The 72,089-nt window shown below is 37.1% G+C and overlaps 4 protein-coding genes across 4 annotated transcripts; 2 read left to right on the top strand and 2 right to left on the bottom strand.

The window, feature by feature from the left end:
• Window positions 1-10,504: 10,504 nt before the first annotated feature.
• Window positions 10,505-12,040, top strand: LOC110697342. The gene is made up of 3 exons (XM_021874727.1): window positions 10,505-11,488; window positions 11,772-11,780; window positions 11,942-12,040. The coding sequence occupies exons 1-3, from the start codon at window positions 10,505-10,507 to the stop codon at window positions 12,038-12,040; spliced, it is 1,092 nt and encodes a 363-aa protein (XP_021730419.1).
• Window positions 12,041-15,996: 3,956 nt separating this feature from the next.
• LOC110697762 (cytochrome P450 78A5-like) lies at window positions 15,997-18,655 on the top strand. Its single transcript, XM_021875144.1, has 2 exons — window positions 15,997-17,309; window positions 17,805-18,655. The coding sequence occupies exons 1-2, from the start codon at window positions 16,323-16,325 to the stop codon at window positions 18,408-18,410; spliced, it is 1,593 nt and encodes a 530-aa protein (XP_021730836.1). The 5' UTR covers window positions 15,997-16,322; the 3' UTR covers window positions 18,411-18,655.
• A 7,343-nt stretch (window positions 18,656-25,998) lies between these two features.
• Window positions 25,999-32,807, bottom strand: LOC110697771 (psbP-like protein 1, chloroplastic). The gene is made up of 8 exons (XM_021875153.1): window positions 32,189-32,807; window positions 31,971-32,070; window positions 31,091-31,171; window positions 30,781-30,863; window positions 30,564-30,686; window positions 30,387-30,458; window positions 27,425-27,521; window positions 25,999-26,295 (listed from the first exon to the last, which is right to left on the bottom strand). The coding sequence occupies exons 1-8, from the start codon at window positions 32,255-32,257 to the stop codon at window positions 26,192-26,194; spliced, it is 729 nt and encodes a 242-aa protein (XP_021730845.1). The 5' UTR covers window positions 32,258-32,807; the 3' UTR covers window positions 25,999-26,191.
• Window positions 32,808-37,155: 4,348 nt separating this feature from the next.
• LOC110697777 (cleavage stimulation factor subunit 50-like) lies at window positions 37,156-45,369 on the bottom strand. The gene is made up of 14 exons (XM_021875160.1): window positions 44,801-45,369; window positions 44,290-44,373; window positions 44,063-44,190; window positions 43,908-43,980; window positions 43,753-43,836; window positions 43,575-43,661; window positions 43,046-43,116; window positions 42,778-42,829; window positions 42,614-42,671; window positions 41,834-41,934; window positions 41,567-41,718; window positions 41,266-41,374; window positions 37,590-37,646; window positions 37,156-37,504 (listed from the first exon to the last, which is right to left on the bottom strand). The coding sequence occupies exons 1-14, from the start codon at window positions 44,906-44,908 to the stop codon at window positions 37,349-37,351; spliced, it is 1,320 nt and encodes a 439-aa protein (XP_021730852.1). The 5' UTR covers window positions 44,909-45,369; the 3' UTR covers window positions 37,156-37,348.
• Between the last annotated feature and the right edge of the window lie 26,720 nt (window positions 45,370-72,089).

Consider the following 72,089-nt stretch of genomic DNA (forward strand, 5'->3'; position numbering starts at 1 on the left):
TCATGAATAAATTGTTAGTAAGTTCAATAAAAATAAATAGTAATGGAAATTAAATTAAATAAAAGTAGAGTTGATTTGAGGTCAAACCCTCAAACAGTTTTACCTTTCACGCCTTGGTTTAAGTTTAGAACCTCTGGTAAAGTACAGACTCCGAGGAGTGCTTAGGGGATGTATTGTTGAAGAATAGGGAAGGCTAGTGTTTAGGCTAGAGTATAAGAGAGAAAGAGAGAATGATTTGGTGGAGGGAAAGAGAGAATTTTTTGGTGCCCCGAAACTGAGAAATCAGCCTCGTATTTATAGAGAAAATATAAGGGGTGAAGCACGGAACCCTAGAATTGAAGCGCCGCGAAAAAATTAAACCTTAAAATTGTCGTGTCATGGCGTAAATTTCCGTGACATGGTACAGTTTGCCGCGACGCGGCGCAATTTGTCGTGACGCGGCAAAACTTGCGTGACACGACATTTTTGTCGTGGCTCGGCAAATCAGTTTTCCTGAATTCGGTCTAAGTACATTCATTTTATCTTTTTCTTAGGCATTAAGTACGTGATAATTAGGCGTCGTTTCAGCAATTCCGGACTTATTTCAGGCTTAGGGTTTTATTATTTACTAATCGGGCTTAATAATAAATAAAACGAAATGAATTAAAAAGGGTTTGGGCTGAAATGTTAGTTGGACTAAGTTTGACTAAATGCTTGGACTGATTTGCGGACTGAATATGTTTGAATGAATATGGATTTTAAGCACTCCCAATATTAAATACTCGACCCGACCAATAATAGCGGTGAAAGGTTGTTCATCATCGGGTTTGGTTTTGAGGAGACATTTTTTGGTGTTTACAACTATACAGTTTCCAAATATCAAAATTCTTTTTATATAATTTATGTTTAAAAGTCTATATTGGCAAACGTTCTCGGTCAAAATGGGGCACTTAATATTTTAAAAAAATAAACCAAACGGGGTAGTTTATTAAGGTACGTGAAAGCAGATAAAAAATACTCCCTCCGTTACTTTTTAATTGTTACGTTTTGATCATTTTTCTCTCCAAAAAAGATAAAAGAAAATGTAAAGATTAAAATGACGAAAAGAGTAATAGAAAAGAATGATGCAATTAAAAAAAAACTCTTTATTTAGAAAAAAGGTACTTCCCTTTGTTGTTTCTACGGTGTATATAATATTCTGGCACATAATTTTAGGTAAATTAAATGACTTCAATACGAAAAGAGGTAAGTGAGATAGTTGGGTATTAAAAAATACTTCCTCTGTTTTTTTTATAGTTGTAAAACTTCCCTAAAATTAAATGGAAATGTCACAATAGTTGCAACGCAATATAAAAAGAAGGTTTTTATGGTGAAAATTGTACTATTACCTTTATTTAAAGGTCATGGCCCACATGATGATACTCATAACAACCTTTTAACCTCGTTTTTAAATGTCACCACAAGAAAACAGCTAATTTTCGACGGAATTATTCCGTCGGAAAGACCTCGTTTTCCATTGAAAAACCCGTTTCCGACGGAATTTCCGTCGAAACCGGTTGTCGAAAAAGCTTTTGTCAGAAAAACGACATATTTCGATGGAATTTTCGTCAGAAACCGTATTCCGACAGATTTTGAGGCGTCGGATGAGATTTCTCCGGCCAAGAAAGTCCGTCCGAAATTTCCGACAGACTGTTATCCGCCGGAAATTTCCGACCGAAATTCCACCGGAAAAGTCAATAAAAAAACCAGCCCCACCACCACCCGTACTGCCTACCTCCTAAGCCCCCTTCTAAATTCACTCTACCACCACCGCAATTCACCCCACCACCACCTAAATTCACCCCACCACCGACGAAACCCCTAACCCACAACGACCCACAACCCACCACCACCACCACAACCCACAACCCAGATCCACAGCCACCACAACCCACAATGACCCACAAACCATCCAAACCCTAACTCTAACCCACAACGACCACAAAACCACCCAAACTCTAACCCACAACGACCCACAAACCACCGAAACCCCTAACCCAGATCTGCACCCACCACCACCCAAACCCTAACCCTATATCAACCCAAAACCAGCACTGCAATTCCATCAAACACCCAAAAAAAAAAATCAAACCAAATTAATAGAAAGAAAATGAGGACATACCTCAAATTCCTCCAAAAAAAACCTCAAATTTGAGTTTTAAAGGTCAAATTCGACCATGAAAACTCTAGTTGTTGAATTTGACATGAAAAACCTTTAGTTGATGGTGTTTGACATGAAAACCTCAAATTTGGTGGTGTTCGTTGATGGTGATGCGAGATGGTGGTGAGGAGAAAGATGAGAAAGAGGAGAATAGGAGAGAAGAGAGAAAGAGGAGAAAGAAAGGGCGGAGAAAAGAAGAGGAGAGGAGAGAGAAAGGGCGGAGAAGAGGAGAGGAGATAGAGTGAGAACTGAGAAGAGGAGAGAAAAAGAAAATAGAAGAAGACAGAGGGGGAAATAAGGGAGATAGAGAGGCGGCTAGTTTAAATTAGGGTTTGGGTTTTTTTTTAATAGTTTCCGACGGAAAATCCAACGAAATGTTCCGACAGAATTTAATTCTGTCGAAATTTTCGACGGATTAAAAATCCATCGGAAATTACGTATTTTCCGACGGATTTAAATTCTAACGGAATTTTTTAAAGTTGTCGAAAATTTTGATGGAGTTTAAATCCATCAGAAAATACGTAATTTCCTGCGGATTTTCGTGTCCGTCGGAATTCGAGCTATTTCTTGTGTATTATATCATGTAAGATCCACTTTTCTTAAATACCGTGAAAAAGTGTGTTGCAACTATAAAGAAACGGAGGAAGTAATAAGAAATTAAAGTGCTGTTAATTAGTTTATTGAAAATTAAGTAATGTGAAAGGGAAAAAAATTATGAAAAGTAGTACTCCCTCCGTTTTTCTAAGTGCCCCATAGTGACATGACACGCATGCTGACGCAAAACTTTGACTAATAATATCTTTAATTATCATTAACTATAAATTATAACAATTGAATACTCCGATCCCTCCGTTTCATATTAAATGCAACACTTTCCATTTTCGACTGTTTCATAATACTCCCTCCGTCCTTTAATTAAGGACCTGTATTCCTTTTTTGGAAAATCAAAATTAAGGACCTATTTCTATTTTAAGGTTGTACTATTTGAGAATATTCTCTACTTTTTGATGAGTTGTCATCACTTTTTTGTACTAATAATGACTTTTTACATCAATTTCCAACACTTTCTCTCTCTCTGTTCAATTATTCCCAACCATTTTTTTTTTCTCTCTATCTCTCTCTAACCCTACATGCACTTTTGTACTTCTACCAACTTTTTTAATTTTCGTGAAAAGACCCAAATAGGTCCTTAATAAAGAGACAGAGGGAGTAATTACAACACTACTATTTTTGGCAAGGACCCACTATTATTTTATAATTTCTCTCTCCCACTAACCCCACTTTTACAAATACTTCCTGTGTTAATTGTTAATTGCAACAAAAGGGGTGGGCGCGGAACCCATGGTAAGTTTTCTTAACCATGATTAATGAAAAGTAAGGGCATGTACTTATTATTAATCCAACAAAAATAACCACCACAATTAAACAGAACCACCTAGCACCATCACCCACGCCACCTAGAACCATCACCCACACCACCTAGAACCACCACCCTTCAAGTCCAAAACCAAGAACCCAGAACCCACCACCACGAATCCAGAACCCACGAACCCAGAACCCACCACCACGAACCCAAAACCCCTGACCCACCTAGCTCACCCACGCGAACCCAAATCCACAATCCACCGCCTAACCCACGATCCACCACCCACGAACCTAGAAACCACCCACGAACCCACAATCCACCACCCACAAACCCACGATCAACCACCCAAGAACCCAGAAACCACCCTCGAACCCACGGTCAACCACCCACGAACCCACGATCCACCACCCACGCAAACCACCACCACAAACCCACCAAATCCACTCGACCACCACCCACGAATCACCAACGCAACCCCCAAAATTGAATAACTAAAAGGTGGTCTTCTTCTTCTTCAATTGATGAGAATGGGTTGAAGGAGAAGAGAGAAATATAATGGGGAAATGAAAGATGAAGAAGAAGGAGAGAGAAAGATAATGGGGATGAATCTTATTTTTGATGGGATAGGCCTTGTTCTTTTTAGCTTTTGGGCAGAGCAGAGCAGAGTAGACCAGATTTCAGCAGAGCAGGGCAGTGCTTCCACACACTACAGAGTAGAGCAGGGTAGAACAGAGCAGAGAAAGCAGGACAGAGCAGAGCAGAGCAGATTTCAGCTAAGCAGAGCAGATTTCAATAGAGCAGAGCAGGACAAAAGAACAAGCCTGAGATATTTAAGTTATAATAATGTTATAATGATTTGTAATTATGTATAGTATTATGTGTTAATAATTTTTAAGTGAGGGTATTTTGGTCATTTTAGTAAAAAAACTTACCAAAAAGGAAAGAAAAAATTTGTTGCAATTAAAGCTTAGCATCCAAATATAGTAATTGTTGCAATTAACAATTAATGGAGGAAGTATTTTATTATTTCTCTTTCTTACCAACCCCACTTATACTACTTTTTATTATTTCTCTTCTACCAACAATACTTTATATTATAAAAAAAAAAATCCTCTTTTGAGCCCCACTTTATAAATTTTCTTAAACTTTGTAAACACCCTAGTGTTGTATTTAATATGAAAAGGAGAGAGTATTAATTATCTAATCATTGAAACGATTCAACAAGTACCCATAAGACTATATTTTTTCTTATATATAATTCACAAACATTGGTCAAAGTATGTTTAGTGAATAGTGCTAAAATCTCCAATGGGGCACTTAAAAAAAAAAAACAGAGGGAGTATTCCCTATATATATATTTTTTAGTGAAACGTGTCTTTTTGCACATATGACAATGTACGAGTTAGTGGACTAGCTACATTGGAAGGGTAAGGAAATTCCCATCTCAATGTGCCTCTGATAGAATTTGATCCAACAACCTTACGGTTGTGAGATGCAAACCTTACCACTAGATCAACTATGTCATCTCATACAATTTCTTAAATTCGGTTAACGGTTAACGGTTCGGTGTAAATGGTTTTTATCCCGGTTTAAATTCGGTTCGGGTTGTAAACGGTTCGAGTTGTAAACGGCCCGGGTAGTAAACAGTTCGCTGCAGACAGGTTGTGGTTTGTTAACGCTTCAGTGTAAACGGTTTTTATCCTGGTTCAAACAGTTTCGGGTTAGAAACAGTTCGGTTCTTTTTTGGTTCAATTTTATTTTAGTTCGGTTTATAACTGGTTCGGTTCGTTAACGGGTTCGGTTCTTAATTAGTCAACAAGACTGTTAATCAAGACTCGTTTATCATTATATATTTGCATAAAGTTATATATGAAGATATTACAAAGTAGTTTGATTTGTATAATGAAAGAAAACATTAATGAATAAGAAGGTAATATTGATTCTTTCAATCGATTATACATATACATAACATCTAACCATCTCATATTCGTTCTCATAGTTAAATATTTATTAGTATAAAGGGATGAGAATCATAAGATTATTATATTTTTGTATATCCTTTACTGGTTTACCCCTGAGGCTTAAGTCATTAATTAGTAATTACTAATTACTTAATTAGACTAACAAGTTAATAAGAAAGAGTAACTTTTAACTTGAGTCTAATAGATCAAATACTAAAATGCTAGTAGTATATTACCGAGTAGGATGGTCTAGTACACTGTTAATTAATCTGTTATGCAACTATGCTAAATTGACAATTGCTCATATAGTCATATTAGTCAATCACTCATGTAGTCATATCTAATTAAGTAATTTGTATTTATGTACTAATCTACTAGTCAATTCTATCATTTATAAGTTTACATGATTACAAGTGTATTGCTTACAGACATAGCTAAATTGATATAAATATAATCATATAACAAATCTGTAGTACTTCTAACTCTCTAATATATGACGTCATTATATTATTATACGGTATTCGATTTTTTATTAATCGCAACGCTAGACATTTACACGGTAACTGATTCACATTTTATAATTTAAATAACTTAATAAGTTAATGTGTGTGTTAAAAAAAATATAAAAGCTGATATTATGAAGGTATATATCGTTTTATCGGGATTCGAGAAGTGTAATTAATTTTTTTTTGAAGCCATGTAATTAATTAATTGTATAAAAGTTTGTTTAATGTTATTAAAATAAATTAAAATTTTTTATTTTTACAAATTGGAAAATTGATTTCATTTTTTTTTGTTTGACAATTTTGTCAAAATATGAATGGTGGGAAATTTCCTTCCAAAAACCAAAAGGCAAAACAGATTTTAGATTTAGAATTTAGATATTTTGATTGTTAAATAATTAAATAAACATGTGGTTCATATATTATGCAAAAGGAAAAAAAAACATCATTCTTTCTCCTCTTCAACTCTTTCCCGTTCCTCTCTCTTCTCCTTCTTTCTCTGTTCCTTTGTTCTCCTTCTTTCTCTTTCTTCGTTCTCCTTCTTTCTTTTTCTCCATTTTCGTTCCTTTTATCTCTATCTTTGTTGTGTTTTTCTCCATTTTCGTTCTTTTTTCTCCATTTTCGCTCTCTTTTTCTTCTTCATTTTTTCTTTTTCCTCGAATTTCCGACAACAAACTAATTTGTGTGGGCTGGTGGTCGTCAACTAATGAATAAATATGGTGTTTATGGTCAAATTCGACCATAAAAATTCCAGATCTGGTGTTTTTATGGTCGAATTTAACCATATAATCCCGATTTCGAGGTTTGATTTTATTTTATTTTATTTTATTATTGTTGGTTAATTTCGATTTTGTGTGGTTAATGTTTGATTTCTTTGGTTAATTTGAGTTTATTTTTGTTGATTTCGTTATTTTTTTGTTTAATTTTTGTAGGTTGATTTCGTTGTTTTTTGCTTGGTTGTTTTTGTGTGTTTTTTGTGTGATTTTTGTGGGTTTTTTGTGTGATTTTTGTGGATTTTTGCGTTATTTTTGTGGGTATTCGAATTGTTGGAGGTGGCTGGTGGTGGTAGGTTGTTTACGGGGTGGAGGTGGGTGACTGGGCAGAACTCGCGAGCAATGCTCATTGACAATCTTACCCTCCTATCTCTAATCCCTTAGCATTGGTGATCTTGGTATGTCTATCTTTCTTTCCAGCTGCTCTTCTAGAACTCGAAACACATACATTCAACGTCCATAACAACCCATTTTCTTGGTTAATTGAAGGTTCAGATGAAATTGGAGGATATGAAGTTGGTGGTAAGAATTTTCCATAATAATGTTAGAACAAAATATTGTTGTTGCTTTCAGTGATAGCGCGATTAGTAAAAAAAAGATGGAGACTCTGATAGGTCCTATTTTGCACATGTTTTAGGTGGGTATCTAAGCTCATTTGATTACAAAATTAGAGATCTTTAGTGCAAATTTGCATTATTTGCTTAAGTTGTGCTCTACTACTCTTCGTTTGTGTGTTTTGATGAATTTCAGGTGATTTATATGCAAATGGAGTATGGTTAGCTAATCTTGAGTATAATAATCATGGAGTATGAAAACATATTGCTTAAGAATATCAAAACATGTGTTCAAGACGAACTTGAGTGAAAATGAAGCAAAACGTTGATGAAATACTTGACAAATATGACACCTGTTCACTATTATGCTCATAACTTTTGATATACAAATTATAATGGAGTGATTCAAATTGCATTGGAAATTAGACTTGAAGTCCTTTCCAACGATATATTACACACCTCAAACAGAGCTCCGGATATGAAGTTATGACTGATTTAAGATGAGTTAAATACAAACTATTTGCTGCAGCCTCTACGTGCCCGATCGGGCATGGTCCGCCCGGTTGGACCGGGCACATAGGAGTTAGATGATTTTTGGTATTTTCGAAGGTAGCAAACAATTTATGAAGACCTCCCCACGCGCCCGATCGGGCAAGGTCCGCCCGGTTGGACCGGGCACGTGGTGGAAGAAGTGCTACGAAGGAAAGCAACTCCGTACTCTCACCGCCCGATCGGGAGGTGCTTGCCCGGTTGGACCGGGCACAGTTATGCGACACTCCGTATTATTATTTTCTTATTTTTAGGTCATTAAGGGTATAAATACCCCTTGTAATCTTCATTAGAAAGGAGTTTTAATTTTTCCTTTAGTCCTCTTTCTCTCTCTAGAGTTCTAGTTTTATATTTTGAAGCAATTGTAATTCTTTCCATTAGATTTGAGCATTGACCTTCAACAATTTAATTCCTTTCAATTGAAGAATCTTTGGTATTTATTTCTATTTCATTTTTTTTTCAATTATTTTTGCTTTTCAATAATGTTTTCTATAATTATGATTGCTATTGTTTATTTCATTATGAGTGAGTAGATTTCCTATTCCAAGATCTAGGGTAGCCCAATTATGATTGATGCATGAATTAAAACTTTAAATTCTCTAATGACTTTTACAATTGCTATGCTAATTTGATTGTGATTATGCCAATACTAGGTTAGACGTAATCTTAGTATTGTGATTATTCCATTGTTTCTATCACAACGTGAGTTGGATTTAAACGGATTTGAGTAGATCAATTTAGGGTTTGATTTTCAACATGAGAATAGTTGGGTTGATGATTGGGAAGTGAGAGTAATGTGTTTAATGTCTCTAATATGCATGATACCATGAGAATAGGCTTGATTGTATGTCAGAGAAGTCATTGATACTCGAGAGAGGTCCTTGGTATTGATTAGGGTTTACTTTTCCCCATTCAATTGGAATTGTATGTTAGGGGTAGAAATATAATTGCATCATTCGTAATTGTGGTGATACTTGATCTTGGATGTTTTAATTATTTGATTTCTTCATATTCTTTAGTTTATTTTCGAATTTTCCATACATTAGTTCTTTAGTTAATCAATCATTGTTGAATTCTGCTTAGTAATTACTTGAGTCTAAATAGTTATTGGTGAACCATAGTCTCTTGGGATTCGACCCTTACTTGCCAGTCTACATAGTAGTGGTTAGTTAGGTTATTTTTGCTAGGTGTGCGACCGCCTACCAAATTTTGGCGCCGTTGCCGGGGACTAACGGTTTTCATCTAATTATTTGTGATTCGTTTTTGCTAAGCTTATTTCGTTGCTTCGGCTATTCTCTCTTGTGTTTTTGATACTTTTTCTCTAGTTTTTCTTGTGCATGCCCACACGACGCTCAGGTTCAGAAGATCTTGAACCATTTGATTCTGAGATCGAGGCAACTATAAGAAGAAGGAGAACAAGAAATCGACGTAGGAGAAACATGGTAGACCAACCAACAAAATCCCTTTTGGAGTACGGTATTCCTGATACGACTGCCGGAGTCCTTTCTAGCATCATAAGACCACCTGTAATAGCTCAGCACTTCGAGCTCAAGCCGCAATTCATCCAATTCATCTCCAATGATTCATTCGCAGGGCTACCACATGATTGCCCAGTAAATCATATTGATAGTTTCTTGGAGAAATGTGATACTATGAAAATGAATGGTGTTACAGATGATGCTATCAGACTTCGCCTTTTCCCTTTTTCACTACGAGATAGGGCGAAAGAGTGGTTGAGAGATGAAGGCACTGGCTCGTTCGATACATGGGACAAGCTAGTGAAGGCCTTCTTAGTGAAGTTTTTGGGACATGAGAAGACTGCCAGGTTGAGGAACGAGTTATCCATCTTCCGACAGTCAGATGACGAGTCTCTCTATGAGGCTTGGAGAAGGTTCAAGAGGTTACAGAGACAATGCCCTCATCACGGTATCCCAAAGTGGCTGTTGATTCAAACCTTCTATAATGGCCTAACCCATGAGTTCCGAATCTACATTGATGCTGCATCAGGGGGTTCTCTCTTGACAAAGAACCCAACTGAGGCAAAGGAGCTGATTGAGAAGATGGCGGCCAATGATAATTATCATCCAGGAGGTCGTCAGAATGTGAAAAAAGGAGGTAAGCTTGATGTAGATGCTTTGACTATGTTAGCCAGTTCTGTGCAGGCACTAACAAGCAGGTTTGATAAGTTCCAATCTAGAACTTATACTATCCCACTGGAGGTTTGTCAAATGTGCAATGTGCAGGGCCACATCGCACCGGATTGCCCGCAGAATATGAGTGAGATGTCTATTGAACAAGCCAATGCTTTCTACTCTTCGAACCCCAAACAACCTTTTGATCCCTACTCCAATTTTTACAACGAAGGTTGGAAACAACATCCCAACTTCTCTTATAAGAACACCCAAGGACAACAGAATCCACCATCACAACCATCCCTATCCAACAACTACAACTCACCACCCAGTTTCCAACAAAGAACACCTATGAACCAACAACCAACGCAACTACTTTCCCAAAAATCTAGCCTTGTTGATGATGGAGAGCTTCATTACCACAACCAATAGTGCCATCCAACAACAAGGTAGCTCCATCCAACAGTTGCAAGCCCATAGTAAGCTCATGCAAAGCCAAATAAGCCAACTTTCACAACAGGTGAGTCGCCTATCAACTCTTCAAGATCAAGCAAAGGTTCAAAAAGAACAATGCAATGCTGTTTTCTTGAGAAGAGATGAAGCCTTTCCGAGGCAAATTGTTGAGAAGGTGTGCAGTGAGGAGTCTAAGAAAGACAAAAAGGGCAAAGATGTTCAAAGCTCCAAATATATGGCTCCACCGGCTTATGAGGAACCGATGCCTTTCCCGCAACGGTTGTCAAAAGCCGTGCTCGATAGACATTTTGGCAAATATTGTGAAGCCCTCAAGAAGATACACGCTTCTACTCCCTATTCTGATCTTTTAGTTCAAATGCCTCAATTTGCAAATTTTGTAAAGAATATTAAAGATCAACATGAGGATAAGGAAGTAGCACATAAGAAGGGCCCTACTCTCTTATATGATAACCTAACACCTAAGCTGCATGATCCTGGTAGTTTCACTATTCCCTGCACGATAAACGAGAAATTTTTCGATAAGGTTTTGTGCGACTTAGGTGCTAGTGTTAACTTAATGCCTTATTCATTGTATGAGAATTTAGGTTTGCAAGGACTTAAACCTTCCCCTATTTCTCTTCAAATGGCTGATAGAACCTCTAGACTCCCTAAGGGTGTGGTTGAAGATGTATTAATTAAGGTTGGTGAACTTATTTTTCCTATTGATTTTGTTGTTATGGACATGAAAGTAGACCATAAGATCCCGATTATATTTGGTCGTCCATTCCTTGCCACAAGTCAAGCTCTAATAGATGTTCCTAAAGGACAAGTGACCATTAGGGCCCAGGATAAACAAGTCATATTCAAGCTCTTTGATGAACATAACTCTAAATTTGATGGTGGTACTTGCTTAAGAATCGATGCTACTAACCCTTTTGTTGATAAGTATGTATTTGATAGAAATTTCGTGAGAAGAAAGGACAAAATTCCACCCAATGATGTGTTTGGCTGCATGAAGGTAAGTTCGGATACGAGGCAGGATAATTATAAAATGAAGGAGTCACTTGGAGGCAATCATTCCCATGGGCGACATTGCGGAGTTCCTCTTCCGTGTGGTGATCCCGGTTGAGCCAATGAGTATCAATATGGTCAAGCTAAAGACCTTGAAAAACAAGCGCTTTTCGGGAGGCAACCCGCTTTTCGTTTAATTTTTTCAATTTTTTTTCTATTTATTTATTTTTTTAGTTTTATCTCCCTTGGTGTCTATATGTCATTTTTGTGTTGTGTTTGTTATTTTTCAGAGAACATCGGTATATAGGAGGAGCGAGATACCGAGAGATTTCATCAAAAGTGGAAAACAAGGCGTTTTGCTCGCTGCCCGGTCAGACCGGGCAAGGCCAGCCCGATCGGGCGCGAGCAATAACGTTGGAAGAATCAAGTGAAGATTGGGAAATCCTCTCCGCCCGATCAGACCGGGAATAACCAACCCGATTGGGCGCGAACAGCAGCAAGTATTGCCGATGATGGTGTTGACGATGATGATGATGGTACTGAGCTTGAGTTCGAGTGAGAACTCCGGTATTTCCTACTCCCCACTTGCTGCAATGAGGACATTGCCAAGTGTAGCTTGGGGGAAGTTTGTGCATAGTAGCTTAGGTATGTTCTCTGAGTTTTCATTGATTTGGTTTGTTTGATTTTATTGCTTTTGGTGTGTTTTATTTGCTTTCATAGGTTAGTTTTAATTGCTTTGATTAGTATTTCAGAAAAAAAAAAAAAACTTGAAAATACGAGAGTCATGACAATTAATGACCATTGAACTACTTCCCTGTGCCCCTACCCTTAATGATAAAAAGGTTTTGTTTCAATGTTGATTGAAAGGCTTGCATTGTAGACTAAAAGATCATGATTTGACCTTGAATTTGTTGATCCCTAACAGGAGTCAAAGTTATTTAACCATGTATGATTCAGGAGCTTGACTGTGTTAACCGTGAGGCTTGAGCTTTATATATTCATTCTTGTGTGTGTTTAGTTCCTGGTGTAGCATTGATCTTAGTTTTGAATTTAGACTCTTAGTAGTGTGTCATAATGCATTGCACGTGCACGTTGAAATGACGAAGACCATGTTCATTAGGTAGCCTCCAGACAAAATTAGAACATCAGTTCCCTTCTTGCTTACCCATGTTGTAGCTTGACTATATTTTTCATAAACTTCACAAAAAATTACCCCTTGGCCCCAATTTGGTTACTTTTCCTAAGTCTAGCTTGGGGGAGCTATATTATGCAGTATTTTGTGTGATTTTAATTTCAAGTTGCAATTGATGAGAGGCATATGAAAAAAAAAAGAGAGAAAGAAGGAAGACTAGCATGGAGGTTTGTTAAAAAAAGAGAATAAATCAAAGAACAAGGAAAGAAAATCTTGTACTTAAAATGAAAGAAAATGTCTTTGTTCTTGGAAAAAAAAAGAAAGAAAAAGAGAAAAAAAATGTTGATGAAAAGAAAAAAAAATTGAATAAAAGGAAGCTTGAAGTTAGAAAGAAATATGAAGAAGTAATGGGTGCTTTTATTGTAGTTGGGTTTGTGTTTTGTTGATTGAAAAATGGTGAATCGAGGTGTGACTCATTGCATTGGATAGCTCCCCGATTAGACTAATATAGCCCACATTTCCCAAATTATTCCTACCCATTCTTATTCCCGGCCTACGTTACAAGCTTCATAAGTCCTTCCGATCTTCGTGCATAGCGTTGTGTTCATGTGAAACGAGTCTTTTGTCAAAATGCTGGAGTATATGTTGCATTTTGAGTCGACATTGACTAGGTTGAGTGATATTATAACCCTCTAAACACGCGAGTGTTGTGAGATGGGGGGATTACATTGTTGGTGGGGATGGTCAGAGATCGAGCTCATTCTTAGCTCGCCACATAAAAAGTGTGTTGAGTGACCACCGATGTGAGATACTCTAGTCATCGATTCTTGAAATATACATGGTTGGTCTCGTTTGACGATTGATTAGGTGGATCAACGGTTTGAGTAATTTGATTGGTTGGCTAGGATGCATGCTTGTTTGATTTTGATTTTGAGTCGTGTTCTATATTTGCATTTTGGGGTGAAGTATGTTGTTTGGTTGTTGATTATCGTTGATTGTCTTTCTTGAGGACAAGCAAGAGTTTAGCTTGGGGGAATTTGATAGGTCCTATTTTGCACATGTTTTAGGTGGGTATCTAAGCTCATTTGATTACAAAATTAGAGATCTTTAGTGCAAATTTGCATTATTTGCTTAAGTTGTGCTCTACTACTCTTCGTTTGTGTGTTTTGATGAATTTCAGGTGATTTATATGCAAATGGAGTATGGTTAGCTAATCTTGAGTATAATAATCATGGAGTATGAAAACATATTGCTTAAGAATATCAAAACATGTGTTCAAGACGAACTTGAGTGAAAATGAAGCAAAACGTTGATGAAATACTTGACAAATATGACACCTGTTCACTATTATGCTCATAACTTTTGATATACAAATTATAATGGAGTGATTCAAATTGCATTGGAAAGTAGACTTGAATTCCTTTCCAACAATATATTACACGCCTCAAACGGAGCTCCGGATATGAAGTTATGACTGATTTAAGATGAGTTAAATACAAACTATTTGTTGCAGCCTCTACGTGCCCGATCGGGCATGGTCCGCCCGGTTGGACCGGGCACATAGGAGTTAGATGATTTTTGGTATTTTCGAAGGTAGCAAGCAATTTATGAAGACCGCCCCACGCGCCCGATCGGGCAAGGTCCGCCCGGTTGGACCGGGCACGTGGTGGAAGAAGTGCTACGAAGGAAAGCAACTCCGTACTCTCACCGCCCGATCGGGAGGTGCTTGCCCGGTTGGACCGGGCACAGTTATGCGACACTCCGTATTATTATTTTCTTATTTTTAGGTCATTAAGGGTATAAATACCCCTTGTAATCTTCATTAGAAAGGAGTTTTAATTTTTCCTTTAGTCCTCTTTCTCTCTCTAGAGTTCTAGTTTTATATTTTGAAGCAATTGTAATTCTTTCCATTAGATTTGAGCATTGACCTTCAACAATTTAATTCCTTTCAATTGAAGAATCTTTGGTATTTATTTCTATTTCATTTTTTTTCAATTATTTTTGCTTTTCAATAATGTTTTCTATAATTATGATTGCTATTGTTTATTTCATTATGAGTGAGTAGATTTCCTATTCCAAGATCTAGGGTAGCCCAATTATGATTGATGCATGAATTAAAACTTTAAATTCTCTAATGACTTTTACAATTGCTATGCTAATTTGATTGTGATTATGCCAATACTAGGTTAGACGTAATCTTAGTATTGTGATTATTCCATTGTTTCTATCACAACGTGAGTTGGATTTAAACGGATTTGAGTAGATCAATTTAGGGTTTGATTTTCAACATGAGAATAGTTGGGTTGATGATTGGGAAGTGAGAGTAATGTGTTTAATGTCTCTAATATGCATGATACCATGAGAATAGGCTTGATTGTATGTCAGAGAAGCCATTGATACTCGAGAGAGGTCCTTGGTATTGATTAGGGTTTACTTTTCCCCATTCAATTGGAATTGTATGTTAGGGGTAGAAATATAATTGCATCATTCGTAATTGTGGTGATACTTGATCTTGGATGTTTTAATTATTTGATTTCTTCATATTCTTTAGTTTATTTTCGAATTTTCCATACATTAGTTCTTTAGTTAATCGATCATTGTTGAATTCTGCTTAGTAATTACTTGAGTCTAAATAGTTATTGGTGAACCATAGTCTCTTGGGATTCGACCCTTACTTGCCAGTCTACATAGTAGTGGTTAGTTAGGTTATTTTTGCTAGGTGTGCGACCGCCTACCAGACTCATTATAAAACAAAGGATAAGAATTGTTAATTATTATTATTTGATGAAAACATCTTTGAAAATAAAGATAAAGAAATAAAAACCTTTTTAGTTTTTGGAGGAAATTAATTAAATCTGATTGTGATTTCTACAACTCATGAGATAAAATAGATAGTACATAAAGGTGAGAAAAAGAAAGGAAGAAAGTGACAACAAAAAAAAAAATTTAATTTTTCTTTATAGTAAGTGGTTTGTAAACGGTTCGATTTATAAGCGGTTCGGTTCATAAACGGTTCGGTTTATAAACGGTTCGGTGCAAACGGGTTGCAGTTTGTTAACGGTTCGGTGTAAACGGTTTTTATGTCAGTTCAAACAGTTTTGGGTTAGAAACGGTTCGGTTCATTTTCGGTTCGGTTTCCTTTCAGTTCGGTTTAGATTTGGTTCGGTTCTTAAACGATTTAACGTTTACTCGGATCGGTTCAGTTTCGGTTTTACTAACATGCGGTTCGGGTCGGTTTTCGGTTTCATAAAATCGGTTCGGTTCTCATTCGGATTGGTTGAAACAGTACGGTTTCACCCGTTCGGTTCGATTCAGTTTTTAACAGTGGTACAATCTCCCATGCTATTTCGGCTAATCGCTTGGCACAATCAATAATCACCCTTTTTATTTAATTGTTTTGACCCTTCGTCTTTTTCACCGTTACAATTTCGATACTTGTACAAAGACTACCCTAAACATAAAAACCATAAGAATAGGAGTATTTTTATAATCTCAAGTTTAAATTTCCAATACATGTAATAAATTAACAATTAAATTATTAATATTATTTACATACGGAGTAATAAAATAATACCATATGCTATTCCACAACCACTATAAATAAGTGCCCCTCACACTTCTTCTCCCTCACCAAATCATCCTTCCATCTTCTTCTTTCACCATCCTTTAACCTAACAACTTTTTCTTCTGCTAAAAAAAAACCAAAAAAATGTCAGTAGAAGCTTTAGCATCAAATTTCTCATTGCTTCCAACAGCTTCATCCCTTCTTTCAGCACCTATTTTCCTTTCATTCGCTGCATTTCTTTCCCTTTTCACCATATTCCTGTACCCAGGAGGCTTAGCATGGTCTCTTTCTGCTGTTAAAAACAACCGAAGCGGCAACGGTAAGTCCGCTTCGGCTATCCCTGGCCCAACCGGATTACCCCTTGTTGGTCTCGGCCATGTTTTCGCTTCTGAAAAAACTCACAGAATTTTATCTAACATAGCAACTAGCCTGAAGGCTACGCCTTTGATGGCGTTCTCAGTTGGGTTGACTCGCTTCGTGATAGCGAGTGAACCCGAGACTGCTAAAGAGATTTTGAACAGTTCTGAGTTCGCTGATCGACCTATTAAGGAGTCGGCCTATGAGCTTCTCTTTAACAGGTCTATGGGGTTCGCTCCCTTCGGTGATTACTGGAGGAACCTCCGAAGGATATCCGCAACCCACTTGTTCAGCCCCCGAAGAATCTACAACTTCGGAGGATTCCGTCAGGAGATCGGTAACAAGATGGTTAGCCAGATTAACACTTTGATGGGTGAAGAGGGAAAGGTTGAGATCAAAAATGTGTTGCATTTCGGATCGTTGAACAATGTCATGATGAGTGTGTTCGGAAAGAGTTACGATTTCTTCGGTAAGAGAACCGAGGAAGCCGACAACCTTGACGAATTGGTGAAGGAAGGTTATGAATTGTTGGGAATATTCAACTGGGGTGACCATTTTGCCCCTCTAAGATGGTTGGATTTACAGCGAGTAAGGAGAAGGTGCAAGAATCTTGTTGGTAAGGTAAACAAGTATGTTGCTAATGTGATTGAAGAGCACAGGGCTTTGAGAAGTGAGAAGGTTGATGATGATTCAAAGGACTTTGTTGATGTTCTTCTTGATTTAGGAGATGCAGAGAACAAGCTTTCTGACTCTGACATGATTGCTCTTCTTTGGGTATGATTTTAATTTAATTTGTTTTCTCCAATTTTTGAAATGCCTTTTTTTTTTTTTTTTTTTTTAAATTGTTCATGATATAACTGTTTATTTTTTGTTTTACATTTGTTCATGTAAATGCTTGAAACGGTATATGTGCCATTTTGTTGGGTTTGGGTCCTTTTTCTTTTGTTTTGTGGGGTAATTTTTCACAAGTTCGATCTTTAACTTTGCAAAAAAAAAAAAAAATATAAAAATATATAGGGCTTTAATTTCCTTCATATGATGTTAAAGTTTTTTATTTATATTTTCTTTCTTAAATGGGGTAGTATTAGGGCATCTAATTAGTGGGTTCTTTGATCATTGTCTTTTTATGCTTAACAATGGAATTAATGTACAAATGTACAATTGATAATTTGATACAGTTTTTAAACAACATGCATGTATATGAAACAAGTGTACACATGCTGATGTACGAGATTTTATACTAAATAACGTTTCGATGATTGTTTGCAGGAAATGATATTCAGGGGAACAGACACAGTTGCAATCCTACTAGAGTGGACTCTAGCAAGGATGGTGGTGCACCCCGACATTCAAGCCAAGGCCCAAGCTGAAATCGACAGCGTAGTCGGAGTCAACAGGCAAGTCGCCGACTCAGACCTCCCCAACCTACCATACCTCCAAGCCATCCTCAAGGAAACATTGAGAGTCCACCCACCAGGCCCACTTCTATCATGGGCTCGTCTTTCCATCCACGACACCCACGTCGGTCCCCACTTCGTCCCAGCCGGAACCACCGCTATGGTCAACATGTACGCCATCACCCACGACGAGAAGATCTGGTCTAACCCCAACGAGTTCAAACCCGAGAGGTTCATGGAAGAGGATGTCCCAATCATGGGTTCAGACCTGAGGCTGGCACCTTTCGGAGCAGGACGTCGTGTCTGCCCCGGAAAGGCAATGGGTATGGCTACTGCTCAGCTGTGGTTGGCTCAGATGCTTCAGAACTTCAGGTGGGTTCCGACCGAGAATGGTGTGGACTTGACCGAGTGCCTCAACCTTTCCATGGAAATGAAGTCGTCTTTGGTGTGCAAGGCTGTTCCTAGGATCTCTGCTTAATTCAACTAGTTTGTCTATGTTAAGAAGGTTATGTGTGTGCTATCATAGCCACTAGTAAGTACTTTAATTATGGACTAACATAAGTGATTTTCTTCATAATTTTGCACATTCGTATATGGAGAAATATTCACATAGGATTTAGCTTGCGAACTTAGTAGTTTCCGAGCTTTTTAGGTGGTGGTAGCTTCCTATGTAATGTGTAATCGAAAACCAAAAAATTAATGTTAATTTTCTTTATTAGTGTATCGTTTGGTGTTCTTATTTTTCTGATTTTCTGCCTTAATTTTTCCTGATTTTTCTTTGCAATTTTCGTGGCTATCTGAGAAAGTTGTTTGGACACACATAGACTTAACAATCATTCTTCAGAGAATCAGAGCTATTGAATTTCTGAGTTCTGTCTAAATTCTTGTTTGTTATCCTGTTTGGAGTTCTGATTTTCTGCCTTAACTTTCTTTTAATGATTTTTCCATGCCATTTACGCGGCTATTTGAGAAAATAATTGGTCATTTGGACAGTCAGCTATTAAGCTATATAATTACATGCTTTGGCTGTTAATTATAGATTTAATGTATACTGTATCAAATTAATACGTAGCATAAAAGGAGAGAAAATACTATTGGAGCAATTTACGCGGCCATTTGAGAAAATAATTGGTCATTTGGACAGTCAGCTATTAAGCTATATAATTACATGCTTTGGCTGTTAATTATAGATTTAATGTATACTGTATCAAATTAATACGTAGCATAAAAGGAGAGAAAATACTATTGGAGCAATTTACGTGGCCATTTGAGAAAATAATTGGTCATTTGGACAGTCAGCTATTAAGCTATATAATTACATGCTTTGGCTGTTTATTATAGATTTAATGTATACTGTATCAAATTAATACGTAGCATAAAAGGAGAGAAAATACTATTGGAGCAATTTACGCGGCCATTTGAGAAAATAATTGGTCATTTGGACAGTCAGCTATTAAGCTATATAATTACATGCTTTGGCTGTTTATTATAGATTTAATGTATACTGTATCAAATTAATACGTAGCATAAAAGGAGAGAAAATACTACAGAGTATTGGAGATAATAAAGTGTGGTGGTTTATTGTCATAATAACTAGTAAATGCATATGTCAATGTCACGTTGCATTAAGATTAGAATCACATTCTTTAGCATTCTCTTATCACAAATCACAATCTTTTTTAGTTTTTGATGGTGATGAATTTCTGTAGGAAGCACTTAAATGGTTCTGAATACATATATAATCTTTTCTCTTTTATTAGATAAAGAATTTCTAAATCTCGAAATTATAGTACTGAATATACATGTGAGCAACAACTAGTTTTTATGGTGTAATATTCTATTGAATGGTCCATTCTCACAAGTCACAAGTATCGTATTCCAAAATATAGCGCAATTAAGGTTCAGTTTTATTGTTTTTGCACCAACTTTGCTAGTTTATAATAGTGATCGAACCATTTTTTTTTTCTTTTTTCGTTTCTATAGGACATTTTTGGAATCCTCAGAGTAATAATGTGTTATCAGAATTTTGAAGAATAATATTGTTCATCGTTTGGTATAAAATTGGGAGGTGTTTTTTTTTTTTTTTTTGTTTTTTAAGCACCATGATCGATTTTCGGTGTCCTATGCATCTTTATTATTTATGCATGCTTTGTTGATGCATACTCATCCTATATTCTGTAAACACAAGGAGCAAAAAAAATGGAAATTTATTATTTAAAATAAAAAAATTTAAAGAGCAGAGATTCCTGGAAATGATAATGAATTAAAGATGCAAAAAAAACCTGGAAATGATTGAAGAATACACAAAGAGTAACACTTTGATAAACATATGGTTCACCTCTTTTCAAGGGATCTAAATTCTTTCTAGAGAATATTTGTTTTTGTTTTTTTTAGATTTTATTAAAGTTATTTTCAGTTTGTGCAGTGCTTGTAAAAAAGCCACTCTCCTTTTTCTCTCCCTTTACAGTAAACAAAAGATGCATTTTCTTTTGTTTTCTTGTACACTTGGTGTACTTTTTTTTTTTTCCTATAAAATTCACACTATTTTCTTAGCTTCACTTCATATCCTTATCTGGGTGAATCTTGATCTCACCACCTGTACAATATTTTTTATTTGTTTTATTTTTAATTTTTTCATATTCCTTATCTACCCTTTCATCACCTAAATCGTGTTCGAGTGGAAAAAAGATACTCCGATCTTTAAGACTCGTGTTCTTATCCCTTACACGCCCCTAAACGTGTTAAATATGCCTCTACGAGTAGTACATAAATTTACCCTCAAAGATGTATATGTATCACCATGTCATCGTTCGTTCTAACCCATAGGGACAAGGATCCTAAGAGTAGTATAGTTGCATATCCGTACAAGTTTATGTACATCCAATTTTTTACTATAGATGAAGCATAAACTTTGGCACATTTATACGTTTATTCTATAATGCTCATGTTGATCCATACGCGTCCTCTTTCGCTTTCTAAGTGGTATCGATTCTAACCCTCTTAATCGGCTTATAATAATCATGGATTTGGATATTGTACATTGATATTAAGCTTAGATTAAGCATAACATCAAAACTCCATTAACACTAATATAATGGTTTAGGCAAGCATCTGTTGATTGTAGGTATCCCAATTTCTATGTGTCAGATGGGAAGGTTAGGGAATGCATTAATCTAATGTGTATGGAAAAAAATAATATTCCTTTGACCACTAATGAAGTTATGAAGGGCCCTAAATAATCTTTAGATGTCTCCTACAAGTTATACACTGACAAAAATAATTCATCAGCTAATGAAAAACCTGCAACATTATTCCAGTTTGAAGATTTTTTCTTTTGGATACAACATGCTCTAGGTAGGCTTAAAAGCCAAATAGATTTTTAATGAATGTATTAGAATTAACAGAAAAAAAAGTTATTAAACTATGTGTTCAGAAATGATTCTTAAGTAAGCACCTGATGCTTAAGTCTAGGTTTGATGTTTAACTGTCTAGATATGCAAATCAAATGCTGATTGTTTTAGATTTCGGATAAAGGAAATACATCGATTCATTATTCATTGTTATAAACATCCGGATGGTTTGTTGTCAGTTATTGAGGCATTTCATGCTTCAGTATCTGATTTTAGTTAATGCAGATGAATTTCTGAATTCAGTAACCTGTGTTTGTGTTGCTTATTAGCATTATAAATATCAAATTTAGAAAGTAATGCTATAGCGCGACAGAGCTAAGAATCTCTACTACATCATGGTTGATTTGTTTAATCCATTGAATATCCTGACAACAAAAACCAATGCCAATCTTCATGTCGAATCCGGGGATTAGGGGAGGCAAGTGAATGATGAATGCATATTTTATCCTGCAATCAACCAAAGATAACATAGAAAATTAGCAAAAATTGTATATTATAAAGTTTATATGATTCTTTGACTAATATGCTAATAAGCACTATGGGTGGTGAAGTAGTCAGGGAACCCCAAAATAGAAGGGACAGAAGTTAGAGCCCCTGTTTTCTTATCTTCTTGCTGCAGTGATACAGTACATATCCTAGATTGGTTGTCTCAGAAGCAAACAGTATTAGAATAATTGAAATCAATGGTGATTAATTAAGTGCTGATTAGTTAATTAATTAAGTTTTACAGGTAGATTATCACTTAATACAGGAATGGTGGGGGACCACCATTACAAACCCTAATGCTTTGGCATTAGGAAGCAATGATATTGGTTTAGAGCTCATATCAGTAGGATCAGCAAATTATTAAAAACAATCTGTTGCCTTTAATATTGACACTCCTGTGATTGAGTACCCTTGAAGAAGCATATGACCTTATCATCACTTAACTTTTAGTATATGATTTAGCTACCATGTAGACTCCCTATTTCTTTGTTGGATGCTTCTGCTACATTTTTAATTTCCTCATTATACCTAATTTTATAGACTACGTGTGCCGTTACGTAGTCATCAACGTTTCATCATGATCGTCTTCCTCGTCCTCATTACTATGTTATCATTACCACCATATCTGCTTGTTAAAATATTTGAAGAAAATATTTTAGAAAGATCACAAGAAGAAAATTGCTAAATATCTACTGTAACTGTTAGTCATCTAATAATTCGCTAAGATAATTGTTCCCCTTTTCCCCTCTAGTTAATTGTTGTTAGGTGGCTAACAGTTAGCTAGATACCCTTACTTAAAAAGCGAACCAATATAGGGGCGCACACCTAGATTGATTCACATCTGTAGTATTTAGTACCTAACATGTTAAAGCAAACTTAACTCCTTATTCATATTTTTCAGGGGTCCCAAAGAAAGTAGACTGGCTTTTCGGCGCTAGGGAGTTTTAAAACCATTAAAGGCCTTTCATGGGAAACCTTATATTCTTGCTACCAAAAGATGGTCCATACTAGTTAGTGTATTCTATTCTTGGTTCTCATGATCTAGATGGAATTCACATGGTATTACATGCTCAATTATGCATCCATCTCTTCATTTTTATACCAAGTGCTGCTAATGATGGAGGTCAATGATCACTATTATAATAACAGATTATGAGATGATGCAGATTTTGGCAATCCCATTATCTGCACAAACCCCATTTACATTTCTTTTTTGGAGGCATCGACTGTATATCCTAAATTTTAATGTCTTCAGGACCACTATGAAAACAACTAATTACTCGACGCACTTTTATAATCTCCCAGATTATAGAAAGATTTAACTTGGCAATAATATGATATACTGTACTTTTTCCTAGAGTAATCAATATTGTGATGATTAATACATGAGCCTCTTCGGTGATGCAGGTTCAGAAGCTCGATTTCGTCAGAGAAATCAGATATCTGATACTTGTTCTCCTAGGCATTATTTACGCTTGTAGTTTTCAAGAGATTAGCTAGGAATAAGTTTTTTTTGACAGGTACAGTATCAGGTTCACTAATTCAAGGTAGTTCTAGGACCATTCAAACAGACATGGTTGAAAAGAATCAAAGAAAAATTCAACTTCACAGTGCAGTTACATCACCACGTGTTTTCTGTTTCTGCAGATCATGGTTGTACTCTTCTTTGTGATGCAATTTAATCTATGGCCAGCTCACCTTCAAAATATCTATCCATGACTCAAAATAAAGTTCTGCAAATTCCATACGACCCATGGGTCGGTGATAATGATTAATGAATAAATCTAAAAGTAATTATGTACGATAAGGTTTAGGTTAGTGTTCATGATAATGCAACATTTTCAAAAATGCAATTTTTATTACCATTTAGTTACCTGAATGCAATCTTAAAAACGTGTTTGGTATGAAGATTTTTAGGGCTGGAAATGAAATCACTTTAGCACAGGGTTATTGATTCCACCCAAAGCACATAATGTTACCCTTGTCAATTTCCCTCCTCCCTCTCTTATTTGAATCTATTCTATTGTAATGGAGTACTAAATAATCAATAAAATATCAATAAAAAAAATTTGGTTCTTAATATCACTTCCCTCTCTCATTCCCAAACGCAAGTGGAAGTGAAAATCTAAAAAGAAAAAGGGATAATTAGGGATGAATAGACATTAACATAGACATTGACATGAGATATTTCTTACAAAATCACATATCTAAGTAATTACCATGGACATTGACTGTAGAAGTGCTTTTCAAAAACACATATCTAAGTAAAAAGTAATTACCATGGACAGTAACATGAAATGTTCCGTACAAATCACTTATCTAAGTAATTTTCATGGACATTGACAAGAGACATTCCGTCCAAAATCACATATCTAAGCAATTTCATCTACAAGTACCGCCTATGACATAGACGACTGTATACATCCTATATCACTTTTTTGGCGGGGGAACCCAAAGAAGTGAGTTCCACCTCAATTTTGTCATCTTCAACATAATTTAATTCTAGACCCAAAAATAGTGCAACCCACAAAAACGACCTGGTCCTTATATTGTTTTATTCAAGGCACATCATTGTCTAACAGTTATTATGCTGATGAACTTCTGATGATTAAGAAAAGTTGATCACTCTAAGAACAGGTTTAACATTGAGATTAGTGCAATAATATACTATATTTCTAGGATCCAAAAGTTTATTCTCACAATTATTTTTCAATTAAGAATGCAGGATGTCATCTTCAATCCTTCACAAGTTACGCGACAAGCGCAGGAAACTGTTGTCAGCTAATATATAGTTATTCTGTACCTTCTAGGGTTGGCATTACTGGTAGGCTGGTAGCTAATGAGGAAACATGCTCCACTAATGACATCAATCATGGTGTCTTATTGAGGAGATTAACTCCCTCTGTCCGGAATTAATAGTCATGTTCACGGTGTGATTTAAACAAGTGATGTGACTACACATCCAGACGCAGGGAGTAGTTTCTTAAAGAATATCATAGCAGCATGACCAAAATCAGGCTCTTAAATCAGCAACTTGGAAGGAAGTTAAAATTACCATCAAACAGTAACATGCTACTAGTATACTTAAGATACTTAGGTTATCTTCATACTATAAATATGAAAAAGTTCTGTATAAACGTGTGTACATGTGAATTTGCACTCTTTGGTATCAGGGTTTCGTAAGTTGAGGTTGGTTGTTTCTATATATTGTTGGCAAACTCTTAAACCTTCAAGTATGTAACATAAGTTTGATACACAGTATCTCTTTTTGTCTTTCTGATGCAAGTGCTTCTGTAAGCTTCTTTGAGTACCAAACAAATTTCAATTTGGAAAAAGGTCAAAGAAATCTTAGATGATGTTGTTAAAGAAGATGAAAAGGTTGACATAAAAGACGTCTTTAGTAATGGTAATAATGAGTTTGTGTCTACTTTTGCAAGGACAATCCCATGCTAAGGTACACGGTTTTTCTTTTTCTTTTTGGTGGGTAAGGAGAACAACCCTACTAGACTAGGACCTCTTACAAGTAAATCAGCCTAGTTACGCAAGTTTGACTCTTGGGAATGGGAGGAAGGATAAGGGAATCCCCACCCCCAAGTAACACAGTTGGAAGGAATCAAACCCATGACCTTTGAGGTCATTCTAAGATACACAATATTAGAGTAATGCAACTCAATCTCTCAATACCGGCTCCAAGGTGCTACAATAGGGATATAGACATCAATATGAAGGAAAGCTATTGTAAAACTACACAACCTGCAGCCCATATAGTTATTTATATCTACCGATAAAAAAATCAGTGTTTAAGAGAGTTTCCAACCCATATGGCCATATGTTCATATATACACAGTAAGAAGCACATTGGACAAGTTTTTCAAGTCCTAGACTCCTTCTATAATGCTAATAACTATCCTCGAGAAAAACAAGCGTAATAAGAGCTGCCATCTTACCTCTTACCAACACAGATAGATGAGGTAACAAGTACCAATTTTCGATCATTCATCCTCCAGTAAGAATTGAGTTAGAAAACTGACTTTGACTATGGGATGCTCAAATTTGAAGGTTCAATTCATAAAATTTCAATAGACAGAATTAATCTTTCTCAGAAACTGGTGAAGTGTTTAGCATATATGTTTGGTTATGTACTTGCAATCAAGATACGAGACTCACATAGTGGGATAAAATTTCATTAATCAGAAGACTTTTACACATTAATTTTGAAAAAATTGGGTCTAATATACATAAAATGAGTATTCTCCAACATTCAAGTTTTTGGAGCTATTAACTTCGAATAAAGTTAAAATTTGTGCAACTCACGCAGAAAGAGTGTAGGGTGTCAATATGAGATGTCTAGTTTACCATAAAATCAAGCATTGAAGACTCTGAAAGAATCAACAACGGTGTATAATCTGTCTTTCATTTTGTCCCATCTCCTTTCATTTGCTCCTGTTGTCAAGGTGTAGAACTTACCTGCAACAAGGAGCCACCACAAAATAGTCACATTGACATTCTTTTGGGAGATAAAAATGAGAACATCTTAGACATCACTCAAAGTAGCAGTTTACAAATATGCGGGATGTACGTCTTCTTACAGTTTAATTCCATCCTGAGTAGAGTGGAGGATGGAATTGGGCATATTTAGTCCATCTATCATCATTTGGATACAAATTATTGTGCCATGACGCCATGTTACACACCAATCCAGACAAAAGTAAACTACTGTACACTGAGTTGAACTCGGTAATAATGTAAAGATGTTAAAACTATCACTGAATTGTTTAAGCGAATACAGTACGATTGTACTAGACCTACTAGTAAATATATTCCACAACAAAATGCAACCTATTTTGAGAGTTTAATAATGACGACCAAAACTTTGCTCATGACTTTCACGGCACAAAATTTATTGTCAAACTTTAGTAGACACATGATTATTGACTAGGGATGTTAATGAGCCTACATGACTCACGAACTATTTCGAGCTTGGCTCGAAAATTATATGAGATTGAACAAGTTCATGAACAATAACAACAACAAAGACTTAGTCCCAAAATAAGTTCGTGAACAGGCTCAAAATAATTTTTAATTATTTTATTTTACATATTATAGCATCCGACTTAAATTAATACTGTAGTAAACATGTATATAATAATGTTGAGAAACTCAAAAGCAATAGCAAAACATAGTTATATAAAAAGACAAGATTTGAACTCAAGCAGAGTATCATGGTAAGTTGAACATGAGAATTTAAACTCGAAAAAGCTTGAGACTCGCCTCAGGTCCAAATCATTGTGCCAAGTAAGCAGGTTGTTAACACCCTTATTTATGAAGATGCAATGTAAAATCACAAGTTAATATAGAGGTTTATACTTCGTAGTAGGATTTAAGAATAATTAAATACAATTGATTTATATTCTAAGAGTTGTATATAAAAATAAATAAATAAAAAAGAGGTTACTTTTTCTACTTCGGCTTTACCAAAAAGAATGTCATTTTTCATAAATTATTAAGACTAGTATAATTTGGAAAAAAAAAAAAAAAATTCTCCCTATTGTAATAGCATATGCTTTTGTAAATGGAAGACGATTTCATTTCATACCCTTGTTAATGCAGATTACACTTAGAGCATGGCGGGTATAATTTGGCGCTTGGGCAGTGAACTCAAATGTGTAATACGTTTTGCCTTCAACATCTTGCTGCAAGCAGATTAAATTAATAAGCATCTATGCATTAAAAACAAGCATAAGATCATTAAAAGTAGTAATGTCATTTAGAATATACAATGTAAACAGCTTAAGTGTGAAGTGCAGGAGTTACAATGAGATTCTAATAAGAAATATGGCCCGATCAACACAAACTGTCACTGTAGATGCCAACTATATTAATTGGTAAAGTCTTGGGGTGAACCTAAAACTTAGAGTCGAATCCTGTCTACGTCAATTCACCGCCTTTTATGAGTTTGTGACTCCTTATAGACCCCCAATCTAACCAGAAAATAAATAAAAAAAAAAGGTCACTTCCCAACCCTTGTTCAATTCACCAACAATCCTGCAAATAGAAATGCCATATTTTTATTTCTTGAAGCATTCATATCTATCACCAAAATTTATTTATTAAATTTATTGTTTAAATGCATTCTTTAACCATTTGTAGTAAGAGCCCAAATACTTGGTCCTTCACCAATTTTTTTTCCAACTTTTATCATCGTTTATTTTTAATGTACATAATGCGCAACAAAGCTAATACATGACCAACAATCAATTTGAATGTAATACAAATAAAAGTAGGACTTGTAGAGTAGTAGTCACACAATACATCCTTGTCCACAGGCATTACAATTCCAAGTGTAACATTAATGCATACAAACAACCAATTTTATCATCAATGTCCAGTTAAAATTGAGCGGGTCTATGTTAGGGTTTGGCGGGTTTATGTTAGACCCAAACCATTGCCCTACCTGATACCACATACCTGGACCCATAGGGTTTAAAACAAAAGACATGTGCCCTTATTTAGGTTAGGGTTCAACAGGGTGTACACTAGTAAAGAAACAACAATAAGAAATTATTCTAGAAATACATGACTAATAAAACTTAAAACACAGAAACTTGATGTAGTTCCTGTTCTCAGTAGATCTGCACCAATAGACCATAATCTCATAAACACTAACTAACGTCCACTATATCATCTCATTACAATATTAATGCAACCTTTAAAAAGTGATCCCTAGCCAACAGCTGAATCACCTGAGGGGTTACAGTGTTACAGACCATTATCATCTCACAAAAGCTCTGACAAACTAGGTGTTCTTTGTTGTTCCTGATCAGGCTTCATCACTTAGGTTGAGAGATATACTTATCCATTTATTCATCTACATACATTTTCTCATATGACAGTACTTCTTTTGATAGTAGGTGCCCAACTCTTACAGCTCATTAGTCCTCTCTTTAAAGAGAGGGCAATTACCTTAGCAATTTAAAGTCTTCTTAAAGCATTTATTACCCTGCATTCATGTACGGATGTGACAAATTGCCAAGACAAAGAAACTTGTATTAGCATTGTCCATTGATCCCCAAGTTTTAGCTTGACATTGATGACAAATAAGTATTCATCTTCTCTAAAATGTGTATTCTTATTCATTTTACAATTTCTTTTACAGCTTTCTTTATAAGTGGGCCTCTCAAGTGAAATGTCGTGATGTAACCGAAAATGTAGGGGATAGTTACCCTTTAAGCTCTCAAGTTTTTTGGGGTTCTTAAGGCAGTGTTTGGTGATAGAGATTTAACAAGTTTTACCATTCAAGAATGACCAAACTATTGAGTTTCCTTTGACTTTGTAGATCTAGGCTAAGGGGTGAATCACATCAAAGTCTCCTGTCCTTAGAGAGCGAGGATTTATTTCCCCACCAAGAAATTTGTTTTTAGGGAATTCCTAAGGTGATAATCCAAATAGCAAGATCTTTTAGTCCTGTAGCAAAGAAGACTTCAAGGAAATGAATAAAGAGCATGTTTTCTCTAGGTAGTAAAATTATTTTTGAATCACCTTTCTTTATAGTATTCTTCCTACATTTTGTCTTCTTACAAAGTCTTTACATATGTATGAGAAACTTGAGGACCTGAGAAATGTCCTTCACCCTAAAATTGATAAGAAGTGACAGTGTGAAATGAGTTGAGGTTTAAGCCTTTGAAACTTGGTTCCTTGTTTGTTTATCAGAGAAGCAAATGCCTTGAAAATAATTTTGCTTTAATCTACTCACTAAACACAGTTTTGGTCCTTTCAGTTCTTCAATTAGCCTTTCCGGGCCTTATATTAGCAGTTGTTATTCAATGAAGAATCAGGACATAATCAAGCCATCTGAAGGTTGTGACGCACAATCATCCAGTGTCATGTGCATGATCTCAAATGTAATATGAGGATCAAAGGATGCCTGTTTAAATTAATCTGGCAAGTTAAACGAACATTTTAAGGGAAGTGGCACACATAATGAAACCTAAGTCAAATGGAAAAAGGAATTGAATCTGGATAGAATTCCGCCAGCATACAATTTTAATAATGAGAGATTTAGATTAATTCTGACCAAAAAGTTGTTTATTAAGGCTTTATTTATAGGATCATGAGAATGAAAAAGACCATTAAAAGAAGGAAGACAGGGAAAGAAACACTAATCAATCAATCAAAGCCTTAATCCCATAAGTGGGGAAAGAAACACTAATAGCCTTTAAAAAAGGCTCTCTTTAGAAGAGATTTAGATCTTGGGCATTCCATTTCTCTCCTCACTCCCCACAAGGGCACGAAATCATAATCTCAAGTTGGGTAGTTGAAATCCCCTTAAATTCTCCCTACCAAAAATACATGAAAAATTGGCTGTATGCACAAGATTGTAATAGCATATATTGACAGAAACAAACGAGTGTCACAAGAATATACAGTTAATGAATACTTTGCGGAATTCCACCTCAAAACAGAGGCTCCGAACTTGATCCCTTCACATCCAGAAAAACTGTAATCACACAATCATAGCAATACAATGTATATAGAAATGGAAAGGAAGAATTACTGACCTCTTTCGCTTGAACTAGCTTAGTTTTCTGGTTAGTAGGGGCTAGGACCTTCTTAATTAAAGTTTCAGCTACCTGAAACAAGCAATTCACAAAGATGATCAATGATGAGTGAAGCAAAATTCTACGCATCATGAAAAAGGAAATTCAATTACTGTCATAATGAAATTATAAGAGAACCTTATCTGGAGGTCCAAACTCTTTTACATCCTCTTTGCTAGTTGGAACCAGATTCACACTCACACTCTCTAATGGTTCAATAACATCTTTGAAGACCTTGTCTTCACCCTCAATTGAAACTTCCTGAAAAGGATGCAACAAGCGAAGATTAATATCATGCAATCAGAAATCAACATCGAATGACCAATCAAAAAGATCTTAATTTAGCTAACAATACCTGCCATCCAAATGGATACAGAAATGTATAGCCATCCTTCTTATCGGTGACTGGGAGGAAACCCTTTTTAGATTCTGCAGCAACTGAACCATATCAAGGGTGTGCTCTTAGGATATATGCCACCATTATTAAGAGATGTTGCAATTCTAGAGTTTATTCGAGTACAGAATATCACAAAGATAAACAAAGATTAAAAAAAAAAAAAGAAAACATGGGTTTCTTGTTGCTATTCACGGAGTAGCAACTTAACAGCCTGCTCAAAACCAAATCCAACAAAAAACAAGTACAACGTGATTCAGTTACCACTCACAGGAGATAGGGGTGTCCGCGAACAGCAAAATTCCAGGTATACTAGCACCAAGGGCTAGCAATTTCCTCCTTGCTACACCATCTGCAACAGAGACAAACATTGTGTTTGTCAAAAAATTAATGGAACAGACACTTGTTAGCACGAAAAAACGATAATGGACATATCTTTGTACAAATGCACTATATGCAACTTCTAAGGACACGAAAGCCTTGCAGGAATTGTTGTGGCACCTTTTGGTACTTGATCTTTCATTCAGTATTTGAAAGATCTCTAGAGAAGCAAATATTACAATTTTCCTCCAATTGTTTAAATTCAGTTACACATATTTAATGTAGTAAAGGGTTTGACCATCTATGTATTAACTGAGCAGAGATCATAAGATGGATACAACAAAATCAATACCCCCAAATTTTCTTTTACAGGGTACCCATACCTGAAAATCTTCATTATACACAAACTAAATTCACAATGCCCCATGAAAATAACAACAAAACTCCATAATTATATGAAAAAAGTATCAAATATCAACACTTTCTAATTTCTATGATCTGTCATTATCATTGACCTATAATATATATTATATACTTCGTATAAATCAATTAAAACAATACACTATAATCTTGACAGTTCACATCTAAATAATGTATGAACTGGTCACTTCTAAGTTCTAAATAATGTATGAACTGCGGTTAAAAAAATTTAGCAAATACTAACCCATTACCTCTTTTCCTTACATTTCAACTCCATATATCCTCATAATTCTAACAACTAAAACACAAATTTGAACAAAGAATGTTCACAATTAAATTTAGTTGGGGTTGTTTTGAAATTAATTACTCATGATTTAATTTATATTAAACAATCTTCTAAAAATTACTACCTAGGAAAGATATTGATGAACATGAAGCAGTTGCAGCAGATGAAACTCGTTCAGCCTTCACTAAAACAGAAACCCTTTTCCCAGATGACACAAAATTTACCTGAAAAACACAATTTTGGTGTTAAGATTACATACAATTAAAGAACTATATTGCACTAAAATAATAGGAATAAATCCCATTGAAAATTAAGTACATTTTCGGAAGAGAGAAAGGGAACCTGAGAAGAGTTAGAAGGAAGAAATGCTTGAGAAATAGAGGGTAAAATAGATTGTTGCAAAGACGCCATTGTTAAAGTTAGAGGAATAGAGGATGATGATGATGATGAAGATTGAACAAGGAAGGGAAAATAGCAGTTGGTTTAGAGGAGTGTGATGGGGTCTGTGTCTATGTCTGTGTGGTTGATGACAGACTCACCTTATCTTCATTTATTCCTTTTAGTTATTTTCATTGTGCTTACTATTTTCAGAATAAACAATTCTCCTCTTCACACTAACTAATTAGCTTTGCTAGGCCGGGGCCTCTCACGGGTAAATTTTTTTTCTTTTTTACTTATATTCAATTTTGCGGGTTAGACCTCTTGAGTTGGTTGGGAGCTAGGAAGGAAGAGGATACTTGGAAATCCTTTATCAATTACGAGCATATGGTTAGGAGCCAGAAATAATCAACTCTCGCAAATTTTATTTAAAATTGTTTATAGTTAAGGGTTCAGTTTATAACCTGAGCTAAGGTTTGTCAATTAGAACTATGTTTTAATTTAACTTGGTTGAATTTTAGTTATCCCCCGTCATCAAACAGGTTGAAGGGGTATATAATTTTCAATACAATTGGAGTGAGGGTGTGAGGGGGAAAAGAGATGGTGAAGGATTTCACATCACATAGGTAATAGGTTAAGTAAGTTTTTTTAGTTTAGGAATATTTTTCTTGACCATCCTAATAAAGAATACAAGAAGATTATTTGTGGGCAAAGAGAATAATAACCGCATACCTATTAGTAATTGATATAAAATGGATAGATGTAAATGCCCTATGCAACTTGTTATACATTATAATGAACTCGGTACATGTTACTTGATATAAATTATAATGTACTTGTTTAGTGAATTAGTTTACACAACCTTAATGTTGTTTAGTACATCCTCCGTTCTTTATTAGTTGACGCATTTCATTTTGGCGGGTACATTAAGGAAGGGAGAAAGTAAGACATATGTAAAATACTAAATTGCCCTCCCCTTTACTACCTCACCTTATCATGGCCCCACCGTTTTTTCGTACTCCTACACCAAATGTCGTCATCATCTTCATTGATAATTGAAGTTTCTTTTTCTCTCGTCTTCTTTAACAAGAACACTCACTGCACTAAATTCCTAGAATTCGTATTGATTAACAATTCAAAATAATTAAAAAAAAAAATCACAATCAATTAAATTAATATATAAACTTTACAGTTATAACATCAATAAAACATTGATTTTAATTGTTAATGAAACCCCATTTACAGAGGAGAGAGAAAAAAAAGATTATAAAAAAGCTCAAAACTCAACAATGGCTACCACTTTTATTCAAGCAAGTGCTTTGATTTTTTTTTTTTTCCCTCAAATATTTCCATAATATTTCAATTGTTAGTAACTGTATAAAAATTGGAACTTTTTTTATGAATGATTTTTGGCTTCTTTAAACTCAAGACTGGTGGCTTCATAAAATGAGTGGCAAAGGTGGAGCCGTGGAGATCGAGATGGGATTGTAGAAGAAAGTGAGCTATTTTGTCCATAAATTTGCTAATAACTGAGGGCGATGATGTTTTATAAGGAGTAAATTTCTTACATAGTTGCTGTTTGATAATTCTGAAGAGAGAAAAAACATAGGGAGTAATGAATTGATGAAAGAAGTATAGAGGAGAAAGAGTGAGTATGGAGGAGAGAGGGAGGGGGACTGTTTATTCTCAATTGGGACAGAGGAGAGAGATGGGTACGAAGGAGAAGGGTCTATTGCGGGCAACAGGGCAAGAGAAAGGAGGGTATAATTGTCGTGTTATAATATAAAATTTAGGCCTTATTTAGTTCACCTTATTTTTACTTATTTCAGAAAAAATAAGTTCAGATCAGATAAGATCAGAAAAAATAAGTTCAGATCAGATAAGATCAGAAAAAATAAGTTCAGATCAGATCAGACCAGAAAAAATAAGTTCAGATCAGATCCGAAAAGTTCAGATTAAATACAAATTATTATTATTATTATTATTATTATTATTATTATGATTATTAATATTATTATTATAAAAATTATTATTATTATTATTATTATTATTATTATTATAAAATTTAGGCCTTATTTAGTTCACCTTATTTTTACTTATTTCAGAAAAAATAAGTTCAGATCAGATAAGATCAGAAAAAATAAGTTCAGATCAGATAAGATCAGAAAAAATAAGTTCAGATCAGATCAGACCAGAAAAAATAAGTTCAGATCAGATCCGAAAAGTTCAGATTAAATACAAATTATTATTATTATTATTATTATTATTATTATTATTATTATTATTATTATGATTATTAATATTATTATTATAAAAATTATTATTATTATTATTATTATTATTATTATTAATAAATAGCACAAACAATAAACGATAATAATTAAAATTTCATTATAAGCTTCAATCATAAACGTTTACAAATATAATTTTCATTACAAGAAGTTCCAAATTTCCTTTGCTATATTAAGTTGTACTTCATTCATTACAGCTTTACGATTCTCGTTAAACAAATCATAATCTGCTCTTGGTTCGATTTCTATACCACTATCAATGGGTATATCCAACTCATGTAATCGAATAAAATTGTGAAGTGTGAATGTAGCAACCATAATTGCCAATTGATGTTTAGTGTCCATATTTGGCATCATTGTCAATATTTTCCATCGAGATTTTAATTGTCCAAAACATCTCTCGCTCGTTGTTCGAAGTGAAGAGTGAAAATAATTAAAAAGTTCAAGTATGCCTTGAGGTGGAAAACAAAATACTTTGCTTTTTCCTATAAACACCCTCTTTAGATCAAAACAATAATACTTGATCAAGTGGTTTTAACAAAAATATTTGAATATCTTCTTACAAAAAAAAAAAAAAAAAAAAAAAAAAAACGAGCCTAACGTTTCCTATACAAAAAAATTAATATCTTCGTACAACATATTATGTATATTTTCATTTTTTTTTAATTTCATATTTTTGGTAACAAGCCTAACATTTCCCATAAATAAAATTTTTTAAATTTCATATTTTCTTTCCTCCTATTCTGTCAAATACTTTTGCTTTATACAATTTTTTATTCTTCCATTTACCCCACAAGCTCCATATATTATTACGTTTACCAATTTTTCCTAAAACTCCCCACATGTAGAAATGGAGAAGGTATTTAAAATCGAAGGGAGTATACGTATAAGGTTTTCAATAATAATTATAGCTACGCATTACTTTAATTAAAATTAGTACAAAATAACATAGAAAATGTTGCTAGTTCAAACAAACGATAAAATCAAATCCGATACATCATAAATCCATATTATTATTTAAGAATTAAGGTATTTGAAAACAAGTCAAATCTCTTTTTTCTATATAGAATAAAAGCTATGATAAATTTAATCTGTAATTTAGTTTTTTAAGGATCCCCATTTTAATACTTTCTTATAAAAAAAATTCATTTATGAAGTGGGATTTTGTAAATAATAAAATTATCAAATATTCCAATTCTATTACATTATATTATCTAGTAATTTTAATACTTATAGGTTTCTTTAAAAAATTTGTAGGTCTATAATAATAATAATAATAATAATAATAATAATAATAATAATAATAATAATAGTAATAATAATCATAACAATAATAATAGTAATAGTAATAGTAATAATAATCATAACAATAATAATTAAACATTAATATTGATTAACATTAAAAGTAGAATATTGAAATAATTAAAATAAGTTCAAATCAGAAAAAATAAGTTCAAATCAGATCATATCAGAAAAAATAAGTTCAGATCAGAAAATATAAGTTCAAATCAGATCAGATCAGCTTAAATCAGGTGAACTAAACAAGGCCTTACTAAAAAAAAAGAAAACGTGTCAACTGGAAATAAACTTCTTAAAAAGAAATACGTGTCAAACTTAAAAAAAAAAAAAAAAAAACGGAGGTAGTATAAAACACAAAATCATAGAGCATATTTATTGATCTATGGTGATTTTAAGATCATCATATTCCAGCAAATGGGTCGAGCATTAATTGCATTCTCCCAAAAATGCTCTATATTGCATGTCATATGTAGTGTGTGTTGGTTGCTTTTTCATAGCTTTTGATGAGAAGTAGCATGCTTACATGCGCAAACTTTTTGGGCCAAAGAAAGAATGCCACTTTGCGGCTGCTTTATTGGGCTTAAATCCCCATGCCCATGTCCATAACGTTGTCAAGATTCTCCTCGGGATACGTTTTATTACCCACTGTTTTTGTAATTTGCTGTTTCCCTCTTCCACATCCACACTAATTTGTACGGACTAATTATGACTTTGTTAATTGCAATTTTTTTAAATAAAATTGTTTGTAACTGATTTGCGATTAGAGGTGACAGGCGTACAACATGAGTATAGATTAAAACATTTCAATTTGTTACGTATTTGAGTGATAATGACATGTTTAGTAATTAGTAATCTAGTTTTGAGTGTAGTTCTTTCCAGTTGGGATTGAGGCAATCTGTTATACAAGCTGATATCTTGCATCTATCTTCTTTGTTGATGTGACACATGTTATGCTAATGCATCAAACTTGTTGAACATTAAATTTGTGTTTGATAAAATGGTATCATCGTTCTTTGTATAGTTACAATGATTTAAGTCTACATAAGATTTATTACAAGTTTAGATTATTCCAAGGTGCGGCATATTACACGTTTAGATTATTCAAAGCGTCACTTACGGTTTGTCAAGTTATGTTCAATCAAAGTGATATTTCCGTACAGTAGATGGTCTTTTACGTATTTGATTAGGCCAATAATAGGCTTAGGTCTATAACTCCTCTCTTTTACAGCGTAATATCAGAACATGAAACTTTGCAAATTAGTCTCTGGTACAGTATTAATGCTTTAAGGCTTACTTTCAAATGGAGTAATTTGCATGTACCAAACAAAAGAAAATTCCATGTTTGTCGTAGAATTTATGCAATATAGTACAACATATAGGCAATACAATGTTATTCTTCATACAGATACAGTATATGGGATGATACAACACTAAACGAAACAAAAAGTGTGGATAATAGCAATAGTAATCATCCACGATCAAGTAAATGTCTACTGCCTTCGAAAGTCAGCAAGCTATGTATCGCTCCTGTAAGTTAGAGAACCTCCTTCCAGAATCTAATAGATCGATCAGTTCCACAAGAAACAAATGCTGCCTCTACAGGTGAGTGTTCTATCCACCGGGGTGGTCCAATATGATTTGACCGGAGTCTTGTTACCTCTGCCGCAGTTAATGCATCCCAGACAACAATCTGTAATGCAGCAGGCTGGTTAGATGCTAGAAAAAGAGGTGTGAAGATATGAAACAATTAATGGGATTTGAGAAGCCAAACAAACCTCATTCCTGGGTTCATCTATGGACAATATGAACTCCTCGGTGAAACTGAAAACAGCCTGCAATAATAAAATAATGGTTACATTAACAAATCATGTCTACTGGAAGAAGCCAAAATGGAAATTCACTAAGTTGGAAAGAAACTTGGTTTGATAAGGGTTGGAAAGAAATTTCATAGGCCGTGTTAATGACGAGACCTTTTGTGTTCATGATTCTGATTTCTGGATATTCATACATTAGTTGCTTTTGATAGGAATAATTGAATGAAGTTTGATTAACTACGTAAATTAAGTGAATGTTCATGTATGCAATGATCAAGTCTTATCTCTGGTGCATGAATTACATGGCTACAAAAAGGTAACACTAGTACTATAACAGCCCAAGCAAATGAATAAATGTATATCAGACTACAGCTTCTAAAATACAAATCAAGACTATTTCTTTGCTACCTTCCATATTTTTTTGTGCAGCCCACGAGGATCTTAAGGGACAAAAATAAACCAAAATATTTAAGATATAAAAGAATCACTCAGAAGCATAAATTCTAGATGAGTATGGTTTCAACATCAATTACTACTCTTTTAGGCATCTAGCAACTTGGTGATTTGATGGAGAAAAATAGAAAATTACAATTCCTGATCATCTGAACTGTCAAATTGTAGCTTTTCCTGAAATGTACTGATTTATGGGAGATTATTGAGACAGGCTTTAAGCAAAAAAAAAAAAAAAAAAGGAGAGCATAAAATAAGCCAACGCCAATCGCCAACTACAGAAAGTTAGGCAAATAGGCAGATGAGATGAAAGGTACAGCAGTACTTTCTTCCCTTTTCACATCTTTGATGCTAGTTTGGACAAAACTTCACCAGAATTATAGCTTTTACAGCATAAGAGGCTTAGCATTCTACAGGAGATGTTTCAATAAAACCTAGAAGGTAAGACAAAACAAAGTTAATAACTATATATTCAATTGAAAGATGGTGAGAATATGAGGGACGGCTCTTATGCAGTTAAGAAGCTAGTAAACCAGATGAAAATATACGGTAAGACTGTTTCTGATGAAAGAAAGGTCAGGAGGATTTTGGCAACCCTTATACCAAAAGTCTTATTTTAGCTCCGTGGAGGTGTGTGGATGCATAGGAAGTGGTTCAGCAAGGAGAATGAAGGTTCAACAGAGGGTACCTTTTAAACGAGGAACAAAGTCAATTCATGAAGGCAGTGAAAGTGAATAAAGGAAAAGACTATAAATCAAAGGGGAAAATATTTCAATTGGTGGAAATTTCCCTCCATGTGCCACCAGTGACATAAAGTCACTAAGAGCAAGATTGCTAGTCCCAAGGGAGGCCCAAATAAAATATGTGTTATTTAAGCTACATTGTGTTAGTGTTACTTAATAAAGCATCAAATAAATATACTAAATTAGATCAATGGAGGTGGGCTACAGCCTGGGTAAACCCCCTTGGATCTGTCTGTGGCCCAAATGCATTATTTATGTAAGAGTTTTGGCCATAACAAGAAGAACTTTAGGAGTAGGTTGCACAACTGAAAAATCAGCAAGACATTAGCAGCCAGCAAGAAACTCGTCGGATTGTATGTATGTCCAAGTTTTCATATTTATGCAGATCAAGATGCGAATTCTGGTGTCAAAAAGAGGTGGTTAATAGGCAGTGGTTCAACAATTCATGTGACTCATGGCTCATAATTTTAACTAATCAGAAATTCAGGATACATTATCAAAGATTCCATTCTGCGTGGAAAATGGTATGTTTGAGTCACAAGGAAAAGGAACCATTTGTGTGGAGATAAAGATAGGCACTAAGTTTAACATGATCATTGCACTAAGTGCTTGTTTGGTTTACATCAAGTCATGAGACTTCCTAGGAATTGCAGGTTAGGTGAGTCGTTTGGTTGAATGTGAAATGGGGGAAGTGGGACTTCCCAGAAATTTTCAGTTCACATAAAACTTAGGAATTTACTAACCTAGTCCCTCCATGTAAGTGGAAATTCCTGTGGGAAGTTACTTCCCTCCTTGCTAACCAAACAACTTTAGCAAATTCCCATGAATGTGATTATGGAATACTATATCTATAAAGTTGAACTGTCACGAAACAACCACTTAATATGATCCCGAGAGAAAAAGAATCTGGGAGAGTGAAGAAGCTTAACAAAGCTGTTCCATGATAGTGGGATGTCTTTATTGTGAATAGTACAGGATATAATTTCACTCTACGCAGAATAAGATGCTACATCAACAGTGAAACAAGCTGTTTGGTTAAGGAAGATACTAGCTGATTAGGGCTAAATAAAGCTCCAGCCAGGGCAGCCACTGAAATAAAATTGAACAATACTCAGGATTGGTTTATTGTTCGACACAATACAAGCAAGCAAAAAACCATTTTTGTCAACTATATGAAGGTGAAATTTCATGCAATAGGGATGTTGAGCATAAGATGATGAGAACAAAACGAGGTTGGCTTATTGTCCGACTTATAACCAACTTACAGAAACTATTACAATGGAACTTTCAAGGGGAAGGTTTGAACCTCAGATGTAAGGTAGGAATGACGACCAATAGTCTCAAAGAGGGGTTTACAGATGAGGCCTTTTGCATTCATATATCTGGATATTCATGCATTAGTTGCATGACTTGCATCCAATTAGAATATAGTTCAAAGAAATAAAGAATTTGGTAAAATAAATCAGTGAATGTTCATGCATGCATTGAATAATTCTAGTCTACTCTATAGTGCATGTTTACATGGCCACTAAATCTACAAGCACTACAAAAGCCTATGCAAATGAATGTAGAAGCATCAGTTTTTATAGCTCCTAAAACACATCTCAAGACCTAATTCTTTCCACTCCCTTCCATGCTTCCTCCCATAGCTACAAAAGGTTGAATATAGTTATCCAACTTTACTTTTTTAAGGATGGTATACCTTCTCCACCTCATCCCTTGCCTTCCTCATTCTCTCCTACATTTCATCCCCTCCCATTCATCATGCTTCCTTATATTCTAGCAAGTAACCAAACAAAGGGAAATGAAAGTTGAAAACTGATTTACGCTGAAATATAATTTCTGTAGATACAATAATTGATCATAAGTTCATAACAATTTCCTACAGGCCAAACTCAACCTAATTGTAAAAGATGAACCATAATGATTGAAAAAATACTTGCAAAGTCACACCAAACAACCTCCCCACCCTAAATTTGCCTTCAGAAGGAAATTGGGAAACGTACTCTACTTCACATAAACCTTAAATGTGTTGCTCCCTCCAAAAATAATGGTCACTGTCATAAAGGATTTTTTAAGTAAATAGGCTTCAAGCAGTTAATTTTTATGTGAATTTCATCCATTAGTGATATATAAACATCAAAATCTATTACAAAAAAAATAAAAAATGTCAATTTTAAGCAAATAAAGTTGAGCATGCGAGTCCTTAATATTTGAGATGATGAAACAATGAAACCATTATTTCCAGATGGTGTGTATTAGCATATATTAATCCTAGTTGTTCAACTTTTGAATGTCTAGGTTTTGTTTGAACTTTACCTTTTTTCCTGAATATTAATGTCATTTTCAATTTTTCTGTTAGTTTAAGTAGGTATACAGCAGACAGACAGTATAATGCCAGAAAAATGTAGGTGACTTCCATATATGCCAAGACATGGACCTACCTGGCACCGCAATTGCGTGTGTGTAGCTCCCACATACTGCTTCACCAATCTTCCAGTGCCAACCTCCCAGAGTTTAACAGTGGAATCCTTGCCACATGACAGAATAAACCTGCAAATAATGGAAGGCTTATTCAGAACTACATCTAGTAATATCATAGTATACTAGTCACATCAATATCCACTGCTGAAAGATAAGGTTGGCAAGAAATTTTACAGCTAACAAGCCAAAATTACTAGGATGAAAACAAATTTAACATCTCAGACTCAACATATTAAGTTCATAATTCTACAGAATACGTACCTGTGATCCTTGGTGAAAGATGCACTAGTGGCTTCAGTTCCATGTGCACCGATTAAGGGCCGCACACACTTGGCACTGACACCGTCCCATAATCGAACAGCCCCGTCTTTAGATGCTGTGACATACATGCCTCCAGTGGAAGAATACCTTACCTACATCATCAAATAGAGTTGGAAAATTTAGCAACATTCACAGGATCCCCAGATATCATATTATTCATATACCATCATACTAAAATAGCTATCCCAATAAGAGAGACAAGCATACTTGATTTATGGCTGCAGTGCCAGCAACATCTTCAGAAACAGCTGACAAGTAACACTTGAATGTGTTGATATCATACAAATGTGGAATTGCATGATCAGTACCTGCACAGCCGATTCAGCATTTCTGAGCCTCTGAGGAATGTTCATGAAATTTAGAGACACAAACATTAACCTTCCCACGCAGATAATTAATGGCCATTCATAAAGTAATTCTTGGCCTGAAGCATGCTGATAAGGCAGAAACACCATGAACCTTTTTTCCTTCTTTTCTTAGGTATCAATAGTCTAGCAGAAAGATGCCACGTCATACATTGAAGCAAATAGCACTCATTCAGCTGCAACAGCAAGGAGTCCAGCCTAACATATGATAAAATGGTGTGACCTTAGAAATCTTAACCAATCTAGTCTCATTCACTGGATGATTGAATCTCTAAAATATCTGACATTTGGCATGACAAAACCATGTCATCAAGAAAAGTGATAATAGAAACAAGCAGAGACCTTTATTACCGTCAACTTATCACTTGCATCTTATCATGCCAGTAGTTAAAGTAATACTTGCTCATCACAAGGGCACATAGGTTGAATATTACTCAAAAAAAAGGCACATAGGTTGAATAGGATAATTTACAGGATTTTGATGAGATCAAACTGAATATTGATAGTTTTTTAGATAAATTTTTTAGATAAATTATTACAAAATTCAGTTACAATCGTGCAAAACCACAGAATCTTCGACACACACTTGGACACTTTTGAAAGACAATAAAAGGAAGATTACCAGCCAAAAGATAATCCCCTGAAGGATGAAATGATACTGATCGCACATTGTGAGTATCCTGCAAAATTTCAAGTTTCAAAATTCACAATGTCCAATATAAAAGATTAAGATTCATCCTTTTGCAATAAAAAAAGTTTAAAATAAGACAGCAGTATGACCCAGACCTGAATGACTCTGAAAGCTCTTTTTGCTGTTGTTTTAGAAAAATCAAAAAACCTGAAAAAATATAAATGAAAGAAGCATTTCAATTATGGAAAAAAAATGGCATAAAACCATTCTAACTAACAGAACATTAACAAATTTCATTAAGTCATAAATATAAACAATTTTCTTCAAGCCACTTCACATGAGCAGAAGGAAGAAAATAAAGGTTCTTTAATTGAGAAGGAAGAAATAAAGTTGAAAAGGCTACCAAATATATCAGTCTCTTACTTTATTGTATGGTCTTTGGCGCCAGAAATCAATATAGTATTCTGTGGATGGAAATCTAAATCATTTATTGGCTGCGATTGAAAATAGGAAAGAGTAAGAAAAATACATCATAAAGCATGTGTTATTCCCCAGCAAAAAAAAGACACCTAAAAGTTAACCTTAAGCTAAGTTCTAGTAGAGCCTAAACTAAAGAGCCAACGATGAAATCACATACGGAGTGTACAAAGTGAAGTTATGTAAAAGGCCTAAACTAATTAATGTATAAATCCTACAGCAAATTAGTGTTAATCTTTTCTCATATCGATTCAATTGTCAAGGTCAAATCAGGCCTTAATTATTACTCAAGAATTCAATAATTTTAGCCGTGTAAAATGCAGAGTAGACAAAGTTAATAACAATCTACCACTTGCCACTACCAGAAGCGTGCCATCACCTTTTTTTTTTTTTTTTTTTTTTTCCTGAATAGCAATGTTTAAAACTTTGAAGACAACTATCCTCCAAACAATTACTAAAAGTCAAAAGGATTTACTTGTATATGATCATAGAATGTCCGAATGACTGGTCGAACGGAGCCATCTCTGGCCTCTGGTAGCATCATTTGCTTTATTTTTGCAACCTGCAAATAAAAAGTTCAATACAATCTCAGAAAATTTGAGAAATCATGAACACATGATAAGGTACAGATCTATCTTGCACTGAGCAAACACCTCGAAGAGCTTAATGGATGTGTCTGCACTTCCTGTAGCTACATATCTCCCATCAGGGCTAAATCTCGCACATCTTGCAATATTCTGAAATAAAGCCAGGTAATCATAATTAGAACCCTCACACAATTCAACAAAAGGACAAAAAGTTGCATTACCTTATGCTCTGACACATGCCTTGTCTCATGGTCCGGGAAAGTCTTAGATGCGCCTTTAACGTCCGGTGAGGCACTGATGTCCAGACAAACACATTAGCCTTTATTTTCAGACAGCCTAAGTTTCTGATTTAATGATGTACAATAAAGCAGCTTGCCTGAAATCAATTGCAGCAGTTCGAGGAACCGGGATCGACCCATAAGCTGCGGGTATGGCAGAACCAGAATCAAACAATGTGGATGCAGAAACCCCTTTTATAGGCTCGCCTTTCTCTACTGCAAGACCCTGTTCAAATCTTAGTCTAAAACTAGATGAAAATGATCTTAAATGTCATGAAATAATTTCAATAGACATAATGCACAAATAATTTTTGCAGGTACAAACCTTAGAAACTAAATCAAGAAGTCGATTCGGAGGTGCTTCGACATTCAAAGGGGTCATTGTAGCAGAAGCAACTGCACTGGCAGCCTTTGTTGGAAAAACAACATGATCAATATGAATAAATTACTCAACAAAACATTGCATAACTCAAAATAAACAAAATATTACTCTAAGGTACTACTCCATACAATGAGATACACTCTAAGGTACTACTCCATACAAAATGACTAAGATTTAACTCCAGAAATAAACTTCACAATTTTAGTATAAAAACAACATAATTTTTATTTTATTTAAAAAAAAAAAAAAAAAAAAAAAAAAACCTACAATGATAACAATAGCTCCACAAATCCAAAAATTAGAAAATACCCATGTAATATAATGATAAAATACATAAAGATCAACATGAAAATACCCTAATTTACTCAAAATCAACCCCTTTTCATTGAATGTTTGCATAAATCATATGATAATTAATTACAAATTAAGGGGTTTGAATAATTAGAAGAAATACCTGATTGAGATTATTGTCACGAAGATGAGCAACAATCAAAGCATTAACATCGCGATAAAGCTTGCCCTCTTGTAGAATTTCCTCAAAATTTCCGTCAATTCCCATCATATAGTAACGAATAAATGTAATCTCACCCTAAATTAACCGGAAAAAAAATCCCACCTTTTTTTATTTTATTGAATTAAAACCTTTGTACAATACGATAGTAGTAATCTTGTAAGTGGGAAATTTAAGTTTTTGTAGGTAATTGATTTTTTTTTTTTTTTTTTTTTTTTTTGGGCAGCAGGTAATTGATTATTGAGTACAACTGATTTTCGAATAAAACAAAAATAGAGTGAAAGTGGAATTTGGGAAGAACAGAAAGAAGAACGTTGGCGTACTGCCGCCGTTTTTTAAGAGAGGGTAGTGACTAGTGAGTGGCCTTGCTCGGAGCTAAATAGATCCAATTCGGGAACTCCCAAACTAACTCGACCTTCGTTTCAAACAAAAACAAAAAAAACCCTAACTAACTCGACTTTTTGATGAGCTTTGCTGTTTTTTTAAGGCAAGTGGAAATGAGCCAACCTCCATTTATATCCTATATTAATAAAAATATGTTTATGTCCTCACATATCTAACATTAAGTGAACAAATATTTCAACTTCCCTATCTTATAAAAAGTGTAAGATTACACTTATGAATAGTGCACGAACGTTTATAACCTTCAAAATGTTTGTTTACCTTTTTACCCCTATTTTGTAATTTTTTGAGAAAAACACCCTTAGACAAAAGAGAAGAATGACAACAAATATTATTAAATCACAAATTGTCATTACACGTGTATATATCCATACCAAAAAAAAAGAGTTTTGAGCTTTCTCTCTCTTCTCCATCTCTGTTCACAATCTCTCTAAAAATTACTAAACTACGAGTTCCCCATTAAAGCACCTCTTGAGCTTTTTCTCCTCCATTCAATCCTCTCTAGGTTACCATGGCGGTCAGATTTGGAGCGGGGCGTCATAGTCAATAGACCTATTGAACTACTAGACCTCTTCACCCAATTGTTCATGTGTTAGAGAATGATAATTATTGACGCAACATCTTCACCAGCTTTCCCTTATCTCTAGTGTTTTACTTGTTCAATATTGTTTAGTGTTATCCCTTAATTATAGGTTTTATTATTTCGTAATTATATTTATTGTACTTATCTTTAATGCTCTTGTAACTCTATAATTATTGTTGTATATTGTTGTATAATCTATCATTAAGAAAATACAATACAACTATTCTATCTATTCTATCATCCTATATGGTATCAGATTCTTGATCTGCAAACCATTCCATTCTTCCCTTGCTTCATCATGGTCTCCTCACCCAAAACCTCCTACCAACTGTCCAACCCCACCAACCCCATGAAACCATTCAACGTTGTCAACATGCACAACGTCATTAAGCTCACCTCAACCAACTATCTTTCCTGGAAACTCTAAGTCGAGGCTTTGCTCGTCGGCCATGACGTTTTCCATTTCTTTGATGGCAGTTTACCATGTCCATCTTCCATGACCACCATCGATGGTGTTGACACCCCCAACCCTGACCATATTTACTGGACTCGCCAAGACCGCCTACTCTTTGGCTCCCTAATCGGCACCATCTCTCCCAACCTTGTGCCTCTCATCTCCCAAGCTAAAACCTTTGCCCAACTATGGGAGAAACTCCATCAAAAACATATGCTCTCCCTTCTTGTGGCCATATAAAACAACTACGAGACAAATTTCACCGCATTGTTAAAGGCACATCCTCCATCTCTGACTATATGCGCTCACTTAAGGAATGCGCCGACCATCTTGCCGCACTCGGTAAACCCATCGATCACGAGGACTTTATAGACTAAGTCCTTGCTGGTCTTGATGACTCTTACAAGTCCTTGTCGACTCCGTCAATGGCCAAGACACAACCATTTCCATCGAAGAGCTTCACGAAAAGCTCATAAACAAGAACTTTCAATCCTACAAACACAAACTACCACATCTTCTTCCCTTCCCGCAACCGCCTTCACTGCCTTCACTAAGCCAAACAACCGTCCTCCACACAAACAGTCTTCCCAAAGTCTCTTCCACACTCCCTCTTCAAACCCCTCTAAAACCTCTCGTCCTTTTCTTGACAAATGCCAATGGTGTCGTGAACAAGGCCACGTTGTGGCTCATTGTCCTTTCTTCACCCAACAATTTCCGTCTGCCTTCCCTCCATCTCTACGCTACAACTCCACGCAGCCCTCTCGGTCTTCCCTAAAACCGTAAGCTAACCACTCTCACCTCTCATTGCCCTCACCTTCCTCCACTCCATGGCTGTTGGATAGTGGGGCATCCCATCATGTAACCGATGACCTCAACAACCTATCCCTCTATGCTCCTTATGATGGAACCGAAGAGTTGATAGTTGGTGATGGTAAGGGTCTTTACATTTCTCATATTGGTTCTTGCGCTATTTCTTCCCTTGTGCTTAAAAATGTCTTAGTAGTTCCATCTATGACCAAAAATATTATCTCTCTTTCTCAACTTTGCCTTGATAACAATGTCTCTGTATCCTTTAAAACTAACTCATTTTTCTTGAAGGACCTTTCAACGGCGAAAGTGTTGTTTCAAGGGACAACTAGTTGCGGCATCTATGAGCTTTCCTCCGCTATTCTCCTTCGGTCTACACAAGCACATCATCTTCCATTGATTGGCACCATCATCTAGGTCATCCATCTAGGAATATTTTTCAGCATATTATTTCATAAAATAAGTTAAATATATCGAGTATTTCCATTTTAGATTGTAATTCATGTGCTTGCAATAAAAGTCACAAACTCCCTTTCTCTACTTCTTCTATTAAATCTATTGCTCCCCTTGAATATGTCTACATTGATTTGTGGACTTCACCTGTTCATTCCCATGACAACTACAAATATTATGTCATTTTTGTTGATCATTATTCCAAATACATTTGGCTATACAACATAAAAAGAAAATCGGATACAAAATCTATTTTCCTCCGATACAAAGCTCTTGTAGAAAAATATTTCCAACTCCCTCTCAAAGCACTTTATTTGGATAATGGAGAAGAATACTTTACTCTTCAACATTATCTCACCATTAATGGCGTTTCTCATCTCACTACTCCCCCACATACCCCCAAACATAATGGCCTTTCTGAACGCCGACACAGGCATATAGTTGAAACCTTCATCTCCCTTCTCTCCCATGCAAACATGCCACTTGATTTTTGGTCTCATGCTGCCTCCACGGCAGCCTACTTAATAAACCGGTTTCCCACACCTACTTTAAATAATGTTTCCCATATTTCAAACTATTTGGTCACAAACCCAATTACACTAAGCTTTGTAGCTTTGGGTGCTTATGCTACCCTTGGCTTAAAACCTATACATCCCACAAACTCGACCCAAAATCTACCCTATGTGTATTTATTGGATACTCTTCCTCTCAAAGCACATATTATCGCCTTGATCCCTCAACTATGCGCATTTACACATCTCGCCACGTTCAATTCAATGAGTCTATTTTCCCTTATGCCTCCTTAACTCAATCGCCATGCACCCCCACTGATGATTTAATTGATCAGTGGGCTACTTTATTAATTTCATCCCTTCCACAAACATCATCATCACCTTCTACTGCTCCACACTGTTCGGCTGCTGTCTCCCCGCCATCTACACTCAACCCCACGGAATCACCCTTAAATTCTTCATCTTCTATGTCCCCTGACCCTTCGACATGTTCAACCTCTCCCTCCTCATTTACATTACTCTCTTCACCTTCTGTTTCGCAACCTTCGCCCAGCTCCCCTCAAATTGTTACTTGCCTTCAACATGGCATCCGAAAGCCTATCACCAAACTCAATCTCAATGTCGAAGCTCATGAAACTTCACTTCCCAAAAACATTACTCAAGCTCTAAAAAGTTCGGTGTGGAGGAAAGCTATGGAAACCGAAATACATGTTCTCCAAAACAACAACACATGGTCTCTCGTCCCTTCCTCTCCTTCCCAAAACCTAGTGGACTGCAAATGGGTGTTTTGCATAAAAAGTGATAAAGATGGTGCAATTACACAATACAAAGCACGTCTTGTGGCTTATGGTTTCACACAATGAGTTCGCATTGACTACGGGGAAACTTTCAGCCCCGTAATCAAACCTACCACGGTACGGCTAGTACTATCTCTTGCGGTTACCAATGGCTGGCCCCTGCGTCAATTGGACATTAACAATGCTTTTCTTCAAGGCACACTCACTGATAATGTATTCAACTGTCCAACCCCCTGGTTTTGTTAACCCGCAATATCCCACACACGTTTGCAAATTGAATAAAGCTCTATATGGTTTAAAACAAGCTCCTCGAGCTTGGTACACCGAACTTCGTCATCATCTTCTTCAACTTGGCTTCCGCAATGCTATCTCTGATCCTTCCATTCCCTTTGCAAACAATATCACCGTGCAGTGTACCTTCTTGTATATGTTGATGATATAATCATCACATTAAATATGCCCGACTATCTAGACACCTTCATCACGCAACTATCAACCCGGTTCTCTCTCAAAGACCTTAGAACCCTATCATATTTTTTAGGGGTTGAAGTCATGCCTCACCAACACGGTTTATTCTTGAGTCAAACTCGTTACATAAATGACTTACTATGCAAAGCAAATATGGAAAATGCAAAACCCACATCTACCCCTCTTGCTGTTCATCCCCCACTGACCAACACAGGTAAACCCCTTCCCGGTCCTTCACAATACCGAGCTCTCATCAGCAGCCTACAGTATTTGAGTCTTACTCGACCAAACGTTGTGTTTTCTGTCAACAAATTAGCACAGTACATGCAATGTCCTACTGATTTCCACATACAGTCACTTCATAGGTTGTTACGGTACCTTAAGGGTACTTCTACCATGGGACTTACAATTCATAACACTACTCCTATGACTCTTCATGTGTATTCCGATGTTGACTGGGCTAGGGATACAGATGACTTCATCTCAACAACTGCCTATGTGGTGTGCATTGGCAAGAATCCTATATCATGGTCCTCAAAGAAACAGAAAACAAGAGCACGATCCTCCACGGAGGCTGAATACAGGGCGGTTGTTGCTGCCTCTGCTGAACTTCTTTGGGTTCAAAATCTTCTGCATGAGCTTTGTCACCCTTTGCTTTCTACTCCAATAATATACTGTGATAATGTTGGAGCAACATATGTCAGTGCGAATCCTATATTCCATTCCCGCATGAAACACCTTGCTTTGGATTATCATTTTGTGCGAGAAAATGTTCAAGCCAAAAAGCTACGTGTGGCTTACATATCCACGAACGATCAACTAGCAGATGCACTTACAAAGCCCCTGCCCAAGCTCACATTCACAACATTAATCAGCAAAATCAGTCTGTCATTACCACAACTCGTTTTGAGGGGGCGTGTTAGAGAATGATAATTATTGACGCAACATCTTCAACAGCTTTCCCTTATCTCTAGTGTTTTATTTGTTCAATATTGTTTAGTGTTATCCCTTAATTATAGGTTTTATTATTTCTTAATATATTTATTGTACTTATCTTTTATGCTCTTGTAACTCTATAAATATTGCTGTATATTGTTGTATAATCTATTATTAAGAAAATACAATACAACTATTCTATCATCCTATATCATGGTCAAACTCTAAAGTACAATATGATGATGTTGCTTTCTTCATTGATATAATATATACTGTATAATTTATGTTATATGGTTGTTTAGTTTTTGTTTTAATGTTACTTTATTTCCAGAGGCATTATAGATGAGTTGTATTTTTACCTTCAAAGAGATAATAAAAGAGTTCAACTTTGTGAGGTGAGTGCATCTTTAGCCTTATTTCCTATCAAATTCCATTCTCATGAGCATGTTTGCTATTTCTTTTATAATTGAGGCAAAAAGAATTAATTAACTGTTTCGATTACCAATTGTTTGGTGTCAGAGATGGGTTAACACACTCCGGTGTATTCCTTCAATTTAACATCAAGGAAGTTTTTTCTGGGATCACTTCACTTAGATTATGAATGCATTATCAAGGAAGCTAAATCTGGAGTTTATATCATGACGATTGTCGAGGTATTGAACAGTAACATTGACAGCAGCCTAACTCTCCCGGTTTATAAGCAACATAGCAGGTTACTTGGTTGTTCGCAAGGTTGTCATGATCACTAAGAAGGGAAACTATGGACCTTTACCTGATCTATGTTTATTATTTTGTTGTTTCGTTTACCTTGGATCTATTATTGTAATTCTTTTCAAATTCTGTACATTCATTTCCTACCATAAACTAAATCCTAATTAAAACCCAGTTCATAATCTTAGGAAAAATAATCTGAAAATAATAGTGGTCACATTTATCATTTTCTACACCCAAATTCTTAAATGGACCTGGTTCACACAAATTTATTGTGGACCACTAACATTAGAGATACTATGATTGTTTTATTAATAAAAAAAAAATCACTACATTAAAATAAAGATTATTATTTTGAAATAAAAGCGATTGTGACAATATAAAAGCTATTAGAGGTTAATTTTTTGGGATGTAAACAGAAATAACATTAAAGGTCACACAAGTTTTAATAAAGGTTAACAAATAAGGATACTATGTTAAAATTACGGTCACTATGTTCCAAATAACGTCTGCGTGTATATAAATCTCAGGTCCACAATAATATTATTGTGGACTAGATCCACGCAAGTATTTCTGCATCTTGAGTTACCTACTGCAATTTCTATAAGAATGGTAGGTAGTTTTGACATACTATCTATTTTCTATATATGCCATATTCTAAACTATATGCGCTTGCTTATCTACTCTAAAGCTTGCTAAAGTTGCATGAACTAAAATGTCTAACAGTAGTAGCTTCTTTGATTAACTCCATTGTCTTTTCCCCTAACACATTTACTGTATTACTGACAGGGTGATTGACTAAAATTTGAAGCAATAGCTACCAGATTAGCGACTAATTCCATGTTATTCTAGATTGCACCAACAACTTTCCTGAATAGAATCCAGGTTCTAAATGAGCTCTGAAAGCCATTTCCTTTGAGTAAGCTCTGCTATTGCACCAACATGAATACTTACACGGTGTGGCTTCTTACAAGAACATTGGCAAAGGCTACACCTTTTAATTAGCTTTTGATACAAATGTATTGCGTACTAGCAGAATTAAACTTTGCTTATGAGCCATCGATTGTAATATTTTCTTTTGAAAAGACTAATATCACTTTTGAACTCTTTTTTTCATTCAATTAAATAGCCAAATATGGTCATGGTATTAGCTCAACTTACAATTCACATCTTCAAGCATTTTTGTAGTTGCATGCATTACACATAATAACTATGGCCATATTTCACAAGGCTAAAATATTTAGAAAAACATTGATTAGAAACATAGAATTGCTCATGAGATACACAAGCAATTAATACACAAGAGCACAGAAAAAAAAAATTATATGCTCCTCAAGTGAAGTTCTTATTTCTAAATTGTTTATCTAAAGTCTGCTAGGTTTAAGCTTTACTTGTGAAGTAGTGACGCTTATGTTCTCATGTGCCAAATGGATTCTTCCATTCATTTCCTAATATATAACATTAATAAGAAGATATTTCTCACTTTATAAATGAAGACATATAGCGAAATGTTTCATTACCAATCCATTACTTCTGTGTGGAGTGTAAACGCAAGCCAAAAGAACTCACGGTAACAACTAGCTACCTCGCGCGCATCGCGTGCGTGGGCCACCCTAGTTTATAAAAAGTTTAAGAAAACTCTTATCAATAGTGCATGGACATTTATATCCCTAAAAATCATCTTTTACATATTTTTCTTCATTTGATTCAATAGCCTTATAATTGTCTATTGAATTCCCTAAATTGATTTAAAAAGTTATGTTTATTTCAATATTTAAATCCATCTTTTACTCTCTTTATTTCTTTTTGTTTTAATTTTCCTATTTAGAATTTATTAGACCTTTATATTTCTACATTGAACTCAATATCTTTTTACCATTTAATCACTAAATCAAAGTAGCTCAACTAAAGTTTAGAACATTGCACAACTACACAAAATCCAACACATTTATCATTTATATACAAATAGTTCTAATAAAATATTACACAAACACGAATAGGGCATAAAGAACATCGGTAATAATTCTTCTCAAAGGGCTAGCTATACGCGCGCCTTGAAATCCCAAGTTGTTAAAAAATTACAATTTTCCTTTGGTGATGATGTGGACAAACATTGTCATACACTCCGTCAAATAACGTTTGTAATTGCCCCCAAAGTGAAACCCAACTCTCTCCTGACAATGGAGAAACGAAGCCAAATTAAAAAGAGATGAAGACCCACATCTCTCACTTTGACAATGGAAAAACAAAGCAAAAAAGAGATAAGATCTGGAACCCTTTGACACTGGAGGAATTGAACAAAGTTAAAAAGAGAAGACCCACCTCTCTTCTTCGTTCATAAGCATTATATCTCCTCGGCCTCATTAACTTCCACCGTCATGCCAATCAGCCCAACCTGCCCCCATACTCAAACAACAAGGTGCGTCGTAATCTCAAACACTACCAACGGTTTCGCCGCCGAATTAAACAAAAACCCTAAGTAAAAAGGAGTAATTTAGGATATAATTAATTAAACGAAAATTCTAAGTAAAAAGGAATAATTTAGGGTATAACCGTATAATTAACCCCAAAGAGTAGGTGTTTAACTTCTCCATTGTTTCCACCATTAAAGACGAGCTTTCACTACTTCTCCATTGAAGATTAGCTTTCCATTCTCCATTGAAGGCAGCCACAAGAGTTAATGTCGTTGATTCTCCAAGTTATTCTACTGTTTATAAGCTTTATTGACGTTATACTGATACCCTAATTTACAACCAAAAATTACGAAAATACCCTTATATTAACAAATTTGTTAATATAGGATATCAACTTGTATTTCTTGTCGGAAATTTTGTTGGGGACAACCTAATCTAAATTAACGGGTTAAATAGTTTGAGAGTATGAGGAACAAGATTTTTTTAAAAAATTGGCTAAAAAAGAATATACATAGAAATGTGCATTGTATGATTGCACCAAAAGAATAAAACTACTCTATGCCTGATCATTAGCACTGTCAAATTTCAAACCAAAACCGTTTAACTGCCTGAATCCAACCGACCGAAATGAGAACCAAACCGATTTTTTGAAACCGAAAACCAACCCGAATCGCATTTTAGTAAACCCGAAACCGAACCGATCCGAGTAACGTTAAACCGTTTAAGAACCAAACCAAACTGAAAGAAAACCGAACCGAAAATGAACGAACCGTTTCTAACCCGAAATTGTTTAAATTGGCATAAAAACCGTTTTACACCGAACCGTTAACAAACTGCAACCCGTTTGCACCGAACCGTTTATAAACCGAATTGATTATAAATCGAACCGCTTATAAACCGAACTGTTTATGAACCGAATCGCTTATAAATCGAACCGTTTACAAACCGCTTACTATACAGAAAAGATTAAAACCAAGTTAAAAGGTAATTCAAATGAAATCTAATTATGCACACATGTGTTTTTTTTTTTTTTTTTTTTGAAACATAATTATTATGCACACATGTTTATTAATTATTTTCCCCAAATTTTTTATATGTAATTTTATTTTTATTTTGGTACACTTTTTTTTTATGTAATTATATGGAGATTTGTGACCTTTGGAAATGCAACTTTATCTGAAGTTGTATTACCTGATCACAAAAGCGGACCGTTTTTGGAGAGACATCCCTCTCTTAAGAAGAAGAAAAGACAACCATTGATAACTTTGATTAGAGAGTTGTTTTCGCGAAAGAAGAAGAGCTCTGAAGTGGCTTCTGCCAAAACTCCATGAAAATCTGCAAGTTTTTAATTTACTAGCAAAGCAATAAGCATCCTTTTCCAGCTATTATGCTAATTTTCTGTTGATCTTTTGACTCTAAAGTTTTAATTCTTTTTGTATTTTAATTTCCTCTTTACTTTTCTTTTTTGTGAATTTTAACATTGTACTAGTAATATTTTAAAATACAAAAAATGCCTGAGATAGTGTAATAATGTAAGTAAGAGATTGACGGTCAATAATGTTCATCCATATTGCAGTGAAGTCTATGTTATATACTTGCCTTTGTAAACTAGAAAACTTACTTTTCATTCGTTACTCTTATGTTATTCTCGATATAGCTCTAGCAACATAACGATATGCATTAAATCATGATTATGACACTATTAATTAAATGATCAAATAAGAAGCAGATAATAACACTAGGCAAAAAATGTAAATGAGCACTGGTTCAAAACCCCCTTTTCGCACCTGTTTTGAACAGGTGTAGATTTGAGGGATGCCAAAAAAAAAACTTTTAGCACCGGTTCAAAACCGGTGCGAAAAACAAAAAATTTGCACCGGTTCGGTTCAAATCGGTGCGAGTAAGTTCCCAAAAAAATAAAAAAAATATTTTGGCATCGGTTATCCGGTGCCAAAATTGCCCCCAAAAAAATGATGAAACCCAGTTCGCCGCGCCCGTGGCTCGTTTGTCGCGCCTTCTCCAGGGGCACGGCGAGACATCTCCAGAATCATACAACGAACAATAGAATTAACATTCATACACCAGCATTTTCAAACAAATTAAGTTGTTTTATCATTTACAGCTTATCATATACTTGTAATCAAATAAAGATTTAGAATAATCACAAAAAATATTTCAATAGCAATCAAATCTTGATAAAAATTCACAAACCCATTACCATAAATCCTGACAAAAACAAACCCATTTAACAAAATCATCCAAATCACCTTAAAATTCAACAATGCATATGGATTAAATTACAAGAAATAACTTGGGTAAAATATACATACTTCATGATGGGAAGATTCCAGAAAAAAAAAAAAAAAAAAAAAAACAACAACCAGAAAAAAGAAAAGAAAATCCAACCAAATCGTGAATATAATGCAAAACCACCACCACTAGACTCGTAGCAGCAGCTCATAACCCACGAAACCACCACCACAACCTTGAAACCACCACCGCACCCACGATACCACCACCACACCCAAGAACCCACCACCACTAGCACCGACCACCGTGACCATAATCACAAAAAAAAAAAAAAAAAAAAATCAGAAATCCTATCATCTCACATTCTCGCCATTAAATTCAATCAAAATTTCAATTGTTCATCATTAATAAAAAAAAAATCATAAAACATAGATTTCAAATCGAAGAGCACATACCTCGAATTTGTGATTTTTGAATCGATAATTGATTCAAGTTTGTTGTTGTTGTTGTTGTTGTATTTGGTTCAAATTGACGGCGCCGACGATGGTGGTTGTGCTTGGTTCTAATGACGCCGATTTTGGACAGAGAAGGTGAAGGAGATCGAAGGAGAGAAGAAAGGAAAGGGAAAGTGGTGGTTATGGAGAAGGAGATTGAAGGAGAGAGAAGGAGTTTGAGGAAAGTGTTGAACCTCCATTGTTGAACCGAAGGAGAGAGAGGCAGATGAGAGAGGAGGAGAGATCGAGGAATTGAAAGAGAAAGAAAGAAGATTATATATAGACCGGTTTTTTTTTTTTTTTTTTTTTTTTTTTTTTTTTTTTTTTTTTTTTTTTTTTACAATAGCTTTCGCACCGGTTCGAACCGAACAGGTGCGTTAACTCATTTTTTGCACCGGTTTAGTTAGAACCGGTATGCAATTAACTCATTTTTCGCACCGCTTTGGTTAGGATCGGTGCGAATACTCTTTCCCTCAATCCCGCCTATTTTTTTTCCCACCGGTTTTTAAAAATTGGTGCGCATTTGGCGGTGCTCATTTAAGTTTTTCTACTAGTGTAATTTGATAGTAAAACAATAATACATTAATGCACTAAACTGTTATAATCTACTTCGTAATAAACTAGTAAGATCAGTATGGCTAAACTTGAAACATAACATGATATGTATTTATAAAATTAATGAGAATTTGTATATAATATGATGCCTAAATATGAAGTGATGAAGTCTCGGCTTGACATAAAACTTGTTAACCAGCAAAAAGTTAGAAAGTACTACCAAATTTCAAACCATAACCGTTTAATTGCCCGAATCCAAACGACTTGATAAAAAACCGATTTTTTGAAATAAAAAACAGACCCGAACCGTAATTTAGTAAACCTGAAATAAAACAGATTCGAATAATGTTAAATCGTAGAAGAACCGAACCTGTTAACGAACCGAACCATTTATAAAAAGAACTAAAATAAAACTGAACCAAAAAAGAATTGAACCGTTTCTAACCCGAAACCGTTTGAAACGGGATAAAAAAACTGTTTACACCGAACCGTTAACAAACCGCAATCCGTCTGCATCGAACCGTTTACTACCTGGACCGTTTACAACCCGAACCGAATTTAAACCGCTCAAGAATAATCCGAAACCGAATCGAACCGAGAATTATTTAAACCGAACTGAAACCGACCTGTAAGACACTGGAACTGATTTCAAACCGAACTATCAAACCGTTTTGACAGTGATACTAATCATTGATGATTCTAAGACTATAGGAATTGAATGTGTGTAATTAATTTTGAGCTATAGACTTTAGTCACTTTCTTGTGAAACTCGTATGTTGTCCATATAGCTTGCATTGTCACTATTACATAAAATGATTAAAATAAAAGTATGTTCATGAAAGTTAATTGAACATAGTCTACGGAATGACCAAAGACAGCGAAAAAATATAGGCTAAGCACATAACTCAATTAGTGTCCACAGCTCACTATGTGCCTTTGGGTTCCATCAATTGTTGGTCGACAACTGTTTTCATTTTTAGGTTTTAATCTCTTTAGATATATTTATTGAATTGAAGTTATTTTACCTTTGAATTAGTATAACAATATTGATCAATACTACTCTGATCCATGCATCTATCCATTATCCATTAACCTTTTTGTTTATTATGCCAAGATAATCAAGAAAATGGAGTTAGTAAAAGTAGGTCCTTTTTTTTTTTTTTTTTTTTTTTTTTTTTTTGTAGATTGGAAATAAAATGTTGCATAAAAATATGAGTAATATTAAATATTTTGTACTCCTTAGTAAAAGTGGAACTCATGTGGTGGGTAAGAAAAAATTAACTAGTTTTTTAGTTCAAGAGAATAAGGCATTAGTTGATTGATTTAGTTAATTGTTATTAAGATGATTGATCCACACTCATCTGAATTTAGTTGAATTTATCTAAATTATATCCAAAACACAAAAAATCGGATTAGATGTCTTAAATTTCAAATCAAATTGACCGGATCACGTATCGGATTATTTGCCCAGCCCTACATAAGGAGTAGGTATAGTTCAATGGATTTTTTCGATAAACCATTAAATTTCAAAAGTTCCTAAATTCTAACAAATAAAGTATCTTTTCAGAATTAATTAATTCAAATTGACCAACAAGTGCTTAGATCAGCTAGTAGGGAAGTCGTTCTAGCTTAACCAAAGCATCAAATTCGAGACTTGGAAACGCAACAAATTTGTTGGGAGAGCTTTCCCCCAATGAGGGTCTGATCCGTTTCGAATCTGGATTAGTTAGAATCTAGCACGCTTTGAGTTACCGGGTGATTTTAACATTTCTATATTTAATCCCTAGAGTTTTTTTTTGTTTTCATTTTACAACAAAATTGTTAAAAAAATTTTAATTTAATTTTGTAACTTAATATGTGTCCCATGGACACATAGGGAGTGTTAGACAATTCGATAATCCAAATTCAAAAAGTATCATCTATACTAATCTATTAAAAGACGTTCCTATGAACGTCTATGTGTCACTTAGATCCTTTCATTATGCCACGTCACCTACTCAACCTCTCATAGTGTCACATCACTCGAACAACCTTAATCATTATGCCACATCACCCAATCGACCAACATTACTCCATATAACAACATAAGGATAAGTAGATTCGAACAGTTAACCTCTTATAGGAAGGGTGGTTATTTAACCACCTAAGACAATTATCAACCATGTTATCAATATGAAAATAAATGTATATAATTACAAATCACAAGGACTAATAAAAAAATGAAAAAAAGACACTATAAATATAAAATACATATAATCGTAAGATTTAATGAAAGTAGTAATTGGGTACAACGCGCGGGTCACACACTAGTTACCTTTATAAGGAGTGTTTGGTATAACAATAGTTTTTTTTTAATAGGTTGGTATAATAATAGTTGGTTATAAATTTCTACTATGAATCTATGATGAATGACTCTTCTTCTTCTTTTTTTTTTTTTTTCAATGCAAATGTCATTCTCAATAAGCTACCTAACTAACATTACAAAGTCAACTTAAAAGCCTTATGAACACATTTTTGGGCTCTTTGGCCAAGATGATTTATTTAAATATGATGAATAAGTAAATGATGATCATCATTTCATCAATGGGCTTTTCTATAAGAAATCATGTACAACTTTTTCAATATAAGATATGTGGGACATATTGATATGGACTATTTTAAACCACTTTGTGAGTACATACAGTGGCGGATTTAGGATTTTCGAGATGGTGAGTCACCATCAATTATTGATCACTTGTGAAAATACAATTTTTTTTTTCAATTTCAATCCAAAAATTATACTACGTATAAAAAAAATTATGTTTCACCAAATTGATTTCAATCCAAAAATAGGACACAAAAATCCATACTATAACCAAATAGTATTTAAAATTCAATCTTACAAATCGAAATTACTACAAATAACATGTTTCAAACAAATGGTACTATAAAATTATTACATTAACTTATGATTTTTTACTTAATTGATAAGCTTTGGAGGAAAATATTAAAATTGGTTGCACACATATAGAATATATATAGAAGCAAAAATTATTATTTTTTTTAAAAAAATGAGATAACTTAAGAGGCCTGTTATTAAATATATCTGGTCTCTTTAATTATAAAAGAAGCAGCGCACTCATGAAAATGCAATAGGAGTATTAAAGAGACCGAATGTCTAAATAACGGGTCTCTTTGATATTTTTTTTTAAAAATGACAGCATCAAAGAAATGGTCTCTTCGATATTTAAAAAAAAACATTGACAGCATCAAAGAGACCTGTTATCTATAATAACGGGTCTTTTTGATATTTTTTTTTTAACAAAAAAAACTGAACATCAATTTTTTTATTTTATTTTTTTACTGGCGAGTCACGTGCACCATTATGCACATGAATAGGTCCGTCCCTGAGTACATGGTGATAATATTTTTTTTGATTGAGAAATTTGTTAATTACTACCTAACAAACTTGTCTCTTATAAATTACTACAATTTAATTATGATTTTGCAAATTACTACCTCGTGTTTAATTTTGCTACCTTATTATATACATTTTTGGTGAATTTGGTCTACAAATAACATCGTAATAATATAGAAAGATTAAACGAAACCAATAATAACTCTGCTTCTCTCAGTAAAAAATTAATTCTATGTTTGGTTCATATTATTTTAAATTATATCATATTGTATATATGTATGAACGAGTAAACTAAAATACAGGGAACTAAAGTTTCGATTTAGTTGCTAGTAGAGTACTGAGGTTTGGGCCTGTTTTGGGTAAAAATACCCTATGCCACGTGGCCCAGTAGTATGATGACATGTGGCAACCCACCAGAGGCCCAACGGGATCCAATCGGATGCTGACATGTGGCATCAAAACCCTAATCAGGGAGCATGCCTCCCCCACTATAAATAGGGGTAAAATCCTCATTTATGACCCATTCTTAAATACATTCACAAATCCCGAGCAATATTAATTGCGGAATCTCCCTGAATCAAAGAGAAACATTCATCTTACTTTCCGCACGTTTTCTCATCCGGAGTCATACTAACTTAATCTTCGGAGGCGGAACTCTACCCAACCGGAGTTTCGTGGTTTTGCAGGTACAGAAGTCAGGCGCTCATACCCAGTATTGTAACTCTCCCGAAGGACTAAAAACATCAAAACATTTGGCGCCGTCTGTGGGGAGAGTACTACTGAGATGGCATCTGATGTTGTACCGAATGCAAAGGGCAGCCGGCCTACGGCTGACCCTGAGGTCCATACGGACCACGAAAGTGGCAGTGGTGACGACTACAATGTCGAAACCTACATGGCCCCAGATGGGTCATTCCGCTCTAGGCGTACCCGTTCCAAGGAAAAGAAGGAACGGGGCCAAGACAAAGCTTGTCCCAACAACCCAAGCGGCAAGCACCCTGGACAACCCCAGGCGGCGGAGGGTGCTGCCCCCGTCACCAGAGACGAACTCTTGAATCTCATGACTAGTTTCAAGGGGGAAATCAAAGACATAATCAAGAAGTCAGCTGGCTCAAGCAAAGGTCAGTCAGCGAAGAAGCCTTCTCCCTCCGGGAAGAAGCAAATCAAAGACCGGGTGCCAACTCCACACCCCAAACACAAGGGGACGGATGGGCCCCTGATCGACCTCTCAAAACTTCGTTTCCCTAAATCAGGGCAAAGGAAGGCCATCCGGCATACACAGCCGGATGGGTAAAAAAAGACTTTTTCTGACGCCCGGATGTTCATCCAGGATAAGAGAAGTTAGAGCATGTCTCAGTCAGCTTCAACGTCGTCCTACTCAGACAGTTTTTGAAATGCTTCAATGAAGCATTCGGAGACGCAGTAAGGGAGTCAGTCGTGCTGCGTGTCCGCACGTACTGGCCCTCACGTGATCCAGCAAGCTCCGTATGTGCCCCAACAACAATACGCCCCGTATGGATCTCCGTTCATGCAGTCGGCTTCCTTTGGGGGTCAGGCGGCATACCAAGTTCAGCCCATGGACTGGCAGCTCCGTCTGCTAAATCTTGGGGAACAGCCTTCGGCTTTCTCTCGGGAAATAACCGAGGCGGCACAACCGGCCAAGGTTAAAAATGTGTTGGTTGGTGCCTACGACGGTACTACCAACCCAGAAGACCACCAAATGGCATACACCAACCTTATGTATCTATAGGGGTTGGATGACGCCGCATGGTGCAGATGCTTCCCAGCTACGTTGAAGGGCATCGCCCAACGATGGTTTGGCAACCTGCCGGCTGGGTGCATCAATAATTTCAAGACGCTTGCATACCTGTTTGCGTCCAACTTTTCCATGAACATCCCGGCAAAAAAGACAAGTCTCGACCTAGGGGCTATATAGCAGGGTGAAAAGGAGGGACTTTGGTCCTATGTCAGGCGGTTCAATCTGATGAGAATTCAGATTCAGGGGCTGTCTGACGAGGTTGCATATACAGACTTCTTCAAGGGTCTGAAGGATGGGTCAACTTTTAAATTTGATCTGGTCCGCAAGAGGGTAGCCACCCTCCAAGAGGCGCTGATGGAGGCGGAGGCCTATATACAGGCAACTGAGCTCTGCGCCATCAAACATCCGTCGGAACCCAAGCGGTCTGACAGGAGAGACAGCCGGCCAACCCAGCCGGCCAAAAAAGAAGAAAAGAAAAGAAAAGAAGTCTGGGCAGCACACCGCCCAGGTCAGCCGTCCCAGAAGAAGCAAAGGAAGTTGGAACCGTACGTCCCAAAGTACGAGTTCAAAAAAGACTGCTCCTCCATCCTCATGGAGATAAAGGACCGGTTGAAAATCGAAAAAACCGGCTGCAATGAAAAGCTCTGTCAAGAACAGAGACAAAAGCAAGTATTGCCAGTTCCATGAGGACGTTAGCCATGACACCAATGGTTGCTATAGCCTCAGGCGGCTATTGGACCGTTTGGCTGATGAGGGGGCTCTGGAGTCCTATCTGGTGAAGTCCAAGGGCAACCCCAAACCAAGTGGGGGACAACCGTCCAAGAAACCGGCTGCTAGCTCTGAAACGGCGAAGAGCATATCTTCACTATAGCAGGCGGCTTCGCAAGCGGAGGTCCTACCATCCGGGGTGCCAAGGATAACATCCAGAAATTATCCAACCCAGAAGATGAGGACCACGCGTCAAAAGACACCTTCCCTGAGGTCTTCATCTCTGAGAAGGATAAGGGCATGGTCAGGCGGCCTCACGATGACCCCATTGTCATCGAATGCAAAGTTGACAATAAACAAGTTGGCCGGATCTTAATCGATACCGGGAGCTCGTCTGACCTGATCAGCTACCAGTGCTTGACAAAGCTCAAGTACAAGCCTAGCAGCATGCACAAGGCTCCCCACCCCTTAGTTGGCTTTGGGGGAGGGGTAATGCATCCGGTGGGAAGGATTAACCTACCTATCCGGCTAGGAGACAAAGGGGAAGGGCGGCACATGGTCGTCAAGTTTTTGGTGGTCGAGGAATTGACCGCCTATAACCTTATTCTGGGCCGTCCTACCCTCAACGAGTCCAAGGCTGTCATCATCCCCTCTCTTATGATGATCAAGTTTCAGAGGGATGACGGATCAGTGGGTGCCCTAAGCGAGGACCAGAAGACGGCTAGGGAGTGTTACCTCTCAGACGTCAGGCCCACTGTTACCGCAACTGATCATAACGAAGAACCCGCTGACCTCGAGGACTCAGAAGCCGCGCCTGCCTCTAAGGCAACCGGCAAAAAGCGAAAGGCGGACCAATTGGCCCCCGCCAGAAAAGCAAAATAGCAATCACTAGCCGGGGAAAGGCCGGATGACTCCCGACCCCAGCCGGCTGGTGAGAGCATTGACGTCGTCCTGGACGACAGTCGTCTTGACAGAACAGTCAAGGTTGGGACGGTTGCTTTTGAAAAGTTGGGAGCAGACCTGCTCCAACTTAAGAGAGAGTTCAAAGACATTTTTGCCTTTGAAGTGGAGGAGATGCCAGGCATCAGCCCGGATCTAGCCATCCACATGCTAGCCGTTCATGCCTTGATGAGCTTCATGGACGCCTATTCAGGTTTCCATCAGATTCCCCTATGGAAGAAGGATCAAGAGAAGACGGCCTTCGTCACTGATCAGGGGCTCTATTGCTACACGGTGATGCCGTTTGGGTTAAAAAATGCGCCTGCTACCTTCCAACGAATGATAAACACGGTTTTCATCAATCAAATTAGAAGGAATGTAGAGGCGTATATTGATGACATGATAGTCAAATCCAAGCTACAGGCGGATCACCTAGCCGACCTCCGAGAAACCTTCACCACCCTCAAGCGGCACAAGGTCATGCTTAATCCCAAGAAGTGTGTTTTTGGTGTTGAGTCTGGGAAGTTTCTCGGATTTCTGATTGATCAAAGAGGCATAGAGGCCAATCCGGAGAAGGTACAGGCGGTGATTGACATGAAATCACCGCGCACTGTCAAGGAGGCCCAGAAGCTAACCGATTTCCTGGCGGCATTAGGAAGATTCCTCAGCCGGTCAGGTGACAAGTGCCTTTACTTCTACCAAGAAATTAGAAGAGGTCTAGATTTGAATGGGGAGAAGAAGCTGAGGCGGCATTTCAGAGGTTAAAGCAACACTTGCATTCTTTGCCAAGGCTAGTGAGCCCCCTGCCTAAGGAGGTTCTCTACATGTACCTAGCCATCTTAGATCATTCCCTTAGTGCTGTTCTCCTTGCTGAGAGAGACGGCAAACAGCTCCCGGTGTATTTCATCAGTCATATATTCAGAAATGCTGAGCTCCGGTACCCTATGATTGAAAAATTTGGGCTGGCTCTTTACAAAGCAGTCAAGCGGCTAAAGCCCTACTTCTTGGCTCATCTGATGAATGTCTATACTGATCAGCCGCTCAAGCGTCCAATGACTACCATAGAGTCATCCGGCAGAATGATCAAGTGGGCTGTTGAAATGCAAAGCCTGGAGCTAACTTTTGAACCTAGGCGGGAAATGAAAGGTTAGGCGTTTTCCGACTTCATTGTTGAGATGACTAGGCCGGATCAGCCGGAATATTCCGACCAGGTTTGGAAGTTATTTGTAGACGAAAGCTCTACCTTGAACGACTGTGGTGCAGGCGTAATTTGCAAATCTTCGGAAGGGGATACCTATGAATATGCACTACGGTTCAAGTTTCAAGCTTCAAACAATGAAGCTGAGTATGAAGCCCTGCTAGCCGGTATATGCATGTGTAAGGCGGCAGGGGAAAGAAAAGTTGACGCCTGTTCTGATTCTCAACTGATTGTGAGCCAATTCAATGGTGACTATGAGGCCACCCATCCGGCAATGATCAAATACCTTCAGGCGGTCATGGATGAGGCGGGGACACTTGATGAATTCTATCTAAGTCAGGTGTCCCGGTCAGAAAATAATCGGGCGGATGCTCTGTCCAAATTGGCCTCATCCGCCACTAGTGATACGCCTAGGTCAGTCTTTTGGGAGGTCATGGAAAAAAGAAGTATCGAGCATGACCCCATTGGAATTCTTGACCGAAGCTCTACCTGGATGGACCTCATCCGAGATTATTTGGTAGACGACACTTTGCCGGATGCCTCTTCAGAAGCGGTTGCTCTTAAAAAACGAGCTTTGAGCTTTGAAATGTACAAGGGAGAACTCTTCAGAAAGGGTTACCTCCAGCCGTTGCTAAAATGTGTTACCCCAGAAAAGGGAAAAGAGGTGCTAGAGGACCTGCATGCAGGCTTCCGTGCGTCACATATAGGCGGCAGGACTCTAGCAAAGAGGGCCAGGCGGCAGGGATACTTTTGGCCCACCCTTGAGGCAGACTCCATGGAATTGGTGTAGAAATGTGACAAGTGCCAGAGGTTTGGCCGGCTCATACACCGTCCGGCAACATATCTGACGGCTATCTACAGCCCGGTTCCATTTGCAAAATGGGGCATGGACATCTTAGGTCCTTATAAGCCTGCTATAGGCGGCAGAAGATACATTCTGGTGGCTGTAGACTACTTCACCAAATGGGTTGAGGCTGAGGCGGTCAAAGGCATCAAGACAAAGGATGTCATCTCCTTCATTTGGAGAAACATCATCACCCGATTTGGGGTTCCTATGTCTATGGTGTTTGACAACGGTCCTCAGTTTGAAACGTCTACCCTCAAGAATTAGTTGGGAGATCAGGGAATCTCACATTGTTTTGCATCTGTTGGCCGGCCCCAATCAAACGACCAAGTTGAAGCCTTCAATAGGCTCATCTCAGACGGCATAAAAAAGAAGATTGAGAGAGCTGGTGGTCTTTGGGCGGATGAGTTACCTCACGTCCTTTGGGCCATCAGAACAACTGAAAAGGGGGCAACCGGTGAAACCCCGTTTCTCATGACATACGACACTGAAGTCGTCTTGCCCATTGAACTTTATGAGCCAACACTCCGAGTCATGCTCTAAGATGAGGAGGCTAATTAGGAGGCCATGCGTCTAGCATTGGATTCACTCCCGGAGCGCAGGGGTAACGCCGCCTTGCGTCATGAGATATACCGTTTGAGAATGACGAGGGCTTACAACAAACAAGTACACAAGCGCCCCCTCAAAGTTGGGGACTTTGTGCTAGACTTTGTGCTACGAAAAATGGAGGCAACCGATAGGGCAAATGAGCAAGGAAAGCTAACCCCCAATTGGGAAGGCCCCTACCGGATTTTTGAAGAAGTAAGAGGCGGCACCTACCGCCAGGAAACACCAGACGGCAGGCAGTTAGCCAAAACCTGGAATGTAGACAACTTGAAAAAGTAATACTTCTAAGGAGATTGTAAATACTTTTTGTAAAGATTAAATGAATGAAAGGAATACCTTATTTCAATTTTTTGTATTAATTCCCATGTGCAATGCACAACCGGGCACCCGTTTGCTCAAAATAAGAAGCTAAGTACCTAACTTAGCTACTTAAGGCCCAAAGCCAACATGTTTATTAAAACCGCCTTCTTTAACCCTAAGCAGTTATCCGACGACGCCCATCCGGGTGGATTCGTCGAAGAGAACATCTCCCTTTCGGGTGGTACATTGTTCTACGCGTCATATACTCAAACGGCTTTAACTGTCTAGGTTAAAGATAACCTATGGCCGTTCGAATGACCTATTGAATTCAAGATACATCCGGTTCCTGCCCCAAAGTAGGACAAACGGTGAATTAAATCTTGATCTGCAACTGGAGTTTGCCAAAAAGCAATACAGCCAGTCGCAATTTTTGTAAAACAAGGTCAAAACCTTGTTAGGCATCAAGATACAACCGGTTATTGCCCCAATACAATACAAGCGGTGATTAACTCTTGATCAGCAGCCGGCTTTTGCCAAAAAAACACTACAGCCGGCACCCGCCTTAAAAACCAAGGTCAAACCCTTGTCGAAAAAATCAAATTTGTTAAAATCAGCAGCCGGTTACACGTGTAACCTTAGTCTGGCATAGCTAGCAGAATCAGTTGTTAAAATCCTGTTTTGAAACGTTCAAAAACCGTCTGTTTATTCAACCGGATGCCTATGGAAGAATGCCTACTTAGAGTTGAAAAACTGTCAGGAAACAACCATCCAGGGGCAGACAAGACCAATGCATCCGGCGCATCTCCAGAATCAAAAGCAAAAAAGTTCAAAAAAAAGCAAAATTGAAAAAATTGAAGCATTGGCAAATCAAACCGACAAAGTCGGCATACTCATAAATATATATTTAAATTTTTCAAATGTTAGCCAGACCCCTGTCCGGAGAAAAAGTGATACAAGGTTACACGGCTCGCAGACCGGATGAAATTCATTAAAAGCTACTGCTGCTGGTGTTGCTGCTGCTGTTCTTGTTGCTGCTGCTCGGAGGGCTGGTCTTCACCGGCTGCAGGGGCACCTTGAGTTTTCAGGGTTGGGCCTCTTCTGGCCCACCCGGCACATTCTTTGCCGCCTGCTCCTCCAAGCTGGCCCACTCCTCGAAAGAAGCCGGCTGTGGTAGCCCGAGAACTTGAGAATCAAACACTTCTGTAGCGTATCTGTACTTCAAGTTGAAGTAAGCAAAGTCGATATCCGGGTGGATCATGGACCATGCCATCTTCATGCGCGCTTCACAGTCGCGCTCATTCTCGGCCACCAGCCGGTTTTGCTCAGCCAACAGCTGGTCCAGGTGCTCTTTTTTGGTTCTCACAAGCTCACCTTTCGCCTGTTCAAGCTCATTCCCCAGCCGGGCGACATCGTCCTTTAGACCAGCCCTCTCCTTATCAGCCACCTTCAAAGTATTGATGTCTGCTTTGAGCTGATCAATTTCGAGCTTTCGGTCCTCTACAGCTTTGTTGGCCTTGTCAGTAGCATCCGTAAGCTCCCGGATGAGTTCCTCCTGTTTCATCTCCCTTGCTTTAGTTTTGACTTCAAGCATTATGGAGTTGTATTGACATACATCAAGTAATTCGGTCTCCCGTTTCTGGGCATCCCTTACCTCCTCTTGCTTCTTCCCAAGGGGGTTTTCATGGCATCAACCCTCAGCAACGCCTGCAGGGTCATCCGGAAAAAGAATTAGTTTCAGGCATAAGCAAATAGTAAATTTTTCACAAAAGTACCCCATCCAGTTTTTGACAGAATAACCAGAAACTACCCCAACCGGTATTTTTACCTCAACAAGCAGAGAGTTAATTCGGTCAAGATTGACCTAGTTGATACTCGACACTTCCTCCCTCTCAGACCGGGTAAGGGTCCTCAACATTCTCCTGGCGTAGTTTTGCATATCCGAAAAACGAGAAGTAGTATCTGCATCATGAGAGATATTGGTTAAGTGTTGGGCATAGGCGGCCCCTACATTCAGCCGGTCGCCGGAGGGCTCTCTTGATTGAGAAGTATGAGACTTGACTCGAACTGGCCCAAGCGGCCAAGGGGGGTCAAAAGGGAAATTCATACCTTGATTTTCAGGCTGCGGGGTGCCACCACCCCCAGCCGCATTAGAGCCGGATGCAATAGCAGGCACCCGGTTAGAAGGAACCCCAGGACGAACTCGAGCTTCCACCCGGGGCTTGCAGACTTTTGCCTGCAGTTGTGGGTCTCTCGCCGGCTGAGATCGGGGCGGGGCCGGTTGAGGTCCTCCGCCTTTAAGGGGCCGGTTGCGGAAGTTTCTCCCCTGGTCTCCTAACCATTTGTCTAAGGGAGCGAGGCACATTTTGGCTCCCCGTCTGCAAAAGATAAGAAATCAAAAAGTTAATATCAAAATTGTTTATAAGATATACAAGCGGTATAGAAATCAGCTGGTATTTACCCCGCTAGCCTTGGCCGCCAGTTATGCCCGTTTTGCCTCCAACTGCTCCTTCCTTACTTCGGCTGCAGCCTTAGCCGGTGTCATTTCAGGAGGAGTCATCTCGAATCCTTTTTCTGCAAGATAAGAAAGAAAAATGTGAGAAGCATTCAAACATCATACAGGCGGCACAACATGTCGGTTAAGCAGTAAACCTATGTTTGTCCCAAAAGGTGCTGAGACCACAGGCGGAAAGAAATGCCTCGTTTCTGACTCCGGATGAGGGACCCAGAATTTGGGGATAATGATTAATGTCCCAGCATCTAAAGGCTGGGTGGTTTTCTTGAATAAGCCCGGTTCCATAATGGCATCCCAAGCCTCAGTCGGTATCCTGGGTAGGGCACATTTCTTTCCCAGCAGATCCGGTTTCTTATTATAACGGCGCATCCGGTGATTAGCAGCCGTAGATGGGGAAGAGACGTAGTAGAACTTGCTCTTCCAGCTAGTCCACTTGGAGGGCTTCTCCAAGGTCATCATATACTCCGGATGCGTAGTCAGTGTGTACCACGCATTCCAGCCACCCGGTACCCGGCTTAAGTAGTGCATGTGGGCAAACTTCTCCCAGCTAGGCGTCACCTCCTACATTTCGCAGGCGGCAATATACCCCAAAATGTTGACCCAAGAGTTGGGTGTAAGCTGCTAGACCCCCAAGTCATAGCCTCTTAAAATGGCTTTGATACATCTGTGTAGGGGAAACCAGAGGCCGACTTTGAATGCCGCCTCATAGCAGCCGAAGTAGTTATCGGCATGTTTAAGGTTGTCTTCCCAGACGACTGATGCATCAGCCGGCGGAACGCCAACCTCCCAATCCTCCCCAACCGGGCGCTTTTCCAAAAATGCTTGGAGTGTTGCGTTTAACGTCACAACATCCCGGGCGCTCATGTGCGCCTCCATTGGATTGTTTATTGAAGGCCAGTTGTATGCCTCCTCATTATCTTGAGGGGCATCCGGTGTCATGGTAGACTCTGTTGATCCGACCTCCTGATCGGTTTCTTGACCGCTTGAGCTCCCGGATTCTTCCAGAATCTCATCATTAGGCGTACTCGGAACGCCTGGTTGATCAAAGGGAACATCTTCAACTGGAGTTCCGGCTGAATCGTCTGACTTGTACTCAGGGCAACAACCGTTTTCCTTGTCCGAGCCATTCTGTCCCGCACAAGAACAGAGACGGTCGGATTCGCAGAAAAGTAACGGTGTTCCATACACCCCCAGACGGCATCCCCAGTCCTAGATTCAGCCGTATCCGATGACCGGTTGACAACTGCCCTAGGCCGTGCCGTGTGTGTATTGGGAGAGTCCATTATTCTCTAACCTATACAACCGGTAAACTCAAGAGGTTACAAGGGGGCAAAGGCGATACCTTGAATATATGAAGACGTCTGAAGAAGACTTGGCTGAGATTCCAAAGTGTTGCTTGAAGATGCCACAGGCGGAGCAGTCAGTTCGCGTTTAAAACCTGAAGCATAAAGACAAACAGTCAGGTATTTTGGAAGAATATCACCCAAAGATACCCCAAGCGGTATCAAAAAATCTTGCTCAAAGATACCCCAGGCGGTATCAAGGAAGCTTGCCCAAAGGTACCCTAGACGGCATATAGGCCGCCTAAGGTCCTAATGAATTGGGTTGTAGAGCATTGTTCAAAGACCCCCCAGGCGGGATCGATGAAGATTGCCTAAAAGCCCCCCAGGCGGCGATAATACCGGCTGAGGGTCTTATGAATGCAAATAAAAATGATGGAAATTACTCAGAAATGCCCCAGGCAGACTATTTCCGGCTGAGGGTTTTACAAGAGCAGATCATGAGCAAGTTATGAAGGAAATTGCTCGGGCATAACCCAGACGGATTAAGTCCGGCTGAGGGTATCATGGATCCAAGTCTTGAGGAACAATTGTTTGAAGATACCCCAAACGGACCATAACCGTCTGTGGGTCTAGTTTCGAAAAGCAATTGTCTGAAGACACCCCAGACGGTCCAAAGCCGTCTGTGGGTCTTGATTTGAGGATCCTTTGTTTGAAGATACCCTAGGCGGCTCCTAGCCAACTGAAGGTCTATGAAATGAAAGTTTTTGATATGCAATTGATTGAAGATGACCCAGGCGGAATATTTCCGGGTTGGGGTATTGAATGCAAGATATTAAAGAATAGTCTGAAGATGCCCTAGACGGCATGTGACCGTCTGTGGGTCTTTTGAATGCAAATCCTTGAAGACCATTAATTAGAGATGCCACATGCGGTATATCACCGTCTGTGGGCCTATGGGATGCATTATTGGAAGGTCCATTGATTGAAGATACCTCAGACGGTCCATAACCGTCTTAGGGTCTATTTTTGAAGACCATGGTTTGAAGATACCCCAAACGGTCCAAACCGTTTGTGGGTCTACCAAATGCAAGACATGAAAGAAAGGGCTTAAGGTGCCCCAGATGGTTTAAGACCGCCTGTAGTTCTACTCAAATCAAGAATAAATCTAGAGTCAGACGGTACCTGGGTGAGTTGATTGAAGAAGCACTCAACCGGTATCCGGATGTGTTCAAGCAAGGAAGCTGGGTGCACAATTAAGCAGTCGGTATCAAAGCTCTCAAGAGAATTTTTTACAAAATGTGTAAAGTGAAGAGGAGAGAGGGGGTGCGTCTCAATTTATAGACAAGCCCAGAAGGCGAATCGCCACCTTCTGCCTCAACTTTTCAAAATAGAGAGGTGGGAAGCAAATCAACCGTCGCCTCCCCTGTGCTTGACACCTGTCACAGATGACACGTGGTTACGCCACGTCACACCTGTGAGGGGCAAATGTTTAGGGTAAAAATACCCTATGCCACGTGGCCCAGTAGTATGATGACACGTGGCAGCCCACCAGAGGCCCAACGGGATCCAATCGGATGCTGACACGTGGCATCAAAACCCTAATCAGGGAGCATGCCTCCCCCACTATAAATAGGGGAAAAATCCTCATTTATGTCCCATTCATAAATACATACACAAATCTCGAGCAATATTAATTGCGGAATCTCCCTGAATCAGAGAGAAACATTCATCTTACTTTCCGCACGTTTTCTCATCCGGAGTCATACTAACTTAATCTTCGGAGGCGAAACTCCACCCAACCGGAGTTTCGTGGTGTTGCAGGTACAGAAGTCAGGCGCTCATACCCAGTA

The sequence above is a fragment of the Chenopodium quinoa genome, unplaced genomic scaffold (assembly GCF_001683475.1).
Source record: "Chenopodium quinoa cultivar QQ74 unplaced genomic scaffold, ASM168347v1, whole genome shotgun sequence".
Lineage (NCBI taxonomy): Eukaryota > Viridiplantae > Streptophyta > Magnoliopsida > Caryophyllales > Amaranthaceae > Chenopodium > Chenopodium quinoa.

Bases quoted from the DNA above. Each gene is read 5' to 3' on its own strand.
- LOC110697771 (XM_021875153.1), bottom strand. From the start codon at position 32,257: ATGGCGTCTTTGCAACAATCTATTTTACCCTCTATTTCTCAAGCATTT. The intron at 32,071-32,188 runs GTTCCCTTTCTC...TGTGTTTTTCAG, and splicing joins TTCCTTCTAACTCTTCTCAG to GTAAATTTTGTGTCATCTGG. The intron at 26,296-27,424 runs GTATGAAATGAA...TCCTTGTTGCAG, and splicing joins TGTAATCTGCATTAACAAGG to GTAAGTTCTACACCTTGACA.
- LOC110697762 (XM_021875144.1), top strand. From the start codon at position 16,323: ATGTCAGTAGAAGCTTTAGCATCAAATTTCTCATTGCTTCCAACAGCT. The intron at 17,310-17,804 runs GTATGATTTTAA...GATTGTTTGCAG, and splicing joins ACATGATTGCTCTTCTTTGG to GAAATGATATTCAGGGGAAC.
- LOC110697342 (XM_021874727.1), top strand. From the start codon at position 10,505: ATGCAAAGCCAAATAAGCCAACTTTCACAACAGGTGAGTCGCCTATCA.
- LOC110697777 (XM_021875160.1), bottom strand. From the start codon at position 44,908: ATGATGGGAATTGACGGAAATTTTGAGGAAATTCTACAAGAGGGCAAG. The intron at 43,981-44,062 runs GCAAGCTGCTTT...TCTGGACATCAG, and splicing joins ACTGCTGCAATTGATTTCAG to TGCCTCACCGGACGTTAAAG. The intron at 42,830-43,045 runs GTAAGAGACTGA...ATATTTTTTCAG, and splicing joins GCCAAAGACCATACAATAAA to GTTTTTTGATTTTTCTAAAA.